The 72089-nt window shown below is 44.2% G+C and overlaps 1 protein-coding gene across 1 annotated transcript; it reads right to left on the bottom strand.

Moving 5' to 3' along the window:
* Positions 1–40853: 40853 nt before the first annotated feature.
* Positions 40854–48289, bottom strand: TMEM74 (transmembrane protein 74). Its single transcript, XM_059723809.1, has 2 exons — positions 48189–48289; positions 40854–47578 (listed from the first exon to the last, which is right to left on the bottom strand). Exons 1-2 carry the CDS (start codon positions 48203–48205, stop codon positions 46600–46602), a joined length of 996 nt encoding a protein of 331 aa, XP_059579792.1. The 5' UTR covers positions 48206–48289; the 3' UTR covers positions 40854–46599.
* Positions 48290–72089: the final 23800 nt, after the last annotated feature.

Genomic DNA, 72089 nt, shown 5'->3' with positions numbered 1-72089 from the left:
CTTGCACACGGGTTCTCTGCACAGCAGAACTCCTCCGTGCAATGAAGTTGTAAACCCACGGGGATAATTCTTAGTGCCGAAGCACTCACAAAAAAAATCAGACCTTTGGGTCATGACAGCCTCTACCTTGGGTAAATTTAAAAAGAGGTTAGGTGATCACCTGTCTGGGGTCTTGTGAACCCAGCATTCACTCCTGCCTGTGGCAGGGGGTCAGGCTAGATAATCTATTCAGGTCCTTCCTGACCCTAGCTACTGTGGAACTGAAACTATGAAGGAAAAAGGCATTAAATTCTTCAGCCTTTTCTGTATCATCCATAACAGATTGCCTTCTGTATTCCATAAGGGACCTATGATTTTTTTGGTCTTTCTCTTATTTTTGACCCACTTGTAGAATCCCTTTTTATTGTCTTTTATTTCACTTGCCAGTTGCATCTCAAATAATGCCTTAGCCTTCCTAATTTTTTCCTTGCATGCCAGTGTGATACTCCTGTGCACTTCTCTAGTACAATACCAAGTTTCCACTTTTTATAGGATTCCTTTTTGAGTTGAGTTTCAACTATTGAAGATATTGCTGTCTATCCAGTAGGGCTGTGCAAAGCTTTGGACTGCCATTCGGATTCAGAGATGATTTGGATGATTCGAAGCCTGAATCTATGAGTCCGAATTGAATCGCTGGAGGCTTTAGGCTTTCCAAATTGATTCAGAGCTTCTGAATTGATTCAGAAAATATTCAGAAAAGATTCAGTGATTTGGAGATTTGGAGGGCTGTCTGTATTCGGAAACAGAAACTTAGAAGAGGGAGGGAAAGCAGGGTGGGGAGGGAGAGCAGGGGGGAAGGACTGACATGTCTAGCTGGCCAGTGAGCATGATTTCTCTTTGACTGCCCTTCCAATTACAGTGTCTGAGGCAGGGACATAGAACCAGCATAAAAGCCTCTATCTGCAGGCTTGCTGTGCCTTTTGTGAGCTAGTTCTGAGTGAGCAACAGCATCAGACATGTACTGTGCTGCCTGGCTTGCTTCATAGTCAGTCAGTTGCAACTTGCCTGATCCTTTTTGTTCTTAGAAAGGGTTGGATAGGATTTAGCTTAGTTTATCTTAGCTTAGAATCTCTTTACTTAATACTATCCAATTCATTTCTTTCAATTTATATTTGCTCTCTTTTTTGTTGTTGTTGCAAACTTTTTAAAAAGAAAGCTCAGTGTTTTCCCTGGCAGTGTGATCCATCACTGTGCAGGGAGGCATTCACATTGCACACACTTACATACACATATACAAGAAGAAAAATCAGATATCCATAGAAGAAGAGAGTCAGATTATATATAGTAGTTATTAGTTATTAATATTATTATAGTTAGTTTACATACAGACTAAAGACAACACAGAAGAAGAAGTGAGATAGAGATTCAGTTTGATAGATTAACACACAACACTACTCAGAGTCCAAGAAGAAGGAGATATATTATTTTAGGTATACTATACAGAAGAAGAACAAGAAGTAGTCACATATTCACACTAATAGCACATGACAGAAGAAGACACCATATAGAGTTATTATTAAGAATCATAATTAGGAGTCAGCATACCAGGCTCCAGGACACACAAATACAGCAACACAGATAGTGAGCAACAAACAAGAAGTCACACCGTCACACATACCTTTTGCAGCACAGGAAAGATTAATATGAAGCATGCTGGAAAGGCAGGTGTCAGGTCTTCTGGCAGGGGAGGGAGAGGGGGTAGGGGGAAAGCAAGAGCTGCATGTCCGCCCCCCCCCCCCCAAACATAGATGCATACTTTTCCCAAGCAGCCATGACGTATCTGCTGCCAGTGGAAGCAAGGAGGTGGGAGCAGTACCTGTAGCTGATGTCCCTGCATCTGCACCACCTCCCCTAACTCCAGAAAAAGGCACCATCAGCAGAATCACTAGCTTGTTTCATTAGCTTGTCACTTAAATGTCATCTCCCAGCATGAGGCTCCCACTGCCAGAGGAGAAGCTGGAGCTGGAGCTGGAACCAGGGGAGCTGAGCGCCCTGGCTCAAGCAATTCTGGGGATCAAGGGGGAATCAGAGTTTGTGCTCCACACCCCTCAAAGTTCCCCTAGACCCAGGTCTCCTCTGGAAAGCAGCATCTGGGAGGATGTTGAGGTTGTGGAGGCTCAGGCAAGTGGCTCAGCTGAGGCAGCTCCTCCTGCTGTTGTGCCTCAGCCTGCTGAGGAGGGGGATAAGGCAGCTTCCCCACTCTCAATCCAGAAGCGGGTGAGTAGCATAGTTTGGGAGCATTTTGACCTGGCTGGTGATCCCAGGTTTGCTATCTGCCAGCACTGCTGAAGACAGATCAGCCGGGGCAAGAACGTGAAACACATTGCCACTACAGCGATGCACCATCATCTCAGGAGTCAGAACCCCATTGCCCTTCTTCCTGCTCAGCCTGGTACCAGTGTGAGTGTGCCCAGAGGGAAGTCTCCCATTTGCTCTAAACCCCCCATCCCCCCAAAGCAGAGGCAGGCACCCTGGAACAGTGGGGGAAAGGTGGACAGAAAGGGGGGTGAGTTGCAAAGGTGAGCGAGATCACCCAGAGTATTGGGGAGATGCTTGCTTTGGATAGCCAGCCCTTCTCCCTAGTTGAGCTGCCAGGGTTTAGGTGGCTCATGGCACTTGTGGCCCCATCTTACCAAGTGCCCGCATTCACCACCTTTAGCAGGATGGTGGTGCCCTCCCTGTATGAGGCATGCAGGGAGTACTTGAGGGAGGAGCTGCACAAGGCAGGGCTGCAGGTAGCCTTGCACTTCACCTCGGACATCTGGAGTAGCTGGGGTGGCGATCACGCCTACCTCTCCCTCCCAGGGCACTGGTGTGATCAGTTAGGCCATCAGTGGGCTCTCCTCCAAGCCGAGGTGCTGGATGAGTCCCACATGGCAAGGGAAATCAAGATGGCAATGAACCGCATGGTGCAGGGGTGGCTTATTGGGTAGGCTGAGCTCACCAGTGGATTCATGGTCACCAACAATGGGGCCAATATGGTCAAGGCTGTCCGTGATGCATCCACTGTGTATCACACAGGCTGCACCTCATGGTCCAGGATGCCTTGGAGGGGGACAGGGCTACCGGTGATGGCACTGCCACCACTACTGCTACAAGACAGCTGTTTTCAAAGTGCAGGAAGGTGACGGGCTACTTCCACTGCAGCATCAAGGGTGGCAAGATGCTGCAGGAGAAACAAGCAGAGCTGAACATCCTGCAACACAAAATCACGCAGGATGTGGATACTCAGTGGAACTCCACATACCTGATGCTCAAAAGGCTGCTGGAGCAACAAAAGGCCATCCATGACCACCATCCATGTCACCAGACGTGCAGGCACTGGCAAGGTGGCTGAAGGAGGGCATCAGGAGATGGTTGGATCCTTTGCAGTCCAATACGGTCCCCATGCTGGCAGGCATGTGTGACCCAAGGGTGAAGGGAAGCATGTGCACTGACAGCACCAAAATACTTGATCACTGGACACAAGTGCTGGCCAACAAAGTCAAGGAGGCTGAAGTGCACAGGCAAGGGGATGTGGAAGCATGTCAGCCAGCCAGCACCAGCCAGTCTCCTCCACACCAGCCACTGCCAATGTGGGCCATAGGCATGGCTTCAATGGTGGGGTCCAAACACACCAGACCTCAGCCTCAGGCAGGTAGCGCCAAGGCTTTGGTGCCTACCTATCTCACTGAGGATGTGGAGCCACTGGACTGCAACCCCTTGGCCTACTGGGCAAACCGCAGTCAGATATGGCAGGATCTGGTCACGGTTGCTTGGCAACACCTGTCCTGTCCACCGACCAGTGTTCCAAGCGAGAGGGTGTTTAGCATTGCTGGGGATGTTGTGACATCCCAGCACACCTCCTTGGATCCTGGTTTGGTGGAGCAGCTGGTGTTCTTGAAGGTAAACCTCCCACTGCTGGGGTTCCTCAAGCTTCACCTGCAGATGGACTGAGTGCCACCTTCCTCCGTCTGCACCAATTTCCTTTTTTGTTTTTTTTTAAAACCAGGTAAAGTCCTGCTGTCAGCTGGAGGGGGCAGTAACTGCATCACCAGCCAGCAGAGGAAGAACATGTCCCTCCTGAGCTCGTTCCTCTGACAGGATGAGATTGGAGGTATGGGATGGGGCTATGGGGAAGGAGGAGATGCCAGGTCCTGGGCATGACCACCAAACTGCACCCTGCCAGGGTAGGGAGGCCTGGTGGGACTGCTGGTGGCACAGCAGCCCTGTAAATGCCAGGACCAATGATCCCCTAGTGAAAGGAGGGTAGGAAGTGTCATAACCTCTAGCTAATGCATGCACGAATGCACACAGTCCTGACTGGGGAAAGCCCAGACCTGTCACATCTTTGACAGGCCTGACACTTGCTGGTTGCAGTGCAGTTGCGAGGCTCCCAGTTTGCTCAGCTTAGCTGCCCAGGATGCCAGCTTTTGTGTTGAAAAACCCTTTGTCAGGCTGAGGAAGTACGTGCAGTTGGTGTTTTTCATGGTCCTGAATGGAAGGAATAGTAAAGAAGCCAGAGGCTGGTCTTGCATGCAATGCAGGCAAGAAAGCCAGTCAGTGAAAATGGAAATGAAGGCGTCAGGGGGTGAAGGACTGGCTAGAGTGCACGGGGCAAAGGGTGATGTAGCAGCACAGGTAAAAGTGCAGAGGGACCTGGGGAGTCAGATGTCCGGCAGGTTGCAATGTGTCAGAATTCCACTGTCTAATCTATACTGAGTCCATGAGTTTCTGTACCTAAGAGGCTGATGAAGTGAAGTTCATAGGCCTGGTTGTGAAATGTGGTTTATAATTTGTTCCCTCTCAGGATCAGGCCCAAGAGACTAGAAGCAGAGTGGTTTTTTGGTAAAGAATGTGCACCACCGGTAGTTGGGTATTGTTGTCTTTGATAGATTCTGGTGTGCAGTTTGTGGGGGTACTGGAGATAGTTGGCAGGTTTTGTGTTTTGAGCTGTAGGAAGTTGGCTTCAGTTCTGGTGATGAGGTTAGGTGCTTCTTTGAATGTAGAAACCACTTTTCAGAGCTGGGTCTATGAACTGCACTTCATCAGCCCCCTAGGCAGTAGGTACAGAAACTTATGGACTTAATATACACAGCCAGGAAAGGTGCACCTGAACACACACACACACACACACACACACACACACAGAGTTGCACAGTGAGGATGCACCTAACACACGCACTAGGTGCTCCTAAAGGGCCTGACAGGTCCGTTTGGATACCTTTGATGTTGCTGCTGATGCTACTGGTGTTGAGCCAGCTAAGATATTTTGACCTGCCATTGTTTAGTGGTGGACTGGGCCAAGGCTGTAGGGGAGGAGGCCTCACTGGGGTACACTGCAGTGTTGTACAGAGGCCCCTGCACCAGGAAGGGCGCACCTGAACGCACACACAGTGTCACCCACCCATGTCACGAGTTTTGCCTGCCTGTGGCCAGAGGTGCAGGGCCCCAGAAGCCAGACTCCCCCTGCACCTATCTCTTTGACAGCTGGCAGGCTTTGTGGCTGCAGCAGGGCCTAGCAGCCAGGCCTGCAGTAGTTTCCACCCCGCTGTGCCCCTGTGCCCCAAGACAGACACAGTTGCACAAGCACCCATGTCACAAGTTTTGCCTGTTAGCAGCCAGAGGTGCAGGGCCCCAGAACCCAAACTTCCCCTGCACTTATCTCCTTGACAGGCTTTGTGGCCACAGCAGGGCCTAGCAGGCCTGTATTTTTCACCCTCCTGCGCCTTAACACATATACACAGTGTCACCTATATCACGAGTTTTGCTTGTCAGCAGTTTGAGGTGCAGTTTCCCAGAAAACCCTGCACCTATCACCTTGAAACTTATCAGGCTTTATGGTCACAGCAGAGGCTACCATTTCTACAAGATGTATGTGAATCAGCCAAAAAACAACAAAGTTATAGATATTTCATTGATTCCCCATTATACTCTATGGCGGAATCTCTGAATAGGCTCCCAATTGGCTCCAAATCTTCCAAAGCGATTCAGCCAAATCGAATTGGAAAAACTATTTGGATCTCTGAATCAAATCTCTGGTATCCTATTCAGCTGAATCCAAATCCAAATCAAATAGTTCCCTATTTGCAAAGGCCTACTAGCCAGGTGGGCCTCTTTTTGTACTTTCCATTCTTCCATTGCATCAGGATAGCTCGCTACTGTGCCCTTAAAAAGGGTCTCTCTTAAATACAGCCAGCTCCCCCTGACTTCTTTTTCCCTAAGACATCCCACCCAGGGGATCCTGCCCACAAGATCCCTGAGTTTTCTAAAGTCACATGTCTTTATTCTTCTGTTCTCCTTCCTTCTTCTCCTTAGGATCTTGAAGTCTATCTACATGAAGTCTATCTAGGATCTTGGCTGCATCTACATGATATGCTGACTGTGCAATCAGTACTATATGTAGACAAAGAAGTATACACAAGTACTAAAGTATACACAAGTGACCAGAGTTACTGTGCAGTAATGTTGCCGAACAGCTCTTAAGTGATGCTGACTGCATAGTGGCTCATTACTCCTGAGCAATAGCATTGCATCACACTTCATGGCATTGCGCAGTCAGTGCCTTGTGTAGATGTGGCTATTGTCAGCCAAGTCGCCTTCCACTTTTACATTCTCAGCCAGTTCCTCCCTGTTTGTGAGCAGCAAGTCAAGAAGAGGTTTCCCCCTTGTTGTCTTGTCTACCATCAGTATCAAAATGTTTTCCCCGGCACATTCCAAGAATCAGAATCCACATTCCAAGACTCCTTGTGCGCTGCTGTGTTTCCACCCCAACAGATGTCCCAGTAATTTAAGTCCTCCATGGGAACCAGGTCCTAGATCTGTTAACAGGAGCAGAAAATAAAGGAAAGCTGTTCATCATCATGAAATTGCAAACTGAAACTTCTCTTTCATTTCCAAAGTATTGGATACTAATTGCATTCCTTTTCCATTTATCCTTCATATCTTCATTCTCCCAGAGACTTAGCTCTTTCTCTATGCAATTACTATTGTTGGGAGTTTTTCCTATGATGCCCTCCTCATTACTGTCACTTGAGGATATTTGTGGTGTTTGTCTCACTTTTCCATTTCTTCCTCTCACTATTCCTGCTTCTATATTTACTCACATACTACATATATGCTTTTCCCCCAGAATCAGCCCTCCAAAATTAGGACAGACCAACTGCAGATCCTTCCTCAGCCTGAAGAAGGGTGTTTGTGCCCAAAAGCTTGCAAAGAAGAATTTTTTCCAACTATTTCAGTTGGTCTAATAAAAGATATCTGATTTACCCAAAGAATCTTCTCTGCCTATGTCTTAAGTGGGGAAGTTGATTTTCTGTGCTGGAATGGGGATGGCTGTAATAACTATCATAGGTGTTTACTGTTTCCATCCAGGGAGGGAGGGGTTGAATGCAGTCTGCAGTGTATGAGGTTCAACCCTTTTACCATCGCTGCTGAACTGGCAGTAGCTTTTGACTGAGCAGCTGAAAAGTGTTCAACCTATAGCTTTTGCCTCTGCAGCAGTGATCAGGATTCAGATACACAGTCAGGATTCAGCCACTGGAGAATCTTTTTTTCTTCATTCTGCCCTCTGAAAACAAGGTAGGTATCTTATTTGATGATGCATGGGGAAAATATGGTAATTCTCCTTTTCTTTTAAAGTTATCTCCATCAAGCTCTTTTCTCCAACTGTGGAGCATGTATATGACCTCCTCCTGCCTCTGCTTTGTCCTCTCTTCCCAGTGTCAGAGTTTGAAAAACAAAAACCAAAACAAACCAAAACAAAAATCCTCCACATGTGGCTATGAGGACTCCACAGGGACTAACTCCATGGTTTATAATGGCATCAGAAACATACAAACATTTCTGTGGTACTGATACAGCCATAACATTTATGGATTATATTCAGCAGGAATATGCATGAGATTTTAACACTGAATTTCCATTAGAGGGAGCAGTGCCTAAGGCATACACAGGGTTTCTCCTCTGAAAAGCAATCTGTGATATGGTTTTCTTTTCTCTTTTCATTTCACATTTTATATAGCCTATCAAAGTTTTATTCTGCTGCCCATCACCATGCTACCTGAGGATTTTTCTTTGTTATTTATTATTTATTTGTCGATCTATAATGAATTTTTCTTAAGTGAATTCAGATGAGAGGTGAGGAAGTTGGAACGAAATGTGGTACAACTGCCAACAAACTTTGACAGAACTGAGCACTGTGAATGGGGACAGGCTTATAAGAAAGGAAGTTGATGACAGGTTTGACTTGATATGAAGTTCTCAAGAAACAAAATGTCAAATGAGTTGGTTGTCATGGTTATGGTCCTTAGAAGGAACCATTCCCTGTTTCTGAAAGTTTAAATTAATCAGTTTTACTGAGTTAAAGTTGCTGTTTCAGGAAGAGGTGACTCAGGCAGTGAGTACAGAGTGATGCCTCTACTGCTGTGTTAATTATAGGTTGATTCATAGATGCACCTGAAGCTGACAACTGGCACTTGAAGCTAAAATTACAGTTGGGCTCATGCATCCAACTGCCACTTTAAATGCCTGAAGTCCAACATTTAGGTGTCACCAACATCCCCAAAATCTGTGCTCAAATGTTGCTCAAATTAAAATCCTCTAGTCACCTAAGTGTGTACTGAACTTGCACAAAACTGAGTTAGCGAGCACTGAGCTTCTTAAGGCCCTTGATCACACCTAACCTATTGTCAGACAGGGCAACCCCACTAGCAGGGCCCAAGGAGGTTGTTATTCTCAGGGAATGCCTGGAACAGGAGGGATGTCATCATCTGCAATGTTTGCTGTGGGGGGTGGCAGTGGCTCTGCCCCACAGCCTGCTGTAGCTCTCCTTGGTTTTCCATGGCAACCCTGGACTCATCCTCTTGCCTTTCCCACTGGAAGTGTTGGCATCACTTCTGCTTGTGGCACCAACTCCTCCTCATCTGAGCTGGATGAAGCTTCTATAGACACATGGTCTTCTTGCTCTGAACAATCTCTCGTGTCTGGAACAAAGTCAGCATCCTCACTGCCTTGGGATAAGATTTTATTATCCCCAGTGCAAGATAGGCTTCAGCGCTGAATATGCTCTGCCTTCTCATCTTGGACTGCAGAAAAAAAAGAAAAAAATTGATTACTGCTGAATGCATATAAATAACAATCAAAGATAAGCCTGTCCATCTGTGCTGTCACAGAAGCAATTCCGCCCTGCCCTTTGGCAGTGCAGGTAGCACCCTCTCCTCCTGGGCACAGAAGCCAGAGAACAACACCCACCCTTTGCAGGTAAGCCACATATGGTTGGACGCTGTTTGGAAACCACAAATGCAGGGGGTTATTGAGAGCAGGTAAAAGGGACATGGATATGTCAAGCCCTCAACGTTCAAGGGGACTCCATTGTGTACACTATGTTGCAGTATGATGTTCTATTTCTTCTCTGCTGACTCTTTGCTCCTTGTCCTCACTTTCAACAAAGGCAGGGCAAACTAGCTTGTATGTTATGAAATGGGAAGGTGAGGTGGAGTTTGGCCATGAGAAAAGAGAGCAGAGGTGGATTTAGGTGCTACAAAGGGTTGGGGGGGAGGGGTTTGGTAAAGGGCAGGGTGTTTTGATGACCTTGCAGCCTGCAAACAAGGTGGTTAGCAAAAGGGAGTACCACATCTGCAAAAGCAGAGGGATGGATGGCCATCCATTAGTTACCATGGATCCCTGAAGTGGACATGAAAGAGGTGTGAATGAATGCTGACCTTTCAGATGCATCCACCCAAAGTGACCAAACAAGTCAAGGTCTGTCATTTATACAGAAATTGCATTGGGATACCCAGTCCATTAACATGGGCTTGGGTTAAGTTGGGAGGAGGAGGGAAATTAAGTTTTGGAGTATACATTACCATAGAGTTGATGTTTCTTTACCTTTTACCTGTTCTCTCCCTTTGGCCCTTAGGCTTGTGACACTAGCCCCTAAGATTTTCTATATAAAAGTGGGAACTTCCACTTGCTTCTTGTGCCAGTGTCTGGGGCTGCAGCATGGCATAGTCTGTCTCTTGCTGATTGACTTTTTCCCCTAGCTTCAGCTCCTTGCTTGCTCTTATAGTTTCATAGTTTCATAGTAGCTAGGGTCAGGAGAGACCCGAACAGATCATCTAGCCTGACCCCCTACCACAGTCAGGAATGAATCCTGGGTTCACAAGACCCCAGACAGGTGATCATCTAACCTCTTTTTGAATTTACCCAAGGTGCAGCACTCTGCATTTATCTATGTTGAACCCCATCCTATTCTCATCTGCCCACTTTTGTAGTCTGTCTAAATCTAGTTGCAGCCTCTCTCTCCCTTCAAGTGTGTCCACCTCACCCCACATCTTAGTGTCATCAGCAAACTTGGACAATGTGCTTTCAACCCCCTCATCCAAGTTGCTGATTAAGATGTTAAACAGTGCGGGCCCGAGGACTGAGCCCTGAGGGACCCCCCTGCTCACATCTCACCAGGTTGAGTACGACCCATCCACCACTACTCCCTGGGTGCGCCCCATCAGCCAGTTTTTTACCCATCCAATTGTGTAGGCATCAATGCCGCAGTCGCTTAATTTATTAATGAGAATGGCATGAGAACAGTGTCAAAGGCCTTCTTAAAGTCTAGAAAGACTATGTTCATGGCAACACCATCATCCTAGGATTTAGTTACCTGGTCATAAAAGGCAATCAGGTTGGTCAGGCAGGACCTGCCTTTGATGAACCCATGCTGATTGTCCCTGAGCATGATCCCCCCTGCAGGCCCCCCACAGATGTGCTGCTTGATGATTTTCTCCAAGACCTTCCCGACCACCGAGGTGAGGCTTATGGGCCTATAGTTACTTGGGTCCTCCTTCCTCCCTTTCTTAAACATGGGGACCACATTAGCCAGTTTCCAATCCCCCTGGACCTGGCCAGATGACCACAAATGCTCATACAGCCTTGCCAAGGGCTTCGCAATGCCCCTGCCAGCTCCCTCAACACCCTTGGGTGGAGGGCATCTGGACCTGCAGATTTAAAAATGTCCAGCTCTTCCAGAAGATCCCTAACTACATCTGCACTGACCCAAGGCCTGACAGAGCTATCCCTGAGTTTGTCCCTACCCTATCGCTGAATTTGTCCTGGTCCCTGTTCAGGAAAACAGAGGGAAAGACACTGTTAAAAATATTGGCTTTCTCATCTAGTGTAGACACAAGGTTACCATTTGAGTCTTGCAGGGGCCCTACATTACCTAGTGCCCTCTTCTTGCTCCCAATGTACTTGAAAAAGGACTTTTTGTTGTCCTTAATCCTGGACGCTAGCCTGATTTCCATCTCTGCCTTGGCCTTCCCAATAGCCCTCCTACACTTCTGGGCTGAGGAGGAGTACTCCTCCTTGGTGATAGCCCCTCCCTTCCACTGGTTGTACACCCCCCTTTTAGTCTTCAGGTATTGCTGAATGCCCTTGCTGAGCTATGGGGGTTTTTGCACACTCTTACCCCACTTGCTTCTCTCAGGGACTGTTACCCTTTGGGCCTGGAGGATCGCCCCCTTAAGGTACAACCATCCCTCATGGACTCCCATCTCCTCTACCTTCTGGGCCCTCAATGCCTCCCCCACTAATCTCCAAAGCTCATTGAAGTTGGCCCTTCTGAAGTCAAGGGCTTTAGTCTTGGTGTGAGCCCTTGACACCCTGCGCTGGATAGTGAATTCCAGCAGGTGATGATCGCTATTGTCCAGGTGGTCGAGGACCTGCAGTCCCTTCACCAGGTCATCCCCAGTGGCCAGGACCAGGTCCAGCAAGGCATTACCCCTAGTGGGGCTGTGCACCTTCTGGATAAGGTGAAGGTCCTGTAATACAGCCAGGAACCTCCCTCTGTGTCTCTCTGAAGTTTTTAACTACCTGGGGGTACTCCTTGAGTAGCCAACTGCCTGTAGCTGAGCCTCTGTTGCAGGCTGTCTGCTCCCTCTGAAAGGACTAGACTGCCGTGTTGCAGGCAGGCATTTGGTACAGAATAAAGAACTGTGCAATATTTAAAGACTGCTGAGTCAAGCAATAACCCCAAACCTGCTACAGCCTCTTACTGCCCTTTATGCCATTGCTCCCTGGCTCCACTCTGCCCCCTCCCCCCCATGCTTATCCCATATATTCCCCATGCTCGGTATCACTGCATCATCCCCCAAACTCCTCAGACCCCACCATCCTCCTCAAACCCCAGTGAGTACCTTGCCTCCATCACTGACCCCATGAATCCACTGCATTCTGCACAGACACATTCCCATCATACTCTTGTCCCTCTGATCTCTCACCATCCGCTTCACATCCCACTGAGCCCTCCCCTGCTCCTTGAGCATTCAAATTCACTTCAGTCCTTCACACCCTCCCATTCATAACCCCTCTTTTTCCTGACCCTCCCTCATTCCTCAGTTCACTCCCTCATGGACCCTGGAAGCCCCTTCCCCTCAAAACCCCTCCCAAACAGTTCCTCCCACCTGTCACAGCCCCCAACCCTGAGACAGAGCTCCAACTGCCCTCCCACTGCTCTTCCCCTCTTGACAGCATGCCCATAGCTGACCTTCACTGCCTTCCACCCCTCCACATACAGAAACAAATAGCTGGCATTGGAGGAGGACTTGTGGAAACCAAGCCCTCTGGATCCACTCATACCAGGCTTTAGGCTGCCCTGGTTGTGCTGCTGGTTCAGTGCCCCACAGCTTCCATCATCTGCTGCAATGAACAACCCAAGGAAGGGTCACTACATAACTTTCCTCTTCATTTCAACTTTGCAACTCCCTCCTGCTCTGACTGCTGCACCACTGTACAACTCACCCTACTCTAATGCTACTTCTCCACTTTCTGTCTCTGATTTGTTGCGAGTCTGAATCCTCTATGAACAAAGCCACCAAGTACAGATTCCTAAGTAGCAGCACACCTCTACTGGAAGGGCATGCAGAAGAACATTGCCAGGATTAAATAACAGATAGGATAACTGTAGAAGAAAGGAGAGCTTGATTAGGGGAAGATATAGCATTGTTAACATATGGAGTGAAGAGATTAGCAGGAATCAAGTAGATAATTATGAGCCATGAAGTCACTTGGCTCCTTCCGCTGCACCTGAATAGAAATGCAGCTATCCCTGTCAGGCAGTTTGTTTTAAACTTTGTGCAGACTAAGAATCAAGACACAGTGCAACTGTACACCAGTCTTCCTCTTCCCTTCCCCTGATCTGTTTTAGCATAGGCTTGAGGAAAATAGGAAATCAGTTCAATAGCAGGAGAATTGGGGCAAGGATGGCATGCATAGAACATCTGGAGGCACAAGGTGGGAGATGGAGTTTGTGGGACGTGGGAAAGCCAGTCCAGGCCATGGCAGGAAGTAGGATACAGGAGCCCTGTGCAAGAGAAGAGGATCTGTATGTGGATGGTGAGAGGGCTGGCAGAGGCTCAGCTAGAGGTTGGTCCCAAAAGAACTAAGTGCTAGGTTAGAGACCATGCTGGCATGTGTCCTTTCAGGAGGAACATACTATACCTTGTACAGAGCGACTGCTGCCTAGTTGTCCAGTTTTACATTCAAATAAAGGAACCTGAAGCAGCAATCTCAAGGATTCAGTTGCAGGACTTCCTTGTGAGCCGAAATGAGATCTGGAATCCCCACGTACCTTGTGTCCTTATGTGGAGCAGGGAGCATCTGTAGAAGATGCTGGTGAAGGGTAGCTAACTGGAGCATGTAGGGCTGTAGTGGGCATTGCCAATTTATGGAGGCCCTGGGTTTGGTTGTTGACCTAAGACTGTCTCCACATGGTATGATGTATAGGAGCTGATTGAGGATGAGTTTGCAGAAGTGATGGCAGATGTTGGAAAAACTGGTTTAGAATCTGAGTCTAGTTATCTTTCTGGGGCTGTTTGTTGGCAAGCTGGTGATTGTGGGCATGGTATGTTGGAGGAGAGATCAATATATTGTTCCAATGTACAATCAAGCATGGTGCTGCATGGGAAAAATAACACAATGCGATGTGTACGTACATTTGTGTAAACCGCAGGGGTGTCATTTGCAAATCAAGTGAAGTGGTTCTTCCACTTTATTTAGTACTGGTGGGGCTTCACTTGGAGTACTGTGTCCAGTTTTACACCCCACACTTCAATAAGGATTGAAGGACAAATTTGAAAGAGTTCAGCAGACAGCAACAAAAATGATTAAAGGTCTGGGAAACATGACTTATGAGGAAAAACTGGGTGGGTTATTTAGTCTGACGAGGGGAAGACTGAGTGGGCATTTGATAACATTTCTCAAATACCTGAAGGGCAATTATAGAAAGAAAGGACATGGCCTTTTCTCTGTGGTTGTAGGGGGACAGAACTAGGAGCAATGGACTCAATCTGCAGTAGAGGAAATGTAGGTTGGAGACTAGGAGGAACTTTCTGACTATGATGGTGGTGAAATATTAACACAGGCTACCTAGAGAAATTGTGGAATATTCACCCTTGGAAATTTTAAAGAGCAGGTTGGACAGACCCTTGGCTGGAATGGTTTAGTCTGGGATGATCTTGTCTTGAACAGGGGTCTGGATTAGATTCCTTTTGAGGTTCCTTGAAGTCCTACTTTCCAATGATACTATTCCAATGACACTAAGTGATATATGGACTTCCAAAGATAGGTGAGCTTGTCCTGTTTCTGCATTTCAGAACTCACTGTGATCCCTACCACTTGTGCATTGTGCATTGTTCTTTCAATAAATCCTTTGGGGGGATCTTGACTGATTTTTTTTTGCCTTTGACTGAACATTTTTGCCTGGCTAACTTCAAGGGCTTTTCTCTGCATTTTCACTTTTAGGTTGAAATGTGTGGGGCTTCTCTCATTCCTAGCTTAGATAACGTCTCACTCTGCTTCATTCCCAACAGTGGCACCATGAGACATGCTGCACTGTGCTGCAAGGGTTGCTTCCAAAATTGGAAGTAGGGTAGTTGTACCCATGCAGGGCTTTGGGTAGGCTAAATAGTACTGTTGAGTGATGGTGCCAATCAGTCTGCCATTTACGTTAACTAGTCTATCTGTGGCACTGTGTGGATGCAAATGCATTGCTTCTAGTTTATAGGGCAGCCCATGTGGAGTGCTTGAGAATGCCGCTAATTGGCACGTCAGTCAAATTTACCATGTAGTCAATGGCCAAAGGCATTTGCCTTTCCCTGTGCACTGAATGGGGAATCTGGGCACCTAACTAGGGGCTGTGAATTGCACTGGGTGGCAAGGCACTTATTCTCTTTATGCATAATGCCCCTAAGGACTTTTATAAGTTAAAAAATATATATTGACAAACTGGAGGAGAGAAGAAAGAACAAAAATTATTTGGAATTTGAAGGAAGTGATGTAGGGCAAAACTTAAATTTGTGCATCAAACATTTGGTGATAGAATGGTGAACTAGTAGCCTACCTCTATTTCAAAGATGTAAACAGTAGTGAAGGAGTGGAATTATTCTGTGTGATTCAGAGGGTGGCACTAGGAGAGTGAGATGACATTAAGATAGAGAGAACATAGGCTGGATGATACTGAAAAACTCAGTAGTGGTGAAATCTATTAAGGTATTAGGAGTGTCATCACTTGAGCTTTTTAAGATGAGGTTGGACAAGACACCAGCAGAACTACTGAAGGGAAACATCCTACATTTTCAGGAGATGCACTAGAGAACATTTTATGTTTTCCCCATCACCAGCTTCCACAATCCTATTTTTGCTTTAGTTAAAATAGACGGCAGGCTTCAGAAATGTTGAGCACATTTATGCTTCACACACAGCTAAATTTTAACCTGCATCCTGTGAATTAATACATGCTTGAGGGGATATCACAAAGCTTTGAAAATTATACTGTTCACAGGGGGTGTTCTCTTTAACAAGTTACTTCATACATTTTTCTGCTTTCCCTGTCGTTTTTCTCTTACTTCCAAGATCACCCCTGTGTGAATAGATGATTAGGTGATTTCCTTTTATAAAACTTCAAATACACTATTTTAGTTCATTCTCAGTGTTCAAAGTGTGAGACTACAGTTCATTAGGAGTTTGACTTCTGCCTACATGATACAAAAGCTGTGACAACCAGCTGAACACTGTGAACCCTAAATCCCAATAGTCATGCCTCCTCCGGTCACAACTTCTCATACCTGCACAGCTAAGCAGGGCTGGCTTGATCTGTAAGGAAAACCCAGTGCAAAATGAACACAGAGCTAAAGATTCAATAGATATTGTTTTTTCATTTTAGGATCTTGTCTGCACAGGAAAAAAATTACCAATTATACTGGTATAATTTCTTTTGCCCTTTCTCCTATGAGGGCACTTTTATTGCAGAAAAGAATGCTTATTTAGCATTGTCTATACCTGTTTCCAAAATGACATCAGCTTTAAAAAGTGCTCACACTGGAATACATTTATAAGAAGATTATACTGAAATAACTGCATTTGAATTCTCACTTTAGGTAATATTATATATAGTCAGGGGTGGAGCAGGGATGCAGGATACATTGCATATGAGATGTAAAACTAATGTCCCCATCACTTATGGTCTTTAAAAATCACATGGGAGCTTTGTAAGAATATGAAAGCTAGTGCTGTTCTCTCAGATTCCAACTGAATAGCTATATCTTGTCCTATTGAAAAGTCATTCTGAATCTGTAATTGGAAAAGGTGTTCTTTATTTCCCCATCCCAAGAAAAAATCCTTAAAAGTTTTGTGTGGAATTGCTGATGTAAAAAAAAAACCAACATATTTCTATGTGGGTTTGAAGATGAGGAATGTTTCTTAAGAAGTAATATTGTTTTTAGGGTGCATCAACTATTGCTGGGTATGGTCAAGATGGCTGCTGCTTTTCATCTGCAGGTTTATTTGGAGTTTCTAAAAAGTGTTGAAGGTCTCAAGAGTTTTGCCAGCAATTAAATGCAATGGCTCTGAATGGTTCTACCTGACTAGCTGTTGCATTTCAGCAAATGAAGCATTGCTCCATACTTATACAGCCAATAAAGCACTTAAAAATCTTTCTGGATCTCAAGTGCCATATTAAAAAAAAAAAAAGCATTATTAGCTAGCAAGATATCTGCTGAGATGCAGCCACTGCTGGATGCCTTTCCTTGATCTATGTCTTCCTTTCAGGATTGTTTTCTTTAATTTTTTTTCTGCTGTAGCCAAGACTTGTATTTTTTTTGTAACTTCTCACACTCATAATGAGAAGAATAGTAGGAAAGCTGAAAGTACACAGTTCATAGCTACTAGCAAGCAGCTCAGATTACAGTAGAAGTGTGGGAACTGGACAAATGTAACAAAATTCAGCTAGACTTGGGCTTGGCCTCTGATACAAAAAAGGGGAAAGGGGCCAGATCCAAAAAAGACACTTGACTGCAGCTCAGGTGCCACCTACGTGAGCAACTCAAAAACACTGCTTAACTGCTTAGAACAGGAGGCAGCAACATATAGCTGCAGGCTGGATCTAACCGGCAGAGCCACAGGGCTTTGCTTATGCCATGCCTGCACTAGGTCTGAGTGGGGAAGAGCTACATGGGGCAGGTGAACTGGGAGCTGTGCCTGTGCTGCTTCCACTTCTTACTGTCTCACCATCCTTTCCTAGTCTCCAAGGCTGCAGTGCGAGTGAATCTTCCAGCCTGAGTGGAGCTGCACTGGGGACAGGCTGGGTAGTGGGTGGGAGGGTGTGTATGGGAGGGGAGAGGGGTCAAGGAGAAGCAGGAGCAGTGTAGAAGCAGCCTCCAGTTCCCCAGCCTGGCCCCAAGCCAAAGTAGCTCTGCTTGGGATGGAAGCTATGTTTGCATAGCAGCCATGGAGCAGGATAGTGTTGGGAGAAGCAATAGTAGCACAAGTGCAGCTCCTCGCATTGTTCTGGCAAGGGCACTAAGAGAGACCCTGCTACTGCTGATGCACTGCTGAAGCCTCCCAGCCTGTGTCAGGCTAGAGCTGAGTTGTTCCAGCCCATGGCTTGATATAATTTGCTGCCCCTGACTTAGGACACAGGCACCTTACTTTTTGTCGCTGAAATCAGGCACCTAAGGTTCTGCAATTTTACAAGCCTAGAACTGCCATCATCTTGGCTGAGTTAACCATCATGGCCTTACATCTAAAACTGTTTAGGGTTCACAAACCAGGTCTGAAAGGCCTGATCTACTTGCCATGCTTTGAACATGCTTAACACATGAACATAATTAAGTTCAGAACAAAACAGAAATGCAAAAATCTAAAACTTTTGGTTCCAAAATTGTATCTTTTATTAGACCAACTGAGAAATTGCAAAAAAATATTTTTTTCTGCAAGTTTTCAGGCTCATGCACCTTTCATCAGGATCAGGGGAAGTTCAAGATGGTAAGAAGTCCCCATATGTAGGAAATAAACTTCATTTTTGCACAGAGGAAGCAGAAGCTGGAAAACTGTCCCTCTGGATCCATGACAGTCTCTCTGTGAGCTTGCTCTTTATTGTGTAGATCAAGCAGGATTTCTTCCCTGGTGGTGTCAGATGCAGGCAGGAAGGTGTAGAAATTTTTCTTGCCACCCCTTTCATTCAAAAACACAGTCGGTGGTGTTACTGTTGCCCAGCATAGTGATTAAAATAACCACCCAGAAAATGAGGGACCTGATTTCCATGCCCTCACCCCCCATCAGTGGTGGCCGTAGGGTTGTTGGGGCCCTGGGCAGGAGTCATTTGGGGCCCCTTAGAGGCTTAATTTTCATGACCTATAAGCAAGTCAGACATTTTTTATTTCAATTTCACTTTGCCCTATCCATGAAACTGCAATGAAAGTATCTTAATGCAATATTGATAATACAAATACATTTTTTTAATATTGAGCTATATTCTAGGTTAATTCTAGGTTCAAAATTTTGGAGCCCCCACAATCTTAGACATTCAACATGGGGTTGTGAATTCCACTTCAAGAGTCAGCCTTGTGGCAGAACTGAGCAGTGCCCTGCCTGGCTCTCTTGGTGGGTTGTAAGAGTCCTTGAGCAAGATTCTGGAGACTGAGGTTTTATTTTCAGCTCTGCCACTGACTCATAATCTGACCATGGGCAAATCTGTCTGGGCCAGGGCATCTTGATTTTATTTTTGTAAAGTGCACAGCTTCAGAAGGAGGAGCTGTTGGGTGGAGCATGTTCTCTGCTTGCCTATGAACAGCCTATAATCATGCCGTTAGGTTACTCTCAGGGGAGGTGTGGATTTTGACCCCATTCAGGCAGAAGAAGACATAGGTCTCCAGCAAATGGTCTAAATGTACAGCTGTTGCATAGAAATGGGGGAGCAGGGGTGGGGAGACATCCCCCCCAGTTGTATTTCTGAATGAAAGCTGCTGTGGTCACAGTATTACATTTGTGTGAAACTCCCTGAGACAGCATGGCATCAGTCTTACAGAAGAGAAAAATAATGAAAATAAGAATCAGCCTAAAGCTCTGTATCTATTTAAGTAAAAGCAGTAACTTAAACACTCAAAGAAACTTGATCTGAAAGAAGACTTATTAGGGCATCTTGCTCTTCTCTGCCAGTATAGGACTGTTTTCTTGAGTGCTTTATTTGCTGTCATGCTGTACAAGTGCTGAGGCTCTCATTACTTGCCTTGGGAGACTATTCCACAGCCTAAGAGATGTCTCCATTAGGTCACTTCCTGACATTCAATTTAGATTTCCTTTATGTAATTTCCTTTCCTTATTCCTATGATGCCTCTCAGGCCACCCTAATCAATACCTTTCAGTAAATCATTTCTCATTACAGTGTAACCAGGCTCACTCGTGTAATTGTTTGAAATGTCCTGTGACCAAAATTAAATCCACAGGGGTCTCTAGGGATTTGACAGACTAAAATCAGCCACTTGGAGACCCCAGGATAGATTTACAAGAGGAAATCGACAACGTAGAGAGGCATTTAAGTGCCTATTTACACCATCTAGTTCCATTCTCCACATGCTGCCTAACCCTCTAGGTATCTAAATTGCCCTAGTGCCCGAGTTTCTGCTGATATTGTTCTGTAGGCACCTTGGTTTCTTCTTCTAAGCACACATTCCCATACATCCTGACAGACCTCTGCGGCTTGAAGCCAAGCTCATGCTTTAAACCCCACTGGGTTACACAAAATAAGCATTTGCTTGACTTAACTGTGGGGCTTGATCTTGCAGATGTGATCATACCATGTCTGACCCAACATAGAACACCCGAGCAGGGACCCCTCTCTCCAACCCAGACCAGTGGTCAGAGCATTCACAAGGGCTGTGAGAGATTCAAGTTCAAACCTTTTCTCTCCCTGAAGGAGTTTGAAGATACAGCTCCTGCTTCCCAGATGGGTGATCCAACCAGCAAGCTCTCAGGCATTCTGGATTGGATTTTTCTCAGTCTGTGCTCTGTGGACTAGACTGAAGTCATCCCACTCCCAGGTGAGTGTCCTAACTTTTAGTCACTCTTACATTCATATTTTCTGACTTAATTACTATTTAATTATCCCATGCAGAATGGAACAGCTTTAGCAGAAAAAACAGAGCATCCCACATCAAAATGCCTTATCTCCCAAATAAGATAAGGCAGAACAATGGTAGAAGTCCAGCTGGAAGAGTGAGAAAATGCTAACAGGAAAGAAGCTGAGAAGGGATCTAGACTGTTTCTGGTGTCATTTACAATTACACTGCATTATGTGGTGCAAGAGCTGATAATCACAGCAGTAGGCTAATGAGCCGTAATCAAAAAAAAAAGTTCCATAATAAAATATGTGTTTGGGAAATGCATCTTTCAATTCAGTCCTTCCTACCCAGGAGTCAGAATAACGATGTATCATATATGGCAGCAGAGGAAACATTTTATCTATACCACAGAATGACAGGTAACAAGTGCATTTTTCATGAGTTTGCATTATAGTAAGTTGTTTTTATTCACATCTTTAAGTTGAATTCCTGGAGTCAAATACCTCTTGACTATCTAAACATTTATTCATCTGGATGGAAGAAGTGAGCAATAAGTCCCAAGGATATGTGTGTATGTGCGCATGTGTTTGTGTGTGTACAAGTTAAAAAGATTCACTTACCTGTCCTACTAACCTTATGTATTGTTCAATTCCAGAGATACAGGAACAGCCTTTTCCATGACAGTCAGTTATCCCTAGACAGCATAAAGATAGTTGGAGCACTCAATAGCAGCCTCTTTTGCTGCCTGTTCTCATGAATTTGAACAGTAGCAATTTGTTTTATGGGGCCTGGCACCCGCCCTCACCAGTAGCACAAAGAAGTGGCCTTTTGTAACCACACTCTATGCTCTTACAGTACCAATAGATGGCCTGTCTTGGCACGCTTGGATGCAAACAAGGAATGCGTATCACTTACCAACTACTATTTTATTTATTTAGGACTAGCTTCTAGCTTGTGACTCTGGCTGTGGCCTCAGCAAGCATGATACATTACAGCCCTGACCCTGGATTAGTGCTGGGAGACACTGTCACTCAGAGAAGTCTTTCTGAATAACAAGTCCCTCCATGCTCATCTCTCACTTTAAGGACAAGACTATAATCACTGCTTCCCTCATTCAGTGGAAGTGCTTACTCTCTTCTGTGCACCCAGCCAGGTACTCTGACTTCTGAGTAGGTAGGGTAGAGCAAGGGCCCTCCCTTTGCTGTTGTGTGGTGATGATCAGGTCTACAGTTCTCCCCATCCTGATCCAAATCAGCCTTGGAGAGCGGCTCAGCAAAGCAGAGCTTCAACACTCTTACTCCAAAGTGAAACCAAGTGATGATTATAACAATCCAGCCCTTAGATTTTGAGCCAGATCCCACTCCACCTATCAGGCATTTAAGTGGTATGTAGCATTAAGGGCCAAAATCGAACTCCCTTTTTGGTATCCAAAAGGGATACCACCTAGGTATTTAACTATGCAAATAGCATTTGGGGGCAGTTGCAAAGATATTTTAGATCCTATTCTAGGGGCAGGCAAAATATGGCCTGCTGTCTGCATCCGGCCCGCCAAGCACTTTCATCCATCCCACGGTGTCCTGCAACCAATTTCACCCTGCCTAGCCCTTCCACCATAATGGTGGGTGAGGTGCCATGTGTACACCCCCAACCCCCCAAACATACCCTATGGCACTTTGCTCCCACCCTCACGAGCAGAAGGGCCCAGCCTGGCCAACACTTAGCTTCCAGGTGGGGCTGCTGCTGCCGCTGAATCAGCTATTAGATAAAACCACCAAAAAGCCCCAGTGAAGCATGCAAGCTATGCAGAAGTTGGGAAGCCAGGTCAAACTGACGTGGTTCTCAGGGGCAATGTGTAGGGGGTACACGCGAGTGCACGTGCACCCCCTGAGCATGGTGGTGCACCCCTTGCAAAAAGGCGCTGCTGACATTGCCAGTGGTGCCTGCAGGCAGTTGCTACCCACCACCCCGCTGCCAACACTGCCGGCAGCGTCTGCAGGTGGTCCATGTCTCCTGCTGGCCACTGCTGCCAGTGTCAGCGGCAGCTGCGGGTAGTCGTCGACGCTTGGTCAGTGCTCACCACCCCACCCTGCCGCTGACAGCCAGTCTGCAGGAGCCAGTCTGCAGGAGCTCCCCTGCTTACTGCCGCTGCACTCCCGCCACCTCCACAGCATTCCCACTGTCGCTGTGCCCCCGCAGCCTCCAGGAGCACTCACCATTCATGGTGATTCCTCTTCTGGTAAAGCAGTGTTTCCCCCCCCGCCTCCCCTATGTCTGTCAGCAGCCAATGTCTATAAAAGTGCAACCCCTGCCCCCCACATAAGAAAACATCAAACCAAGGTATCATCCCATCCAAGGCAGTGTCTATCTCACTAAGCCACATTCCTTATTCCCACTGTTTTTCTGTTCCCAGAACTTCTTGGCTGCCAAGTGGATTAGCTTCAGTTGGAGGAGTGGGGTTTTCAAACTTTTTGGATCAGTGTACCCCCAGTGGCCAGATGCAGAGCAGTGTACCCCCGGCTGAACACGACACCTGCCGGGTGTGGTGCATGGTGGTGCTCCATCCCCGCCCACCCATCTGTATCCCTAGGGCCTTCTCAAGTACCCGCAAGGTACACATACCCCCAGTTGACAACCCCTGCTCTATACAATGCCTAATCCATGGCCTGCTAGTGAGGGAATGTTGCTACGAACTGAGAGGTACAAACTGAAATCTTCTCTGCGTGAGGGAAAACAAGAACATGGGTCTCCTACTCCCTGGGTAAACATCCTCTTCACTAGGCTATTGAGCTCCTCCTTTGGTACTTTTGCATGTTTTATACACTTATGTGACTTTCTAGATGTAGAGAAGGAGGTAAGACCTAAAATCTGTGTAAGTGGCCAGAAACACTAATTGTGCAGCGAAGTTAGCTGGGTAGGTTTTACTTAACTATATAAATGTGGAGCTGGATTTGAGCTTTAGACTGCTACTTAGATGCTTAATAGGTGGATAAGTCTGACTCTTTTATTCCATTAAAATTAGAGAGAACACAGAACAAGCTCTTGATTCCCATGCCAATCACTCAAAATGTGCTACTTATCTTAAATAGGTTGTCACTCACTGCTGGATGACAATATACCAGAAGGAAACTGCCCTGGTAAGAATTTGATCACACCCTCACACAGTTTGCTTGAATAACACAGGCAGATGCTACAGTCTGGACCCAAAATATCTAAACCTTGTGTAAAAATTGATACATCTTGCAAGCCTTATACAAATGAATAAATTTCCTCAGACTTTAAAATGAGGAAGCAGTAGTGTGCTTGAGTTCTGAACACTGAGCAAAGGAAAATGTTCCCTTAGTATTCTGGACCTTGCAAGAGGCAGAAATATTTACTTGGAAATTTTCAAGAAGACCTACAGTCATCCACTGTCAAAACTAAATAAGTTTAGATAAATTTAATAAATAGCCAGTACATTCAAGTGCTTGGGTGCTTGAAAGAACTAGATCTGTTAAAGCCATCTGTCCTGAATAAAAATAAATTTATAACATTCTTTTCCTTCCTAATTGCAGTAGAATCATTTGTTTCTTGCAGCTTAATGCATTCTATGAATTTTGCCAGTCTAATGGTTTTGGAGACTTATTCCCAGAAAATGTTCAGCACAAAAAGGCCCAGGGCACTCCAAGCTACTTACCAGCATGCCACAAGATGATGCTGGAGCCTTTACCCCTGGGGAAGAAGAAAGGAATGTAGTTTTCTTACCTATTCAGTCCTTGGCCTGTCTGTTGAGACTGCTAACAAGGGAACCAATTACTGCTACTAGATGTTTATGAGAGTCTTTTTTCAGACTGGGAACCACAACTCACTTTTGTGTATTTCTTAAAACAACTGAGAGTGTTAAAATAGAATTTGTTTCTAATGCTCAGTGTTCTGACCCCTGTACTATTTTGAAATGGTTTTGCAGCTTTCAGTGACAGTGCAGTATTGGGGATGGTGCTGTGCCATGTTACTCAGTGAGAGCAACATGTAGCTTTGGGCTATAAGGCTAGGGACAGACATTACACATAAAATATTTTAAGTGATCAGAAACTGGTTTAAACCTGTAACAGAACAGATGTTCAATGCACATAAACCAGTTTGAAAATGGCTGAAACTGGTTTGAGATAAACCTGGGTGAATGTAGTATCAGACTTAACTGATCTGGGTCAAACTGGTTTATGCAATATCTGTCCCAGACCCCTTGCTGGTTTAAGAAAAACTAGACTTCCCCAGCATCCCAGCACACTCTCTGGGCTGGGAGGGGCTCTCTGCTTCACAGCGGGGCTGACCTTGTGCCTCTGCTCCCTGGCCAGAGCTCTGTCAGAGACTTGCAGGCACAGAGCATCTGCCTGCCTTCTCCTTGCTAAACAAGGATTATTCCCACTCTCCACTCTGCCTTACCCAGACACCTCAGCATTAGCTAGCAGACCACATGCTGGCTATAGGAGCTGCTGTAGGAGATGACAAAGGCAGACCGGCTTTTTGGAACTAATCAGCAGGTAGCTTAATGTCATAGATTCATAGATTCATAGATGTTAGGGTCGGAAGGGACCTCAATAGATCATCGAGTCCAACCCCCTGCATAAGCAGGAAAGAGTGCTGGGTCTAGATGACCCCAGCTAGATGCTCATCTAACCTCCTCTTGAAGACCCCCAGAGTAGGGGAGAGCACCACCTCCTTTGGGAGCCCGTTCCAGACCTTGGCCACTCTAACTGTGAAGTTCTTCCTAATGTCCAATCTAAATCTGCTCTCTGCTAGCTTGTGGCCATTATTTCTTGTAACCCCCGGGGGCGCCTTGGTGAATAAATACTCACCAATTCCCTTCTGTGCCCCCATGATGAACTTATAGGCAGCCACAAGGTTGCCTCTCAACCTTCGCTTGTGGAGGCTGAAAAGATCCAGTTTCTCTAGCCTCTCCTCGTAGGGCTTGGTCTGCAGGCCCTTAATCATATGAGTGGCCCTTCTCTGGACCCTCTCTAGGTTATCCGCATCCCTCTTGAATTGCAGCGCCCAGAATTCCACGCAGTACTCCAACTGCGGTCTGACCAGAAAAGCTGTTTAAGAAGAGCTCCATTAGTTAATGGAGAGAGGGTTTGTTTTCTTAATGGGTTGATAAACACTGAGTTAGGGGTGAAAAATATTCCCTGCTGGGCTGCTGGTGGGGGTGGGGGGAGATAATAAGAGCATCCTGCCAGGGCCTGGCCATGCCTCCTCAGCTCAGCACTGTGAAATGAAGGGAGGGCTGCTCTAGCACCCTCCAGCTTCTAGTATGAGCCACTGCATGTGCCTGCATTTCTGGAATGAAAAGGAAGTATCTATCCACCTGCAAACTGGTTCAAGCTTTGCAGGTTAGACTAACACAAGGGTGCGTCACAATATTAACTCATATTTAAAATACAGAGAGGCTAAATTACATCAATCACACAAGCTGACCCTGGTTCAAGTTACTAAAACTGCTGACTTCATGGACATATTTACAGTGTCAAAGCACTGTGCAAGGGGGTGCTGAAGTGAAGCACAGAAACACATAATCAAAGGTTGGAAGGAAACCCAGGGAACATCTGCTCCAACCCCCTTGCTTTCTGTTTCAGGTTGGTAAAGCTATAGACAGAAGTAACAATTGTACTGATATCAAAGGATAGTGGCACACCTTGTTACTAGGCACCCCTAATGTCTCCATGATGCTGTAAGGATACAAATGTAGTATAACCACTCCAACTTTAACCCAGCTTCATTCAGGGTCAAAATTAGGGCAATTCTGCTACTTGGTATTGTTACAGGATCCTGCAGGCATAACAGTGAGATCATAACAGCTGCTGTGTGTTACCAAACAGCAGCTCTCCCTCCCCTTTAAAGGAACTAACATGCATGGTTGTCCACAACCTAACTGGCAAGTGCCCAGTGTGTCACCAAGGTCACTATATTACATTCATTTTGATAGCTAGTGCATATAGAAGGGACATGTTGTGTTTCCTAGTGTGGTCCTTTGATGGTGTAGGAATGCCTTATAAGGCTACAGACATTTAATAGATTGTAGGACCTAAAGCTGGAAGGGGCTGTGATAATTTATTCAGACTTTCTGTATAGCAAATTACTTACAACTTTCATCTCTGCTTGAACTGGAGCAAGAGTGTCAAACATACAACCTGGGGGCTGGATCCAGCCTGTGGTGTCATGCTATCTAGCCCAGCAGACTACCAGAAGTTGGGGGCAGGCCTGGGTCCTGTTGGACATGGCCATCAGTAGAATGGGAGTGCAGGGGGTGGGAATAAGGGTGGTGCTGACATAGCTCTGCTTGCCCTGTGGCTGTTTGACTCCACAGCTGCTTGATGCTGCCACTGGATTGCCTGGGATGAGTCTGACATCCCTGAACTAGAGCATATGCTGTAGAAAAACACCCAATCTTACTTTCAAAGTTGCCAGCAATGGAGAAGCCATAACTGACCTCATTAGTTGTTCTAGTGATCTATTACCCTCACTGTTAACAATGTGTACCTGAGTTCAACTGGCAGTCATTGGATCTTGTTACAACTTTATCTACCAGGTTGCAGATCCCTCTATCATCATCTTTCTGTTCCCCAATAGGTATTTACAGATTGGGATCAAGGACCCCTTAACTTTCTCCTTGTTAAACTAACCAGACTGTGCTCCTCCAGTCTCTCATTATAAGGTATGTCTTCCAATCCTTTAATCATTGTTGTGGCTCCTCTCTGAACTTAGAAGCAAAAAGACAGTAACTAATACTCCTCTATCATTCCTGAGAGAGTCTGATGACAGGAATTCAAAGCACCTCTGGTTTTGAACCAACATAATTTGTACTTTCCTCCTGTCAGCACTGATAGAGTTTTTAACAAGTAATTACTGTAGGCGACACTTGCCCTTCTCTCTGCACGTTAATAATTAGCAAGTCAAGTAACCTACCAGAAGTGGAAAATGCTGACAACTTGCACATAAAAATAAGTTTGTGTATATTATTTTCACATTAGGCAATCAAAAAATTATACTAAATAGGTTCCTGACATTAGGAAGATTATTAAAAAAAAATCCAGAAATCTGAAGAAACAGAAAACAGCCAAAAATAAGTTAAAAAGAAAACAAAAACAAGCAAAAACTAAGGTTTGATTTTACCCAGTAAGTATTGACTGGTTCCAATTGCACCTTCCTCACTGATGCCATACCTCACCCTGGCAGTGAATCATTATTTTCGGTATAAGTAGGGATTTGTTTTCGGTATCAGGAGAACAGGACTGTTGTTTCGCTTCCATAGACGGCTCTCAGATGGCCAGGTTCTACCACCTCTACTCCTGCCGAGGAGAACCTTCCTTTGGGAGCCTTTCTGAAATCCATGAGTAGTAACAGGTACCATGGAGGGTAGGGCTAGAATTAAGAGTGGCCTAGACAAATTGAAGGATTGGGCCAAAAGAAATCTCATGAGGTTCAACAAGAACAAGTGCAAAGTCCTGCACTTAGGATGGAACAATCCAATGCACTGGTACAGGCTGGGCACTGACTGGCTGGACAGCAGCTCTGCAGAAAAGGACCTGGGGATTACAGTGGACAATAAGATGAATATAAGCAGTGCGCCTTTGTTGCAAAGAAGGCTAATGGCATAATAGGCTGCATTAATAGGAGTGTTGCCAGCAGGTCAAGGGAAGCGATAATTCCCCTCTATTCAGCACTGGTGAGGCCACATCTGGAGTACTGTGTTCAGTTTAGGGCCCCCTACTACAGAAAGGCTGTGGACAATTGGAGAGAGCCCAGCATAGAACAACAAAAATGATGAAGGGGCTGGGGTACATGACTTATGAGAAGAAGCTGAGGGAACTGGGCCAATTTAGTTTGGAGAGGAGGACACTGAGAAGGGATTTAATAAAAGCCTTCAGCTATCTGAAGGGGGGTTCGGAAGAGGATGGAGCTAGACTGCTCTCAGTGGTGACAGATGACAGAACAAGGAGCAACAGTCTTAAGTTTCAGGAAGGGAAGTTTAGGTTAGATATTTGTAAAGATGTTCTCACTAGGAGGACAGTAAAACACTGGAACAGGTTAACCAGAGAGGTGGTGGAAGCTCCATCCTTGGAGGTTTTTAAAACCCAGCTAGACAAAGCTTTGGCTGGGATGATCTAGTTGGGGATGGTTCTGCTTTGAGCAGGGGGTTGGACTAGATGACCTCCTGAAGTCCCTCACAACCCTAATTTTCTATGCTCCTATGATTCTATAGACCACATGAACAGTAAGACTACTGTGAAGGTAAAAGAATTTGCCCCAGTCATTGGGATGGATGACACCAGCTCCAGGAGAAAATTTCCTGGGAAGTGTATCCTAGTTATGAACTAGGATCCCCTTGTGCTAGGAGCTGTTCAACCTGAAATTCCAGTCCCTGTACCACAGTGCCTACAATTTTACTGTAAAATTTGAGACAGATGGGGAAGCATAAGGAGAAAATGAAATAATACCAGTCACCATGACAGGTAATGATCCTAGCACAGCAAATTACTTACTGTTTTGCAACTTTTACTTTTTAATCGGATTCTAGTGTCTTTGCGAGGAATCCATGTGACTCAGATGCAGGTCATCAGATTCTGTTCTTAAGGTTTTGCTTAGTGCCACTTTATCACACCACTTCAGCTGAGTCTTTTTTTTTTCTGTTTTTGCTTTCTAGTTGCATGCCCATGACCTTTAGTCTCGCACTAGTTCTCAGTAACCAGTTCAGAAAGCAAGAAGTGACTCAGCAGGGCATTTTAAATCATTTAAATGATTGTCATTTTAAAAGAATTATACATTGGAAGTCTGAGTTTCAGTAGCTCAATAACGTTTGAACCTAAAATTTTGATTGAGTTATGACTAATTTCTCAATAATAAAAGAAATAAGTGCATGACAGTTTAAAACTTCCTACTTCCAGTGGGCTTTCATCATGTACTCACTTTATACACTTTGGTGAAGAAATAAGAAAGCACATGACATCTCTTAAGAGTGAGTGGCAAAGTAGTGAAATACCCCGTTGCTGATGTGAAGTATGAAGCAATCTACGTTTGATGTAGCAGGAGAAAAAAAAAGGAAATCATCAGGTAGGAAACTGGCCATTGTCTGCTTTTATATGACATTCATGAATCAAACCTGAACAGAAAATTGAGAGACAGACATGTGTCAGTGGAACCCTTCACCAAAAGAAACATCCAGTTCACATCTCTAAATGATTTGGCTTGGTTTGTATTTAGAATTGAGCTATGATTTTTAAGGAAATGTAAATTTGTTAAAAAAGCAGTTTACTAATTTTTCAACCAATTTCAATGGCATTTTTTTTTATTTTGGAACTGGATATATTTAAAGAACTCCCAAATGAAAAATGTAATTAAAATTTTTGGTTAACAAAAAGTTTTGTTTTGACCTACTTATTAGGTTTCATTTGTTTTCCCCAAAAAGGGAAAAAATCCATTGTTTTATGTCGACTTAAACCAATATCTTCCCCTGATTTTTCAGGTCAGGTACTTAACCAACATACCAGGTATTCACACAGTTCTACTTGTATTCACTGCATAAGCTTTAAAATGTTGGCTGCTGATAAGCTGAACCAGGTTTTAGAAAAAAATAAACAAACCTTGAAATATCCCTGCCCTAAAATCTGCTGGAAAAGGTGGTTTAATGGACCATATTCCATGTTCAAAATACCTTGTGATGTACATCTCTCCTGAAGGTAATCTGAGTTCTACAAGTCTTTTGTATCATAAGCAAAAATGTAATGTTCTTACTGCCATGCATGGACATTTAAAATCACAGGATGCTTTTTGTAAAAGGGGGATTTGTCCTGGAATAATTCTCTTTTTTCTTACTGTTGCACACTGTGTTCTTCATTGCTTGACTGATTTTCTGTACTTCACTGGGGCTGTTTATATAGAGGTATAAAGTGTTCTGGGATTGAGGATAGTATTGTTCTATGAAAATATTATTCTACAGGCTAGGGGTTTTTTGGACATGCTATAATTTGTTTGAACAATGGAAAATTCAGACTTTTTATGGAAGTAGCTGCTTATGATATTATTTTATATTCATAGGCATAGATCATAATGTCCAGCCAAAGGCTGTTCCAAGTTACATCAGCCAGAGGGTTGCCTGGGGACTGTAGAAATGAATCTGGACTCTGACTTTACTTTCTATAGTTGCAATAAGAGTTGGTGGGTGCATATTAATATCAAACAATAAATGTTGATGCACATTGTGCCAGAGTTTATTGCTCCCAAGCTCCGTGTTTACATATGCGTCCAGAGTCACAGCACATTAAGCCAGGTCAGAGTAGCCCTGGCTGGCAGGGGGTCTGCGGGGTCAGCCTGCCAGCCTGAGGCTGCTCCAACCCGGCTCAGTGTGGTGTGGAGGGGATGGCTGGGGCACAAAGGTGTTCCAGTGCAGAGCTAGCTGACAGGCAGCCCCTGCCCTGAAATACCCTCATCCCCCAGCCAGCTGTGTCAGTACTTACACATGCAAAAAAACTCCACAGCAGGATAATACTTGTATTTACAAGTACTAACCTGCTGCAGAGTTTATTTGTTTCCTGTAGCCTAATAGGGCCACACATGTAGACCCTGAGATGTTTACTGTGGAGCTAATTAGGCAACTCCCCAGTAAACATCTTGCACACTAGGAGGTAAAGCAATCCGGCATAGAAGTGCACATCAAATAACTAAATGCAATGCAAATGGTGGGCTTACTGAACGGATCTCTAGAGGCATGGACAGATGTAATGCAAGTGTCTTACAAGTGTTAAAAATGAAGAGAGACAATACATGGCTCTACAGCATTATAAATTGGCCTGAACCACATAGAAAAAAATGACCCTGACTGAGACAGAAACATCTCTGAAGCACTTCCTTATGAAGCATGTAGATTACTCTTTTTTCCCTATAAGTGTGAAATATTTCTTAATTTCAGAGTCATGCCTGTCCCTTGCTGTACTATTCCCATTTTCATTTTAAAGGGTGATGTCCCATGTCATCACTTTCAGTGCAGTTATCTAAGGTAAATTGCCTAACTGAACATTAAAATATTTGATGCTGGCATTGTCATTACTACTGCAAGATTGTTTGGTACCTACTGAATCAACTAAAAATCAACTTTTCTCCAGTGGATATGGGATCTATTTCTACTGATGCCTCTAGAAAATATAAATTAGCAACTGCACACAGGAATGGGAGCTAATAGTTATTTTTAAGGTCTAATAATGATTAGTTTAATTAGCTAAGACACTGAAAGGAATAAGCTTATTTCATCAAGATAGAAGCCATGTATAATCTAGGGCAGTAAGTACAGCATTTGCATGCAACCCACGATAGCAAAGAGATCGTGATGGGTGAGCAATAATAGATATATAGAATTAACAAGAGAAGAGAAGCTGAAGGAGAACAGAAGGTTAGGGTTCAAGACAAGAGGAGAGGAGAAAAATGGAATACAAGACTAATCAGGTGGGGCAAAGAACAAGGAAATGGTGAAGAAAAGCTAACATCTGTGGATAATGAAGGAGAAAAGGAAAAGGACTGTTAACAAGATTTAGCAATTTAAGTGTACCTACCCTTCACCTCTTTGGCAACAATAAATTATACCATGCAGTTAACTCTATGTAAACCTTGAAAGCTAAAGTACTTTCTGCTCATTGTGGATATTAAACAACCACCAGTACTTTGCTGTAAGAGTAGCACTTTACTGCACAGTCCTTAGCCAAACTTTTCCCCCTCCCTCCCCCCATGCTACATGTTGGGGGACAGATACCTTCCATCCCTAAAGGAGTTACATTTCAGTGGTGTGGTTGTAAGTTTTTTAAAAACTGTGCCTACCCTCAGAAAAAAAGTTTAGACATGCGTGTTGCCTCTCAGAAGACACACCATGTAGACACAGTACTTCTACATAAAACCGAATCTCCTACAGCAAATAACCAGGATTTTTGTTGACTCCTTACAATGTCCATATTGTAAAAATTATTTAGTGGCCTCCATGGGGGTGAGAGGAGGAAGAGGAGGTCATAGATGGAGAGAAAAGGACTGCTGCAGAGCTCTACTAATCCAGAGAGTACTCTCTTTTCAGAGTCACCCAACAAACCAGCTAAGTTGATGCACCTTGATCTCTAGTCTGTGCTCAGTCAGGTGTAGAAAGAGAAACTACTGGGAGTGGTTTGCAGCCCTAGGCTTCCTTGACATATGTCCAGGGAGTATCTGCAAATAAATTGCATCTTTCAGTCTAAAATGTGACACTAATTATGTAAGAGAGAATTTAGGGCTAATCCTATCAACCAAAGAAGTCTTTGCTATTAGCGTCAAAAAAACCAAGATTGGGCCTACAGTTTCTACCCCTAGAAAATAATGGAGTGAATCATTGTCCCATCAATTGAAAACAAACAGGAGCAGGATCCTATTCTACAGTCAGACCATGTTTCAGAGGAGACAGTCTTCTGAATAGATACTATTGTTTTCTGAATGAGGAATCCCTTTGCTATCAACTATACTTTGGCTTCCTAGCATAAAGAGCAACTAAGTCATGACAGTAGTAAATGGCTTACTTATGATAGTTCTAAAGAAGTTCAACAGCAGCAAAATACCCATAAGCCATTGCTTTTGTAATAACATCTTAAGATCTGTTCATTTTCTCTTGTTTTTGACATATGTTCTAACTCAGTCTCCAGTATTACAACCGCATCAGTCAAAGGCACTGACTACATTCAGTTCAGCATGAAAAATGTAGTGTGGCTGCCCAGTAAATTATTCATGGTAGTGATTTATATTATATAATTTCTATACTTACCTGCCTAAATGTATACTGACTAGTTTGTTAGTCCTCCAGTTTATTCTCACAAATTATTTGCATAACGAAGAATGAGAAAATTGCTTTCTTTCTGTTTCTTCTTTTTCCTGGTTACCATGGTAAAGCTGAAAGATGTATATAAAAGGGCAGGTGGTCAAAACAGGAGCCTATCCAAACCCCACCTTTATGTTGTAGCCACTGTCCTGAGAGAGACTAGAGCTCAGACTTAGGGTCTCCATTGCTTAAAAGTCTTATTCTAGTCTAGAACTTGAGCTGAAAAGCTGTACTCTAAACAAGCCTAGTGACAGACTGCATACTCTGTGGCCTGAGCACAGACAAGGGCTTGAAATACATACTGGACAGCAGATTATATGCACATCTAGATTACGATACCCACAAGTGTGTTACTCTAGCCATAACAGGTTAATGTTGTAGGAATTTTAAACGGGACGTAGCTGCTAGTTGGGCATTTTCCATTAAGGCTCAGTAACTAATTCCAGTACATTTTCAACATTGGTCCTCATCAGCCTGTAGTGGGTCACATAGGCAGGCCTACTACAGAAGGGGCTATGGAGAAGTTACAGCTACTTCTCATGGTTTCACCTTACTCAGGGGCAGAGGGTGGTAATTCTCTGGAGTCATTATTGATTCTAAAATGAACATTGGCAAAGTCTTTGAAAAAATTATCAAGGCTCACATTTGCGAGAGCCTGGCAGGACAAATTATGCTGAGGGGAAACCAGCATGGGTTCGTAGCAGGCAGATCATGCCTGACTAATCTAGTCTCTTTTTATGACCAGGTTACAAAACGCCTGGACACAGGAGGAGGGGTGGATGTCGTATACTTAGACTTCAGGAAGGCCTTCGATACGGTATCCCACCCCATACTGGTGAACAAGTTAAGAGGCTGTGACTTGGATGACTACACAGTCCGGAGGGTGGCGAATTGGCTGGAGGGTCGCACCCAGAGAGTCGTGGTGGATGGGTCAGTTTCGACCTGGAAGGGTGTGGGCAGTGGGGTCCCACAGGGCTCGGTCCGAGGACCGATACTCTTTAATGTTTTCATCAGCGACTTGGACACGGGAGTGAAATGTACTCTGTCCAAGTTTGCAGATGACACAAAGCTATGGGGAGAAGTGGACATGCCGGAGGGCAGGGAACAGCTGCAAGCAGACCTGGACAGGTTGGACAAGTGGGCAGAAAACAACAGAATGCAGTTCAACACGGAGAAATGCAAAGTGCTGCACCTAGGGAGGAAAAATGTCCAGCACACCTACAGCCTAGGGAATGACCTGCTGGGTGGCACGGAAGTGGAAAGGGATCTTGGAGTCCTAGTGGATTCCAAGATGAACATGAGTCGGCAGTGTGACGAAGCCATCAGAAAAGCCAATGGCACTTTATCATGCAGCAGCAGATGCATGACGAACAGATCCAAGGAGGTGATACTTCCCCTCTATCGGGCGCTGGCCAGACCGCAGTTGGAGTACTGCGTGCAATTCTGGGTGCCACACTTCAAGAAGGATGCGGATAACCTGGAGAGGGTCCAGAGAAGGGCCACTCGTATGGTTAAGGGCTTGCAGACCAAGCCCTACGAGGAGAGACTAGAGAACCTGGACCTTTTCAGCCTCCGCAAGAGAAGGTTGAGAGGCGACCTTGTGGCTGCCTATAAGTTCATCACGGGGGCACAGAAGGGAACTGGTGAGGTTTTACTCACCAAGGCGCCCCCGGGGGTTACAAGAAATAATGGCCACAAGCTAGCAGAGAGCAGATTTAGACTGGACATTAGGAAGAACTTCTTCACAGTTCGAGTGGCCAAGGTCTGGAACGGGCTCCCAAGGGAGGTGGTGCTCTCTCCTACCCTGGGGGTCTTCAAGAGGAGGTTAGATATGCATCTAGCTGCAGTCATCTAGACCCAGCACTCTTTCCTGCCTATGCAGGAGGTCGGACTCGATGATCTATTGAGGTCCCTTCCAACCCTAACATCTATGATTCTATGAATGGGTCGCCAACGTGAGGACACAGTCAGCAAGTCTAACTGCATCCACAGATGTATCACGAGCAGGTCCAAGGAGGTGATCCTCCCCCTCTATGCGACACTGGTCAGACCGCAGTTGGAGTACTGCATCCAGTTCTGGGCGCCGCACTTCAGGAGGGATGAGGCCAGCATGGAGAGGGTCCAGAGGAGGGCCACTCGCATGATCAGGGGGCAGCAGGGCAGGCCCTACGAGGAGAGGCTACGAGACCTGAACCTGTTCAGCCTCCACAAGAGAAGGCTGAGAGGGGATCTAGTGGCCATCTATAAACTTACCAGGGGGGACCAGAGGGGAATGGGTGAGACCCTGTTCCCCCGAGCGCCTCCCAGAGTAACTAGGAATAACGGTCACAAGTTGATTGAGAGTGGGTTTAGGCTAGATATCAGGAGACACTACTTCACTGTCAGGGCGGCCAGGATCTGGAACCAGCTTCCAAGGGAAGTGGTGCTAGCTCCTACCCTGGGGGTCTTTAAAAGGAGGCTTGATAACTACCTAGCCTGGGGTCATCTGAACTTAACTTAGTAGGGGTCATATGAGCCAGGTATTCATTCCTGCCCGGGGGGGGGGGGGGCGGGTCGGACTTGATGATCTGCTCAGGTCCCCTCTGACCCCACATCTATGAATCTTCATACTCACAACAGCCAGCACGTTATGTCATTCTTTGTGCCAGTTCAGTTATGTGGGCAAGCTGGTAACTGGAGCTAAAGCCCTGCCCATTCCCCATCCATTCCTGTCTACTTGTCCCAGGCTGGAGGCATGAGGCAGTTGGTAGCCCTCAAAGGGCATAAGTAGAGTCCTTACTTTCTTGTGTAATCACATAGCCCAAGTCACAAAATAGCCCCATGCGTGGATCTGAGAAAAATTATAAATTGAGTTCTGTGCAGACATTAAAAACCCTTTAACTTTCTTCACTAAAATATAGCATCTCCCCTTGCAGTTGAGTCCTCTTCCCATTTAAGTGGTTCTGTGTGTGCGTGCATGTGTGTTCTATATATAGTCTATGAAGCACTTGGTTCTGAGATTAAAATGTAAAGCGGCAGTAGTACAAGCAGAAATAATTTATGAACTTCAGCCACCTTGCCTGAGAAGCCAAAAGCGAGCTGTCTGCATATATAAAGCTTTACACTTCTTTAAATCAGGGCCCTAAATAAAGACGTGCATTTGTGACAGTCCTTGGAGGACTCTGGTTCCAGAAATCAATGCAAAGATACGCACTGCCTAAGAAGTAACATATCTGGGATAGAGTAATTTTCCCTGTAAATTTGATTTCTGTGTTACATCTTCCTCTTCCTTTTTCCCCCACAGAAGATATGATAGTAACCAAAGCCTACTTAATGTGAGCATCCAAAGAAGATTGGTTGTTAGTTTAACCTAGACAGGTAGTGATTATAGTTAATGAAAGTTCAAGCTGTGTTTCTGTGTTGCAGATGATGAACAACAGGACAGCTCCCTCAGGAGCTCGGCTCTGAGATGCACTGGCCCTCAAGAGTGCTCCTTACCTGGCAGGAAAGAACTGCTACTAATACTGTAACCTGCAACAGTATGCAGTATATAACCTACATATAATCTAGATACCCAAAAATCACTCTTCTCTACCCTTTCCTGTCTCTTTTGGATAGCTAGCAGGGACAGTTCAACACAGTTCTTCCTGTTCCTTCAGCATCTGAAATGGATATGTGTGTGGTCTATGCAAGGGTATAAAGCAAATGGTTCCTCTTCTCCCTCCCTCTTGGCTCAAGGACTAACACAATCAATGGATGCTCTCTCTCCCACCCTCCCCTTCTCATTGGCCCAATTCAGCAACCTTTTCTCCAACTGTATACAACAGGACTCCTACGCTTGATCAAAGGCTTCTTAACATAAGATTGCAGGCCGTAAGGCAAGAGTGTATGAGAACTGAAGTTCATTTGGCAGGCTGCTCAACTCTTGAGGTCAGACTCTCTATTAATAATCTTCCTTCTTTTCAAAGCTATAGTTCCTCAGTCTGCTGGCAATAGGGCTTGAAAGGTCTATATGAACCACTTAAACAGCAGCCAGAAGCAGAAGCATTTCAGTACAATCCAGTATTGATTTTTTGTCTCTAACCCCTTTGTTACTAAAACTACTTTCAATGCTGTGTGCTGTGGGAATCTTGAAGTTTAAGTGAACATATTTCAAATCTCAATAACTGTGTTCTCATTTGATACTAGAGGCAAGTTAGAGTGAATGCATCCTCTAGGCTTCTCTGGCATCATGCTTTGGAAATTCAAAGAACAAAACAACATATGATGATGTACAGTGATTTGGCTTTGTTTATTTGCAGGACCCTTGATGTTGTCTGAGATTCGAAACATGGCATCTTTAAGTCAGTATGTGAAATATATTTGGCGTGGGTTCCACACAGGGGGTTAAGCAGAAAAACAGATAAAAAGCATAAGGCAGGCTTATCTGCATAATGAAATTACAGTGCGTTGTAATACGCTTTAACTAACACTAGGCTAAAGACTCAGGGTCTTCATATAGCTAATGGCTGCAGATGATCCAGATGTCTCATTACATCTATGTGGGAGTTCTTCATCTGTGTAACTGATGCCAACCACCTTGGTGTACAGAGAAGACACAGGCGTTGGACGCATTCTTTGAAAGAGTGGAAGAGGAGACTGACTTGCCTTTGAGACAGTGTACAGTGGAGTAGAGGAAAGGGTGACCTCGCTCTCTTCATGTATTCCTGTATCAGCATACCCACACATGAGGGAGAGAGAACATGAGCAGGCTTTGCAAAGTAGGAATTAAATGGAGAGTGGCAGGGCATGAGGGCAGTCTTGACTCTACTCTCACCAGGTCACTAGAGCTGAATCAGTGCAGGAGAAAAAACACAAAAAAGTTAAAGTAACTGGGTGCTTGGTAGAGAGCTGGTGTAAGGAAGGAGGGAGGGAGCCAAGGGAAAAATGTGACTTACTCTAATTGACTGTTTCTTCTTTGGGTAGCTCCTTTGATATGGAAAATACTTGATGTCCCTTACTGAAGAAAGGCATAAAATCTTGGTCTCCTCCTCCTTACTAATTTCTGATCAATACATTCAGAGGTTGCCCTTTTTCTTGTCATGCAAAGGATGAAAAGACAACAAACAGATATTGAACATAGTCACTTTCTTCCTACCAGTTTGCATTTCCCTTTTTCCTTTATATTATATTTTACCTTATATAAGGTAAACACACACACTCACATTTTCAGGCTTCAGCATGTCCTTACCAATTTCAGAAAGTCTCACTGAATGCACGGCAAGTCCCTGAAGAAAGCAATGCCAAAATGTTAGGAAAGCTACTTGGCATTATTTATATTTTAATGCAGTTATATTGATTAGCATGTCAGATGCTGCTTTATGCTTGATTTGAATTGAATTTCGTTTTCTTTTTCTTTTTCTTTTCTTTTTTTGAACTATAAAACCACCAACTCAAGCTCCCATTTCAATAGGCAGACTACAGTGGGAGAATCATGATTAAAAGACTTTATTTACATTTCTAACTGATCAATATCTTTTAGATACTTCTAATGGGAAGAATTGATTTTTCTCTCTACAAAAAAGGATTTAATCAATTTTGCTTCTGGAAATGTTTTATTCAACAATAGCTGAATTTCCTTGTGTACAAATCAGTCAAAGTAGAGCTATTATTGGAATAAAGAATCTTTCTGTGCTGATAAAGATATGCCTTTTATTATTGGAATAGAAGTCTATTGATTTTTTTTTTTGAAACATTAAAAGAGCTTACCATCATACAAACTCCTTGATGATATAAAGGAAAAATGTCATTAAAAATTCACTGCAAATTTTAGCAAGACATGATCTGGGTTGCTTTTGCTAGGAAGTGCATGTGGCTGGTGGTTGTTCTGAACTAAACTCAAATGACTGTTATATCAAAATTGCAAATATTTGAAAATTTTTTGTATTCAGCTATTTTGGAGGCAGCCTATGATCCACTTATTTCTTTAGCACTACACCTGCACTCAGGAGACCTGCATTCTCTTCTTAGCTCTGCACCTGGAAAGTGTCTCCATTATATATGTATGTAAGGGAAACGTTAGTTACTTCTTTTGCCAAGTCTTTGACATCTACTGATAGAAATCAGTCTAAGAGATAGGCATTACTATTATTATTCATGCTAAATAGCACGTTACTCCTTGATCAGTACTTGAGTAAGAATGGCAGAAACCAGCTACAGATTGTTGTCTCACATGTTGTCCAGCTGATTTCTGGAAGATCAGCTGAAGATTCTCTACTGCACATGAACAGGTAGAAGAATCTGCACATAAATTAGTAAAAACTTGTATGCATCTTATTGATACAGTGAGTCTGCAAAACTATTTCACTCTCTAAAGCCATGTTAAAGCTCAAATCTTCACAGTGAAAATCTAATAAATATGTGCACTCTTTGATCAAGTTTTCAGTACTTGGACCAAGTAAATAGAAATATTTCTGCTTCTAAAATAAATATGAACCAGATTACTTAAAAAAAAAATTTGTCTTGTCAGTTTTTATGAAAGGGATGCAAATTAAAAACACTAGCTGTTTCAATTAAACTTACAGAGGAAGAAGAAATGTCTCACTTCACAGCTGATTCCTGACCTTGATAGAAAGACACAAGTTCCATGTGATCTCACATATTACCTCAAAATGTTAAAAAGTAGGGTTCGAGAAAGAAGCAGTAGAAGTAAAATCTCAGCACTTATTTTAGGGAGCTTTCTAGATTTTTAAGCTGATAGATTTTCTTATCTATAATATTCTACTGTCTTAACTTCTTAACTGTCAAAAATGTACCTAGTGGGCTATATTTAATCCTAGTTCAATTTTCCTGCCATCTGCAAGGATGTAACAAAATGGGTTTTATACTGTCTAGAATAGTAGTACTGAAAACCCCCATAAGGGGTAGGCACTGTGCAAATGAGTAACAAAGGTCATCTTTTCCCCATCTTGGAAATGAAGTAGTGGCACTCCTATACTTTTACTAGAGTAAATGCTATACAACAGGGCTTCTAAGGACCCAAACTAGGTGTTCCTACCTTCCCTGATCCACAGAGCATTCTTAAAGCCTGCCTCCTAGATCAGACCCCACACAAAATCAGGAGGAAGGAGGTAGCAGCATTGGTCCTATGGTTAGAGCACTTGCCTGGGTTATGGGGAAAACTGGCACTTAACTCTGATGGGTGGAGTTTCAGTTTCACCCCCTCCTTCCCATTTCTTATTGACCAGCGTGGCAGCCCCTAGCTTAGCTATCTGATTTCCGTAAATCCCACTGGAGGTGCCTAACACTACCTGTGTTCTCTGTGCGTCGTCTACTAAAACTGGGCCCCGAATTCCAGGTGAGGATTCCACTAAGAAGCACGATCTCTAGGAGTTAAGATTGTATCGCTGAGCCAGAGTCCCCTTTCCAGAGTTGACTCTCTTTCCAGAGAAGTCATTAACATAACCCCTACTGACTTGAGTGGGTGGAGTCATTCTCTAAATAGATGTGAGGTGGTAGCAGGTTACTGAAAATAATCCTTATTACTGGATATGTTGTTTAGCAGTAAGAAGATACAACTACTCATATTGCCAAGTACATCTTAGCAAAGGAATAAGACAACAGTGATAACGACAGAATTAACTTTACATTGTTTTTTATTTTACACCTGTACAGAACACCATTACTATTATAATAAGGCATCAAATGCACTATTGAAAAGCTCACATTAACTGTAACATTTTGCCCTGTAGCAGTTCAAAATGCAGATTTACAAAATTAAATCAGTCATTTTCCCAGTTGGTAAACATTATTTACTACAGACAGAGTTTTAAAATAATTAAAAAGATTAAAAACTGTAAACATATTAAAACAGCAACAACCCAGAATGGCTTTCCAGGAGAGAGCTTAAAATGATTTTCTAGGCTTCAGGTCTAGCATTAGAGGATGGCAGTGAGAAAATAAGGCTGGCTGTCCCTGGGTAAACAGGGTGGTTACCAAAACTAAGTAACAGAACCGGAGATCATTTTATGATGGTCCTTGTTTTGCAATACTCCCAAGTAGGCTTTGGTCACAAGTTTCTAATTAAAGAAAGGAAAAAAACAACCCCAAATTACCCCTGTGGACAAATGGGTAAAACTAAGCTGCAGGTTAAATTCTAATTTTGATTATTCCTAAAGTCAGCTTCTGACCTGGACAACATCTGCAGGCCTGGCAGTAGTTGGAGAGTAAGAATCCCTTTAATAGCTTATGCAGACTACCTGGATCTTAGGTCTGGCCATGCAAGAGAGAACTGGTAAATGGGAAAGATCTGGGATTAGGTCAAGTCTTGTCCACAATTTAGCTTTTGACTGATCTGTCATTTAGTAGAGGGTGGTTGGCACATCCTGATTTATTATCCCAGTGCCTTCCAGTTTTACTCAGCCTCCTAGATCCAGCTGGGAAAATTTTGGTATACATGTAAAATGCCAGATTTATAAACACAAATAATGGAGGCTCCCACTGATCTTGGCAGAGTACGTGGGCAGCGATGGTAAACTTCCCCAGGCTGCCCCTTCTCTTCCATTAGCTCTGAGCAGGAGCACTTGAGTCACCTCTGCATAGGAAGGGGCAATTCATTCTTCATGCCATTTAATCCTTAAACTTTGCTGAGACTTTCTGCTTGGGGTTAGAGGTTATTTTTGTGATGTGAACATTTATCCACTGTGATGTGGATGTGAACATTTGGACTGAAACTACAAACTACTGGCCACCACCAGCCATCAGCGACAGGCTTTGGTCTCTAGCATGCTGTGCTTCATTAGAACCAGAGACCTAAAAGTGAAATGTTGTATTAGCCCATCATTCACTCCCTGCAGCCTGGGATTGAGAAGATGTCATAATACTTTATTTCCTACCCCAGGTGCTCTCCGCTCTTGAAAGCCTCACTTTCCCTTTTCTGTAGTAAACAATATTGTAAGAGAAAGAAACCATGTAAACTACATTAATTACGTTTTTGGATTTCCCACATTTTGCTGTGTAGACTGAGGCCATTTTATTAGCTTTTCTTCCTTAAAACATTTATGGAAACCCTGAGGATTCTTTAAAAACAGTTCACTCATGATTGGTGACAGGATTTTGCAAAGAGTCAGAAAACTTCTCACAAAATACAGTATGGAAAATATTCTCTTTCCCAGTGCTAACAACAAGCATTAAGGCATGCCATGGTTCTTATAACGGATTTGGAAACTTTATAGCCTCAGCTACTGTATTTTTGTGGCTATAAAAACATATTCCAATTTTACATGTAGGTATAATTAAAAAAAATAAAAACAGCAAATCTGAAAAATTACTAGCCTCTGCTTCAGACCTTTTCCAGTGTGATTAAAAATTTAGAGCAATTAATTTCCAACTACAGGCCTCACATCAGACTAAGTGTGATGCACTGCATGTGCCCATGGAGGCTAGCAAGTTTCTCCACCCATTCAACAAATGGTCGTAGGTTGAAAAAAGCCTGTTTAAGCTTTGCTGGATGGAGCTTCTCTGTAAATGTTAGCCTCTGTCCTAGGAAACTCAGACAGACAGAGGCTATGGAGATACAGTAGTCTTCTGCCTTACCTGCCTCCTATAGTGTGGTTTCATTGGGCTTCACACCTGGACATATAGAACTAAGTAAACCCACTAAAACACCACCATCCCTATGTAGTGGGCATCACACCCCAACTGTTAGAGGTGTAACCAGCAAAGGAATTTGGCACCCTGGGCGGAGAGGAATTTGCACCCAAGAGTGGAGAGAAGGGAAATGCCAAGTGCCAGAGAGTTTTACAGCATATGAACTGCTATTACAGCTGCTGCCAGGTGTGGGCTGATACAGCTGCAAAGCAGCCTCCCCACATGGGGCCACCATTCGGCCATCCCCTGTAAATCGGCATGCAGGGCTGGTGCTCTGCTCACCCATCCCTAGTTATGCTACTGCCAACCATGACTGAGAGGAAGCATTGTCTGAGTAGCATGCTGCTGCCAGTAAGGGCCAGTAGCAGACTGTCATCTACCTGGGGGAAAGGGTGGGCAGGGGAAAAATCTTCCCTACCCATATTACAGTTCTTTTTATCATCTCTGTTCATCATTCTTCTGGATTCAGATGGGCCAAAGCACCACCCCTTACATGGATGTAGAAGCTCTTTTTGATTTTTGAAATTTACTCCTGGTAAGAACTGGATTAATGATGGCACATCCACATGGCCACAGGAATGGCCCCTAAAACCAGTGTTTAGATGCTTACCCCAGTGAATCCCAGCCCTCACACACAAACACACACTTCTGGAACGTGGGCATGGTCCACTGTGCTCCTGTTACAATGGCCTTATATCTGTCCCCAAAACTACAAAACAACAATGAAGGAAATGACAGTCTGCATGCCATAACATTTTGAGTGGCATCTCTATTTCTGAGCCAACATTAAAGCACCAGAACAATACAACATTACTTACAAATAATGTAATATGAACAGTAGGAAAACAGGAATGAGTTCAGATCCTTCTGGCTGGCTGTAAGATGGCTACTGTGTCAGTCAGTGGGCCTTTAGGAAAGAGTGATATAGATGCCTTTGGTTGTCTAAATCTATTAACTGGGTAAACAGTGCTTCATAATCCTGTGTGAATGCAAGCACACAGGATTAACTGAACAAAAAAGGCTGACCCCAGCTCAACATCAAATACAAGTCCTTCATTTAACTCGTGATATGGAGCAGCCAGAGAGAAGGGTATAATGGACTTGTAGTGGATAATAGACTCCTCAGTGTTCTTCCTCAGGACTCCCTCCTTCCCACCATAACACAGGGTGTCGTTACTAAATCGACAGAATGTTAGCCGGTGCTGAAGTCCGAATATGCTGTGAGCAGTCTCTTGTTAAGGGTTAGGACTGTTTCTAGAGTGCTTCTTGCCTGCACAGCTCTGATTTGCCACTAAAGGGCTGGTGTGCATGGATGTAGCTAGGAGCCAGGACTCTATCCCTGCTCTGGGTGGAGAGGAGGCTGGGAGCAGTGCATCCAGGGGTGTTGAACTACAAATAGTTCATTTTATCTCTGTGGAGCAGACTGAAATTAGTCTAAAATGAGTTAGGTAGCACAGCCCAGAGTTAGCCCTGGTCTGAAGTGGCATAACATTGAAATGCTCAGAGGGCCCTTAGCACAAATTAATGAGCTTTAATGTGTGGATGCTTGCATTTTAAGTTGCCTTAGTTTGGTCTAGGTGTAACATGCAACTTCACCCATAAAGAGGTGAGAAGGAAGGGATCTGCAGTCTATTTATATTAACTGAAAAACACACTGCAATATTACAGAATTAAAAGAAAGAGCTAAGGTGGCAAGCTGCTTCCCAAACATACCTAATCAGAGCACAGTTCAAGTATAAAGAGTATCTTCTTATTCAGTTGTTTTGAGTCCCAAACTATTGAGTGTTCTTCTCAGAGTACCTCCTGCGCTTTAAAGTAGATGCTTATTTTCAACACCCTCTGCTAAAACAGCTTAGCTGTAGCTGTGGGCTACTCCGTCTTACAGAGTAGCAGTACTCATGATCTGGACTATTCATGCAAGGCTGAAGTGGAAATACTGACAGCCTGTACACCCTAGGTCTGAGGTAGGAAAGTCAAAACAACATTAGGTTTCAGCCTCAGATGAGAGGCTGATTCCTCTGATATGCATTCGAAATGCAAATAGATTTAAGAAGTGAGAATGACACTTATTTGAGGGGGTTTGTTATTTTAACAATAATTCACCATTTTTAAGCCAGTGGACCAGTGGATCTTGTCAGTGGATCAGAATGTGCCCAACTGGAGTAAATAAAAAAATTATATTGTTATATAACAGGGGTGACCAAACCTCCTAACGCTCTGCAGTAAACCAAAATCTCGACGTGGCCAAGGACTCTTGGACACACTCCCAGATATCACACCATACAGCACCCATACAGCATCCCAGCACAAATAATAGATTGCTGTTAGGTTAAGTTTCTTCAGAAGCCATAATGAAACTTTCCAGGAGCTTCATGTGGCTGGCAAGCTTCAGTCTAGCCGCCTCTACCATGTATGCTGTTTGTTTCTTTGTTATTTCCCCCAAACAAAAGATATAAAACACAACTATTATAGCCTTCCCCAGAAGATGGCTGACAATAGTTTCCTTTAGAGTTTAATTTTTTGGCCACTGCGCTACCCATGCCACTAATAATATCACCTATCTTTGACTTGCTATAGTATATGAACTCATTATCTGTCACTCAGTGGCTGGATACCTAACATTTCTCCCTGTGACATTGACTTTTTAAAGCAGCTGATAAAGAAATAGGCTGCTAACTGGAGTAGCACAGAAAGCTATTTTCTGACCCATGCAAAATGCAACACCTTGCTTTTTTCACTTCTTGGGAAATTGGAAGGGTTTGTAGCCATAATGGATACATCTGAAGAGGACAGATGATACGGACAACCTTAGAACACGCAGAGTCCTGCTCCCTCTTCTAAGGAGGTACTTTGTGAGAAAATTGTTCCATCTCCATCCTAGTTAAGTCTTCAGCATTTTTGAGACTCCAAAAAAGAGCTCAATAGATGTCAAGTTATGGCAGTGCAGTTCCCCTATCAGGACAGGTGTCCAGCATCTATCCACTAAACTAACTTCATAGGAGTTAGCAGCCATGGAAGTTAACATTCTTCCTAACACTACGGATTGTAATTGCAGTTGAACCAATGACCTAAAGAAGAAAGGCCCTTTATTTTACTATCAAAGCCTTGAGCCATTTAATCCACTGCCCATTACCCTTTATTCTATATTTTAATAATCATCATTAATTATGCTACTAGTTGGGCAGAAAAGATATTTGTGGTAAATGAATGCATGATGCACTCATGCCAGTCACAGCAAGAAAAGAGGGCAGCTTAAAAATGAAAGCATATAAAAAAAAGACTGTCATCCTTAATTAAATGTCAGTCTTGCAACTTGATTATTGGTCATATCCCTTAGCACATCTACCAAGTAGACTGTTAATAATCCTTGTGTAGGCTGATACAATAACAGCTTCTAGGGAGGCAGGATGTTAGTGTTCTGTGTTGGGGTGATCCCAGGAAAGACACTGAGGCGTATATTTTATAACAGGATAAAGGAGCATTTAAGGAACCTGGCAATCACAAATCTGTATTCGCTGCTTTCACCAGAAAGTGTATTTTATATTGATTATATTATCTCTTGCATGTTTTCCCTAAGAACAAGTATCCATATAATGGAAAAAATCAATTATAAACTTTAAAGGAAAACCTTTCCTGTCAGGCAAAAACTGCATCACTAGCTATCTTTAGCTGTCCTTGCTTTCCAAATAAAACTTCCTTTTCTGTACAAGTGCTGCCTGAGAAATCACGACTACACTAATTATCTATAGCCAGTGCATCCTCTTCCACTAATGATAACTCCAGTGTGTTATCATTGGGGCCCGATTTCATTCTGAAATTGAAAGACCCATACAGCTTTGCAGACTCCTTGGAGGATGCAAATCTATTCCTCCTGTACAGCTCCCCTTTCCACATAGACATCATTAATAAACTGGACAGCACCACGCCCCCCAGAGTTAAGAGACACAGACCTGCGATCACACACCTATCCAAGTGAGCTCCGATTCTAGCGCTCTCGTTCTCCAGTCTCTCCATCTCCCTGGCAGCTACAGTGTTAGGATCCACAGTCACATCTCTGGGTACCAAATAGGAAATAATCACTAGCAAAATTCCACTAACCAGGAACAAGATGGCACTAATGAACCCATAATCTATAGATTTCCCTGAGGCAGCTTCCGAGGCAGCGTCATCCTCGTCCTCAGAGATCAGAGAGGGAGAATCATGAACCCACTCAAGCGGGATCTCTCTGCAAGAACTGTCCTGAGGAGGGGGGTCCTGGCCCTGGCAGCAGCTGCTCACAACAGAAGGGGCGCTTTTTGGATGCTCCAGGTTGACATTTTCATCCACGGAAGTAAATGAGGTCTCTAGTTCCTGAGCACAGCAGCAGGCTCTCTTCTTGTCTGCCTCCTCTTCTCCATCCAGGGGAGCCGGGTGGCAGCAGGGCTGGGTGCTGCCCGATGCTTCCGGACACGGCCCAGAGGTGGAGGAGGTAGGAGCGGTGGGACCTGCTAGGGCTGCCCTCTGTGTGGACTTGCAGTGCCTCTCGCAGCAGAGAGCTGCCACTGCCGTGGCTGTTCTCGCGCTCCCATCGCCCCTACTGTGCGGCTCGTAGGGAGAGGCACGCAAGCTCCAGTCCACATTGTTGCACAGATCGGATCGCCTGCCCTCCTTGGCGAGGTACAGCAGCTCCATGCAAGCCATCGGAGGCTTCTCCCGCCAGCTGCGCTTCAGGACGCTGTCAATAACAACCAAGCGAGATCATGGCACGAGAGATGCTGATCACTGCACTCCTGGCTCGAACCCCTCTCTGGCCAGGCGGGGGGAGCCCACCGTGAAACCCTTAAACGCCTTCCCTGTGCCACGCATTGCTTTTCAGGCTGCAACAACAGGGGCGAGGGGGGACCCCCAACCTCAGGATGATGCATCAAAAAGGCAGCGGGAAGGTCACAGAACTATTCCAGGGGAAGCAGACTGATGCACATGAACTACACTGTGTTTGTTTGGCGATGGTTTGCATCCAGCCTTGGGAGCTCCGGTCCTCTGGCAGGTGCAGTCAGTCCCCACGAGGGGCTCCCCCGGCCACGCCAGCATCCCGCCAAAGCCCGGCGGAGAAGCCCCAGCACGGAGCCGGCCTCCCACCCCGCGTGGGTCGGGCAGCCCGGCCCGCGCCCCGCACCACGGATGCCCGCGGACCTCGAGGCCAAGCGCCCGGCCGCAGAGGCGACGTGCGCGGCCTCCCGGCGGCTCCTCGTGGCCGGAGCCCGCTGCAGCCCCTCGCAGCCCGCGCCCGGGGCAGAGCTGGCACCTCGCCCCGCGCCCGCGCCCGCGCCCGCACCCGCACCCACCTCTCGGGCTGTCGCATCCACCGGCCGCCCCGCGCCGCCCGGAGCCCCGCACGCTCCGCCGGGGCTGGGCGCTGGAGGCGGCGGCGGCGTGGGCAGGGCTGGGCTGGGCTGGGCTGGGCTGGGAGGGGCGCCCGGCCCGGGCAGGCATCCTGGGAGATGTAGTCTGCGGCACGTCCTCGCCATCCAGCCCCCAGCCCTCCTGCTCGGGCTGCCCGCGGCCCCCTCTCCTCGCGCTGAGCCGCGGGTCCCTTCCCACGGGTTTGGGGACAGCGAGGTTCGCAAAAGGACGGCGCCTTCACCAGTCCGACGTGGTGTCTTTGGGTGCAAGGGTCCGATCTGGGCGAGGGGTTTCTCCAGACCCACAAGAACCGGGGACTGCAGGAGCCCCATGGTCAGGCCAAACGCCAGCCGCTGCCAAGGTCCGGGCTGGCACCCTGGTGTCTTACATCTTACGAGCAAAAACAGCCTGCCTTTAAAATTGTATCTGAACTTAAAAGACCAGGAAGCCGAAGCATTTTTAAAAACCTTTCTCCACAGTGAAGCTTCGGCCTCCGGGTCTTTAAGTCTGTCCTGTTCAGATTCAGTTTTAAGGGCAGGTGCAGATATTATCCCTGGGCAAGGGGAGGAATTGGTTTGTTGTTGGAGGCCCAGGGAGAACGTAGTCCAAGGGGAGAAGGCAACAGCAATAGAAAGGACTGGAACGTGGGGCATCGGTGCACATAAACCACTTTGAAATTGGCTGAAACTGCTTTGAGATAAACCTGGTTTATCTCAAGGGTGCCATCCCTTGAGATAATGGAAAGCTCATGGAAAGCTATCCTTGCTGTTCCCAAACCCATGGGAAGGGACTTGAGGGCAGGGGGTGACTCGCGGCTTTGCCGGCTCGGCCCTGCTGCTTCCCTGAGCTCAGCGCGAGGAGAGCAGGGCCTTAGCAGACCCCGCTCCCGCTGCTGGGGAGTGGATGGTGAGGACCCACTGCAGACTACATCTCCCAGTATGTCTGCCCAGGCTGGGCACCCCTCCCAGCCCAGCCCAGCCTACACTAGTATCAGACTTAACCGATGTGGCTCAAACCAGTTTATGCAATGTATGTAAACCAGTTTGAGTTAGGAGCAGGGAAACAAAGTGAGCTGTACCTGCAGAAGTGGTCATGGGTGGGGGTATAACAGGGCAATTCCTAATCGTTATACATAACCAGTCTTTTCATTAGCCAACCAACCAGAGTTCCAGGAAGTCAGGAGGTTCAGGCATAGAGTGGTGATGACTAGGATTGCCAACCCTTCTGGATTGGCCAGGAGTCTACCGGAATCAGCATCGATCTCCCAGTGACTATTGAAAGTAATCTGAGAGATTGATATTGCGAACAGGTTGAACAGAATTAATGGCTTTACGTCACGTTAGAAAAAAAATCTCCCAGAATAGCTTCAATCAGAGTTGGCAACCCTAGTGATGACTCTAACCTCCTGCAAGATCCCTTGGAATCCATAGGGTCTTCAGGAGGACTCAAAGGGTGCTTCAACATGTGCATTTTAATATGCATTAGCCTATTTTAATGTGCATTAAAGCATCACTAAAAAACCTGTGCTTTTTGTTTAATGCTCATTAAAATAGGGTAATGCTCATTAAGCATCACTTAAAAACTGGACATTTATACATGTGCTCCAGGAGTTGCGGGGAGGGCACTTTAATGAGAGTGACTTCGAGAGCTGTCAAGTGTATCAGCATCCCCATGCTGAGAAATGTTGGCAGGGGCGCTTTAACTAAAGCTCTTCTAACACCCTTTAGTTAAAGTGCCCCCACTGCCATATTTCAGTGTGGGGTTGCTGATACACAGGACACTGGATTCTGCTGGAGTGCAGTAGTTACTACACTCCAGCAGACTCAATGAATTAATCTGCTCCAATGTGCTGTAATTACAGGCTGTCAGAGCAGCCTCCCTGCATGTGTATAGGAGCCATTTGCTCTCTAGTTAATGTGCATTAAGACAAGCTAGAGCACATTTTCCTAGTACCTCACAATGGAGGTACTAGGTTTAATTTGCATTAACTAAAGTGCATTAATGCATGTGTAAATGTGCTCAAAGACGTGCATGTTTAGATGTGGTATGGGACTCTTCAGCCTGGAGAACTGCAGGTTCAGGGGGGACCTGGTGGCAGACTATAAGTACTATAAGTACATAAGGGGTGTGCATCAGAATCTGGGGGAATACCTGTTCACCAGAGCTCCCCAGGGGATAACAAGGTCCAACAGTCACAAACTCCTGCAAGACCATTTTAGGCTGGACATAAGGACAAACTTCTTTGCTGTCCAAGCCCCCAAGGCCTGAGACAGACTCCCCCCAGAGGTGGTGCAAGCTCCTACTCTGGACACTTTCAAGAAACATTTAAATGTTTATTTTGCTGGGACCCTTTGATCCTAGCTGACTTCCTGCCCCTGGGGCAGGGGGCTGGACCAAATGATCTTACGAGGTCCTTTCCAGCCCTAATGTCTATGAAATCTATTAAATCTATGAAATCAAAGGCCTATGATGAAGAGTAGCAAACCCCCTCCTCCCCTATGAATGATTAGGCTAAAACAGTTGAAGGGGAATCTCTATGAACTTATCCTTCCCTGACTTGCCCTCTGTTCATGGATAAGGATGGTTTAGGCCACAGGCATCAAACAGTTCTACACTATGTTCCCCTGGAGACATGTTATAAATGTCTTTAGTGTTTTATTCTTTATCTTTTGAGGAAATGGTGTAAGGAAGGAACTATGGATTAAATGAAATGGCAAACTCTGCCCATGGAGCTGGTTGTAGCAACCTCGGGCATTTGTATAAACAGTGAAATGCACATCAGTAGTGCTGAGAAAATGGTGGTGGTGTGCTTTTGAACTAAAACACATAGAAGGTGTTTTAGGTCAGAAACACACTGCTGCCATTTTCTCAGTGCTGACGCACATTTCGCCATTTATACAGATGCATGTGACACAGCGCTAGGCTCATCAGCTTGCGTAAGGAGCAGACTCTATTAATTGAATCTGCTCAGATGCACTGGAGCAGACAAATGTACATGTATAAATGCTCTACGTGTCTGAAATGGGCGTGAAAATGCAAATAAAACATTTAAAGGAATGAAAGGGCCTATTAGGAAATTGTTCAAAGGCCTAAATTAACACACATATGAAGAGTGCCACACTTATTTTAGATTCATAGATTCATAGATTCATAGATGTTAGGGTCGGAAGGGACCTCAATAGATCATCAAGTCCGACCCCCTGCACAAGCAGGAAAGAGTGCTGGGTCTAGATGACCCCAGCTAGATACTCGTCTAACCTCCTCTTGAAGACCCCCAGGGTAGGGGAGAGCACCACCTCCCTTGGGAGCCCGTTCCAGACCTTGGCCACTCGAACTGTGAAGAAGTTCTTCCTAATGTCCAGTCTAAATCTGCTCTCTGCTAGCTTGTGGCCATTTAGGAGAGACTTTAAATTTTCATTTAGGGAGTAACAGGGTAGGTTTGTGCAGATATTGGGTATTGGCAAATTTCTGTATTGAAAGACTAGAATCTATTGCTTTTCCCTGATGGTTACAACTAGCTGGTGACATGGCCTGTGCACCTCAGAGGAGGAACTCGTGTTGGCCTCTCATGCAAACTGATCGGGGAGTGGCTATGTGGTAAGTAGGCTCAGGCTCTGTGTGCTTATTGTTAAGAGCTATTATAAAGAACTGTCAAAGCAAGCCATTTTTAGTGAACAATAAAAAGAGTTTTATTGGAACACGAACATGGGAACTAGGCAGCACATTCCTGAATGACAGCTACTACAGCAAAAGCAATTACCATCTTTTCTAGCATATCACACATACCCATATGTGCCTAGTTTTCAAAGACAGAATGAAGAAAAAATGATTTTTCTAGAGGCATGGCTAAATTCTGACTGCAAGGGATTTTACCACATGGCTGAATCCTGACTGGTGCCGTTCAAGTAAAAGCTAACTTTTTAACCCTCTTGCAGCCTCTGTTGAATTGGCAGCAGTTGTTGGCTGCTTAGCCAGAAGCTCTTGCCCATGAATGCCATGTGCCCCCAGAGGCTGGGGGGGCATGGCGAGCTCCCGCAGGCAGCAGCAGCGCTGTTGGTGGTGGGAGCATGGTGGCAGCAAGTGGGGAGCTCCCCCTACGCATCGCCAGTGCTCTTGCCAGTTCCACAGTGGCGGTGAATGGGTTAACTCTTTAGCTCTGACCCTGAAGAGTGAACTCTGACCCTCCTCCATGGGAAGCACCACAGCCATTTTACAGTGTCTCCATGCTTCCATTCCTCCACTCAAGCTTAGATAAATTAGCTCCCACACTTAAGACCATTTTGGAAGGCTGATTTTTGGGGAAAAGGTGCAAGCAATATGTGGATAAATGTGGCATTTTTTTTTTTTTGTATATAGATATAGATATTTCTGCTCTACCCTGTGGCCCCAAAAGGAGGTGGGAGTAAATGGAGCCCTTTTCTCTCTCATCTTGTCACGGCTCCCAGCTCCTGTTGAAGTGCACGTTACTTTGTCACTAGTCACTACTATCTCACAAAGCAAAGAGAATGTATGTTTCTCTGAAGCATAATTCCTTCTTAGTTCCTTTCCCGAGGTGAAGCATCTTTGCCACCCCATATACAAGATTTACCGGAAAGCCACATTTCAGTCAATGATGATGTGGTTTGATTTTCTCATCATGGGAGCTAGTAAAGAGTTAACAGTATTTCTTTTCTTTTTTTAAGAATATGTTATTGTTGCCAAAGCTCTGAGGTGTGGAGGTGGTAAAATGAATGCATAGCAACCCATATTCTGCAAACACAAATACAGCTGCTTAACAGATTAATCAAGCAGTGATGTGAAGTAAGCAACATTTGTCACAGAAAAAAGAAACAGAGTCTCAGAAGCTGGAGCAATGGACACATGATCAGAACATAGGACTGAAAGGGAACTCCTTGGTCATGGAGACAGTTCCCTGCTGTTGCAGTCACCGTCATCATATCATCCCTTTCGTGAACTCCTAATGATTATGATGGTAGCCTGATAATAGCACGGACCAAAACTCTGCGCTAGAGAGAACTCATGCTGGCAGAAGCAAGCTACTACTGCATCCAAATCCAAGAGACTGGCAATACATACAGGGACTCCCATTCTCCATTTTGGCTGATTTATGCTTAGTGCAAGAGTGTGGGAATGAGATAACTGTTTGAAATCCATCTGTGTGTCTTCTATATTCTCAGTCTTATAGTGGGCCTGACTACCCTTAATGATAAACACTACCCTTAGTGATAGTGACTCCGTATGAGGTGGAGTGCAGCATGCTGCAATTACGCTCCATCCCAGCATGCTGCTTGTGCAGGGACTCTGATGCATTGCTATAAGCATAGCCCATACAATGTCCTCATGGCAGAGGTATTTCCTCACATGGTGGTCCTACAAGGTCAGCGAAACATAAAGAGCCTGGTGCATGTAAAACCCAGCCTATAGCTTTCTGGTGGTTCTTTTTGCATTAGAATATGTACCTCATGCCATCAGGATTGTTAAATTGCCCAGGGAGAAAACAACAGGAAAATTTTAAAAACGATAAAAGAAATATTAAGACTTGCATGTAGGATTATCAAAAATATTTTAAAGAGCGTGAATGATCCTGAAGATGGAAAACATCTTTATATAAACTGCAAAAGAAGAAAATTATACCATTTTTGTGCTTTGAAGGAATCAGCACTCCAAAGATACCTAGCAAATATTTGGACATCTCTCGACTAAAAGAAACATCTAGCATTGCTTGCTGTTTAAAATACATTACTGTGACACATGTATTGATTCATAAAGGAAAAGTAGATAAAAAAGCAATTTAGTTCAACTTTGGTTGCCTTGCTAATGCATATCCAGATAAGCAAATAAAATCCACAAGCAAATTCCTATCTGAGGGGAAGGTGTGTGTGTGTGTGTGTGTGTGTGTGTGTGTGTGTGTGTGTGTGTGTGTGTGTGTGTGTGTGTAGAGAGTGGGGGAGAGAAGTATGTGACATGGTGCACCAGATCTGTCAAGGGGGAGTTAAATCCTTGCTAAGTGCTTCTGCTTCCCATGCCTGAGCAAATGACAACCCAGTTGGGATAATTAGGGCCTCAGATTGATGGCAAATGGGTTTATAGCTGGGCTCAGAATAGAGTAAATGGATTAAATCAGAAAGTACAAGAGACACGAAGGGATTAGGTACATAGAGACTCTGAAAATCTGAGCTGGTGTCTCTCTTCATCTTTAGGCACTGAATACCTTTAAAAAACCCAGGTCTTAAGAGAAGTAAGAAGAGGAAAGACATAAGAAGAGGAAAATAAATTGCTGAAGAGACTCCAAATTTGTGAAACAAAGGTCTGTTTTTGTTTGCTATAAGCAAGATGAGCTAGCTATTGACAGAAGCAGGACCGACCCTGAGACTGATAAGATAAGGCCTTCGGACCACCAGGCAGTTTAGGCATAAAAGGAGAGAAAGCCCCATGGAGTGGGAAATTAGCAGCAGGGAGCAGTGGCAGTGCTGCCATCCCTCCCCGCTGCCACAGCGACAAGCCCCACGGTGCAGGTCAGAGCTGGGCCATGATACACCCCTACCATAGCCAGAGCGGAGCCAGGCCACATGCCCTTCCCTCTGGGCAACCAGGTTGGGGTCACGCTGTGTCCCCTTCTCTCCCCCTCTGTGGGGCTGAGCCATGCCCCCCTCTCTCTGAGGTGTGGAGGTGGTAAAATGAATGCATAGCAACCCATATTCTGCAAACACAAATACAGCTGCTTAACAGATTAATCAAGCAGTGATGTGAAGTAAGCAACATTTGTCACAGAAAAATGTTGGGCCAGGTTGGGGCTGGGCCATGATCCCTCCCACCACAGGGTGGATCAGGGCTGGTCACAGACCTTCCTCCCCACAGGACCAAGCTGGACCAGCCCAAGCCGCCTTCCACCACACAGCTGGACCAGGGCCAAGCTGTGCCCTTCTGCCTCTGCACAGCCAGAAGTGAGACTCACTGGTTCATAGTTCCCAGGGTCAGTTCTGGAGCACTTTTTGTAGTGGAGTGTTATGCGGGCAACTCACCAGCCCTGTGGCACAGAGGCCATTTGTAGTGATATTTGTAGTGACGTATGATTGCCAGCAGTTCTGCAGTTTCACCTTTGAGATCCTTCAGAACTCCCAGGTGAATGCAATAAAACCTGACGCCAAGATTCATTTAGCTTCTCTGCTATGGCCCTATCATCCCTGCGTGCACCTTGTACACAGCTCATCCTATTTAAATGGGACTCTAAGAGTTCTGATTTATCCTCACCGTTACCTACTATCCCTTTCAAGAAGGTGTGGAATCTGAATGATGTCCCTCTGGGGTTGTGTCAATCCAACCTGGAAGCTCTTCTGCACCTGTCAGTTCTCCCCCAAACCTTTTACACTTTCCATTCCTTTCTGCTCTGTGCTTTTACAATGATTTTTGGCTATACTCTTCCCTTCCTTCAGGCTCTTCTTTCTGCTCTCAACAGCAACCCCAAATGCTCTTGCTCTGGTTGAATGTTTTTTTCTCATTGCTTCCTGTGGACATGAAAGTTGGTTCTGTCTACAGCTTCAAATAGCACTACATCATAAAATACTGCCACAAGAGCCATGCATTTCAGACCTATACACTAGAATATGACCTTACTAAGGTATACCAAGTAGTTCCTTGCACCCTAGCTGGAGTAGTGGCAGGGGCAGAAGTGGCAGCTGGGCCAGCTTTGGGAACAGCTGCCATTGTTGCACTCCCTCTAAGTTGGTGCCTGGGCCTGATGCCCTGGTCAAGCACCTGTAGTTACATTACTGTAAAATGACACTGCATTCATATGTATTTGACTCACCAAATACCACATGTAAACCTTTTATTTGATTCACCACACCTAAATATGTAAACAATTTCCCAGAAATTGCAAGTTTCCACATATGACCACCAATGGAAAACTGGCAGGCAGCTGAGAGGTGCAAAGGCCTCTGCAACACCTTTCAAGGTAAAGCTGCTGACCTAATATTAATAAGAGGTAGTCCATTTGCATATGGTCTGGGAGTGCTCCATACATCTCACTGGGGTGTTAGCTGTGTAGCAGAAAGCCCCCTTTTCCTCTCGCCTGCATTTGCTCTCCCCTCTTTAGATACGTTTCTCTTTTTCTACCTTTTCTTCCTTCCTCTCTCTTTCACTTTAAGATAAGGAATTGTGTTTTAAAATTTGTATGTGTGCATTTTGTATCTCCCCTTGTAGTTTGGTATTTTTATCTATTTGTGTGCCATGGCATTTGTAGCTTATATTTTATACTCCTCACCTTTCAACTTTCAACTAGATGTGTTTTAGTAAGTTATACATTGTAACAATGTTAACAAGGGCAGGAATCAAACTGTCCTTCTCTGTATCAGGCTGGCCCCTGAAAGAGCAAGTGAATCAGTGATTGAATGTGTAACAAGGTAGCAAGCAGCAATTAACACCTGGAAGCTGCAGATCAACCAAGGGAAGAACTCAACAGAAGACAATGTAACAACCGGGAAATCTCTAAAGTCACTGATCAAGGGCTAGAAGCCCTGGCCTGAGTTAATCAATGCCAGAGACCAACTTTTGGGCTGAATATCTCCAGATCAACTGCTCCCAGAGCACTATTCTAAATTCATCAATGGACTCCCAAACCTGCACGTACATGCGGACGACCCCTGGGACTGACAGATGTTGTCCAGTAGCCACCGAGGGGGGGAAAGTCCCACGAGGGTCAATGACCCCTGGATTGGGCAAATCTGAAAACTGGGGAGTCATAGATTCATAGATTCATAGATGTTAGGGTCGGAAGGGACCTCAATAGATCATCGAGTCCGACCCCCTGCATAAGCAGGAAAGAGCGCTGGGTCTAGATGACCCCAGCTAAATGCTCATCTAACCTCCTCTTGAAGACCCCCAGGGTAGGGGAGAGCACCACCTCCCTTGGGAGCCCGTTCCAGACCCTGGCCACTCGAACTGTGAAGAAGTTCTTCCTAATGTCCAATCTAAATCTGCTCTCTGCTAGCTTGTGGCCATTATTTCTTGTAACCCCCGGGGGCGCCTTGGTGAATAAATACTCACCAATACCCTTCTGTGCCCCTGTGATGAACTTATAGGCGGCCACAAGGTCGCCTCTCAACCTTCTCTTGCGGAGGCTGAAAAGATCCAGTTTCTCTAGTCTCTCCTCGTAGGGCTTGGTCTGCAGGCCCTTGACCGTACGAGTGACCCCTTCTCTGGACCCTCTCCAGGTTATCCGCATCCCTCTTGAAGTGTGGCGCCCAGAATTGCATGCAGTACTCCAACTGCGGTCTGACCAGCGCCTGATAGAGGGGAAGTATCACCTCCTTGGACCTATTCGTCATGCATCTGCTGATGCACGATAAAGTGCCATTGGCTTTTTTGATGGCTTTGTCACACTGCCGACTCCTGTTCATCTTGGAGTCCACTAGGACTCCAAGATCCCTTTCCACTTCCGTGCCACCCAGCAGGTCATTCCCTAGGCTGTAGGTGTGCTGGACATTTTTCCTCCCTAGGTGCAGCACTTCGCATTTCTCCTTGTTGAACTGCATTCTGTTGTTTTCTGCCCACTTGTCCAACCTGTCCAGGTCTGCTTGCAGAGTCACCAAAGTCTGCCAGGGACAGATAAAAGGCAGTGAAAAGTGACCCTCAGTGGCGCCCTCTTGATCTCCAACTCGACCAGACCTGTCCAGCCAGAAGGACCAGCCGGCGACCCCCTTCTGGAAGATAACACCACGCTGAAAGAAGCCTCAACGACAGACTCCAGTGCTTGTAGGATAGGTATACCTGACTCTGTAGCCTGCTACTGTGTGTGTGTGTGTGTGCATGTGTGCATGTGTGTGTGTGGGGGGACCAGCCCCAAGGTTTATGATTACAGTGTTTCAATCAGCCTAATAAACTAGAATTTTAAGGATCCTGAGTTGGACATTTGTAGCCAACAGCTGCAAGATTCACTTGGTAAGGGGCCTGAAAAACACCATTCCAGCAGATCATTGTGTGCATGACAGGAACAGAGTGCAGCATATCTCGAGTCACTTCACCCGAACAGGTATAAGTCTGTTGCTTGAGTCCCCCTTGGACCTCCCATGCCCTGAGGGAACAGATACTCCTATTATTTCTAACCACTGCAGCGGTGTTCACAGTTTTTGTCCTGCAAGCCAGATGAGGTCCCAGGACCTCATGCCACCTTTGTCTGGCCATTGCTTATCTGGGATCAGGCTCTGAGGCCTTGCATGACTTCTGTCCAGCTAGGAACGGCCCATGGGCTTCCCACAGATCTGTTGGGAATGCCTGCAGGCTGGGGATTGAGCACCCTGGTATGGAGTACAGACAAGGGGTGTGCCTGGGGCCTTAGATCTAGCTTTGGATGCTAGATGCCATGCACAGTCATGAGTGGCATGATTCACAGGAGAGATATTTTCATTACCATCACACTTCATCTCTGTGATTATTCAATAAATTCGTTATTAAATCAGCAGACTGAGTTTTAGGCAGGTGAATGTTTTACAGAGGTTGCAGAATGCAAATGATAGAATAGAGCAGGGTAAATGCGGTACCTAAAGACAAAATGTTAGGCAACATTATGAAGAAACACACCTAGAAATCATAGGCATTGCAAAGATAGCAATAAAAAAACCAGTAAGGAATTTACATTAAAGCAGCCTGAAGGGAATTTAAAGGACAATGATTGTGCAAAAAACAAGAGCTGGACATAATATCATGAAGTAATAGCTTGTCCCATAAATTACTTGTTTTTCTATACAATGATCCTGGAAAAATAAATGACTTACAGCAGCTATAATACTTCTTAAGCTTAGTACACATAAAACTATGGGTGAAAGGAGAAAATGAAGGCTGCAGTTTCTGACAAGCCAAGGACACACAGCTTTCAGTAAAATATATATTGCTGGTGACAGAATGAGGTTTTATAGGAATTATCAAGAATACTAGGCAAGAGGATTGTAGATGATCAGCAAAGTAGTGAATATTCTTAACAACAGCTGGAGCTGTGTTCATATTATAAAAGGTAATGCTGAAAATGTATTCAACTAAATCTATACTCAGGGAGCAAATGCTTAATAATACATAAAAACTACAGAAGGGTGATACCTTGTAGATTAGCTCATTAGGAGAGGCATGAGCTTTCATAGGCTGTAGTTTACGTCAATCCATAATATTTTCTCTTGCACAGGATATTTATACCTTGAGATTGCAAAACACCTTTAAACATTGGGAAATTTCCATTTTACAGCTGATGAAAAGGAGACAGTTCATGAGATTCATCAAAGGTCAAACACCAAGTCACCACCAGAGCTGGGACTAAAGACCAGGAGTAAGATCTTTTCCCCCACTCCTTTAGCTTGTCTCACATAAGATAAAGAAGCTAAAGTGATATAAAAGAGGGGTGGAGGTGGGAAGGGTGCCCAGCTTGAGGAGGATTCTCCACGCAGTAGTGGTGTTGTAGAAGGCAGCTGTAAGGGAACCCGTCTTCAGAGGCTTCTCTCACAGAACCTAGCACAGAGGCAGGGTTGAGGTTGGTAGGACCAGACTGAGATGGGTTGCAGCAGACAATTCTGGGGAGATTTTGGGCAGTGCTACAGCCCATAGGACAGCCCAAGGTTGCTGCTCTGTCTTAAACAAACCCTCAGGGATAAGATATACAAGTACACTCACCAGCTCTCAGCCAGTCCAGGATCAGAAGGGCACAAAGTGTAGATCCCAACGGAGATCCTTGGTCTTTTTGTGTTCCCTGCTGCATCTCTGTGCAGTGCAGAATTTCATCCCACATGTTTAATGCTGGCCCTATTGATGTTAGGAATTTTGCCACTGATTTCACTGAACCAGGATTTCACCCAAACCCATCTCACTGCCACTCCATTCCCCTGTCCACTGAATCTTGATAATATTCTAAAGTGGAAACATGCTGCTATGTTGAAGGCTGAAAACAAAAGAAAGAAAAGGGATGTAGTAAAGTAAAACTAGAGAAGCCAAGAAAAGGACATTTTAACCTAACATAGATCTTTATGATAGTTTTCCAAGGGAAATGGAAAAAGTCCTTCTTAAAATATTGAAAACTAGGTTAAGCAAAGTACTAGAAAATATACTGTAAAGGACTATCCTGTCCTGGTCAAGAAGTACAAGCTGCTAGAATATCCATTAGTTTTCCAACTTCGATGAGACCTATTTGTCTCTACTTGTCTGATTTTAAATGGGTGCAATCAGAATGTGTGTAAAAGCCAGTTTCTCTAATATTGCTGAGATAGCAAACGTATAAAAGTCCAGCCCACCCCCCGCATTTAGAAAACAGAATATGGGAGTGTTTATGCATGTCTCCCACTAAAATCAGTGTTAAACATGCAGATCAGAGCCTCATACAGAAATGAACATTCAAGTCATCCAATATTGCTAAGGTTAATTGAGTCTCTCTAATGTTAGTGTTTCTTGTCTTAATCTGAACTCTATCTTTTAAAGAAATATCTACAATTGTAGAGAACATGTTCTTTGAGTGTATCTACATGGCACAATGCAGTGCTTGGGTACTTCCCAAATAAGGTTATTCAGGCCACAGTATGCCTATGCTACTTCTGTAGTGCTCCAGATGATGGCTAGATAATGATATTTAGAGATTTTCTTTTAGGAATTGGCTTGTAGGTAAAGTAGATATAGCATTAGAACAATGGATCAAGGGAATGGCAAGAGTTAATTGGTTTATAAAAGCCTGTTGTCACAAAGTTTCCTTCAAGGTCCAGTGTGTCTGAAGCTAGCAGACAAACAGACTGGGAAATTTGCACATTGCTCCCTGAAAACCCATAACAAAGAAAGGCTTGCTGTGTTGGTGCCAGGTCACAGTGCAGGGCTGCAAAGGCCCTGGGATTTCTGGTTTTGGTAGATGGACCAAATTAGGAGGCCAGGCATGCCCAAATTATGACACTAGTAAGTGACCAAAATAAGCTGCTTGTATGTGATGGGTTTGTTGGAGCAAAGGAATATGCTGATAGAATAAAACATGGACAGCATGATGACCACAGGGAGACCAACCAACAACGCCTGGAAATGAAGTATCATCAGGAGGAAAGAATGCTAAAGGAAGGATTTAAGAGCAGCAAAAGGTCCCTGGGGGGGGAACCTGAGGCCACCATGGACAGAGGACACACCACCAAACTGTCTCACCTGCCCCACGGGGGGAGGTGGGCCTCAGCCCTCAACCTCCAAGACTGCTGACATTCAAGAAAGAACCACAGGGTGAAGTATGCATATTGGCCAGGCACACCTTTCCTCTGTGAACCCTGGAACTGGTAGATAAATAGAAGGGGGGCGGTATTTTGTTTGCCTTGCCTGCTATCACTGTGTATCGATAACATTTGCCTATTACCAAATGGAAGAAATCATTGTCAGTCTGAGGGTTTGAGTCCACCTGGAATAAGATATCTGGGTCATAAATTCGGTGCGAACACCAGAGAGTGAGGCCAAAAGCATGCCCTGCCTACCTACCCCACTCTGCATGTACCAAAAACCCAGAAATGGAGTATTGCACACACTGCTTCTCTTGAGCAAGTTGGAGATGGAGGCAGGTCTTGAGAGCAGAGGCAGGTGTGCTTCTCTGCTTCATGTATGGGTTTAGCATGTGCATAGTAGTGGGGATGGGCTTGGCATGCTGCAGGACATCATTCTTGACAGTCCTAGGAATACTTGGGGAGTTGTATACAAGTGGATTTGGGGGAATGATGGACTCTCAGCAAAGGGAAAATGCTCTTATCTTGGGAACATTTCCAAGTAGCTAGGAAGCCACTCAAAGGTGCTGAAATTTTTTAGTTTCTTTCCCAAAGGTGCTTTCCTGCAGGAGAGAACACAAAGGACTCTAGCAAGAGACAGTGCAGACTCACCCAAATTGTGAAAATGTTGCAGCAATCTTCACAGTAAGAGGACAACCAGAACTGAGTGGATTCTAGTTGGATCCTGTTTTCCCAGTATCTTCTAAATAATCATTAATCTGTAAACCGGGTTAGATGGTGGCACTTCCTGGAAGAGCCAGGCAAACAGTTCCCTTAAAAATGGAGACAGACCAGCAGAGAGAGATTTGGACTGCTGCTAGTCACAGATCCAAACTGTGGATGCAGTTTGGGCCTGGGTGAGGAAGCCAGCCAAGTGACTGTTGTCTGCAGGATATTAAAGTGATGGATTAGATGGGAGTTAGACAGCTCACTGCCACAATTCCCAGAAATTTGGCTGTCATTTTATTGTTGCTAACTTTTCCCAAGTATGTGTCTGTGCTCCCTTTCCGTTCATGAACAAGTATCTGTTTGCTCAGTGTCTCACATTGCTTTTGAGTGTAGAAAGTCTGTGGTAAGGGCATCTAGGGGTGTTTGGTTTCCCTATACCTCTGTGTGGGCTGAAGCAGGGGTTCATTGTTTGTCTAGAGGACCCTTAGATATATTGATGTTGGTTCTTTCTGCTGTTAGCAATCAGGCAGGGAGGTCATCTATAATTAGGTAATTGAATGTGTACTATTCTGTTCATCTTACTTCTGAGGCATTTATATACATTTGTTTATATATGATAGATAGATAGATAGATAGATAGATAGATAGATAGATAGATAGATAGATAGATAGATAGATAGATGAGATTTTTGAAGATACAAAGAAAACCTTGGGCAAACGGTCCTGGTACATGCTTGTGAACTCTCACAATACCATACATAATATGAACCAAGTAAATATATTTCCCAGATGGATTCACATGCTGGGTTTTAAGGTGGCTAGAAGCATTACAAAGCCAGAAATCCTCATGAAAGACATTTGTATAGTGCCATCTGGACAAGTTTTTAATTAACATGGAAAATAAAAATGCAAGAATGGAGCAACATCTCAATTTGTCCATATACATAAACATAATTTGGAAGCAAACATTTGCATGCACGTATATGCATATAATTTCAAAGCTTTTGACATGCATTGGGTGCCATGGATTTATAAACAATGAATGAGAAAGGAATATTTTACAATATCTTGAAAAGAGCATATTTTTAAATTTAGAGAAGATTGTTTTGCTTTAGTAAGAACGACATTACCAGGCTGTCAGTATCAGCAGATCAAGAAAAATCTGTATATGTTAAGATGTTAAGATCTGTATATGTTAGGGTGATGGGCTTCTTAAAATCTAATCAAATATTTAAGATAATGTTTGAAGGTAGAATAAGGATATCAGTTCCATTTACATTTCCTATGTTTATACGTGGGCTTTATCTATTCATCTTCTTGTACTTGAATGCTACCAATATAATAAAAGGATTATGATAACTCTGAAGAATGAGTTCTTCTCCACATCTTACAGTGCACTGAAAAGGGTGTTCAGCTTAGTTACCTGGACCATTTTAGAATCTTGGAGAATCATTCTAAGTGATTTGTTAGACCCATTTCCTACCTTGGTCTTCTTGTGATGATTTAAATCATCAGAAATTAAACAGCCATTTTTGATCAAAAGGGAACCTAAGGACCATTTGTGATCATGAAAGATTTTACAGCTCATTGTTAACCTTGGTATTATGGCCAAATTCCAGTATATTTTTCCTGCCTGCTGTAAAATATATATCATCACCTTCAATTTGATATAGTATTCTTCATTCCTTTCCATGTTCTGTTGTGGTGCACTGTTAAAAATCTATCTAGTCCCTGTTTCAGTGGGATGATGTAACCCTTTAATTAATGTTTATAAAGGTTTTTTTAGATCTTTGAATGAAAGTGAAAGTCATGGTTAAACAGAGGCAATGTGTTCATTCCACTGGAGGAAATAACAGACAAACCTTAGATGCATGAAGATAAAACCGAAGAGGGGTAGCTGGAACATATGCTGCCAGTATGAACAGGTGCTAAATAATACAGTATGAGTAAATTGTGCTAACGTAGCTACATGAGTCAACATCTGCGCTTATAGTGAATCACTCCAGAAAATGGCTAGAAGTGATGCAAACAAATAGCCTTTGGCTCTGATATTCAGGTTATTATGAAATTGCTTCCGTAGTTCACCCTGGCTGGAAGCATCATTAGCTAAGTAATTTAATAAGTACAATAACTATAGCAAGGTCTAAATTTAGCAATGCACTTTGGGCATCTAAAAAATGACTGCTCAAGAGAGAATTTAATTTTCCTTAACTTTACTGTGTGCTTTAAAGTTAGTTCCTTTTCTGTTTTAAGTAACCTGCTTTCTGCCCGCCATCAGTCCCTCCTACCAACTCTTTGTTCTGTCCAGCTTGCTGGTGCCAATCTCTCCACTGCCTGGTCTAATTTTCTGATCATGTCATTTACATCTCTAAATCTATCAATTATTTGTTCTCAACTTTGACATCAAATTAAAACTCCACAGCTTGAATTATTAAGGTGACCTAATGAAATGAGATGCTTCTCTCACATTGAATTTCAGTAAGATTTGAACCACTAACTCCTTCTTATTATTGTGCTTCAGTTAGCAACTCAGGAGTTGGTTGGCCTATTGTTGTAGGCACGATATAAACCTTTGTTTAAAAGACTGAATGAAAGCTGCTAATACACTAATTTTAATGATTCTATCTTAGTCACGAAGGACTCTGCATCTTAGCTGTTGTCATTTATCTGGTAAGATTGTGAATTCCTCAGTGCAAAGACCTCCACGTTCCTTACATTGAAAAGCATTGCCAGCAAATAACAACTTTATGACAATTTGAGTCAGACACATACAAAAATAAAAATGTATAATTTTCAAATACAGTTATTAAAAAAGAAAAGAGTGAATTTCATGTCCAAATGTGATCTTGCAGACGTGAACCTTAGACAACCAAGTTTGCATTGCAACAAAGTCCTTAAGAATGTGTACCACTGAGGCCACACCTATAACTCCCTTGAATCCAGTGGGGCAGCAGCTAATATGCTTGTTAGGACATGGTGGCAGAGTGGTGTCTTACTATGGCTCTAGAGGAATGAGCTAGAACCCTGTTCTGGACTGGTGTCGAAGGCTGACTCTCCAGCATTAAGTAGAGGATTCCAACACTAATGAGGCACCTGGTTATTCAAATCAGATATGATACTAGTCACATGACTCACTTGAAAACTGTTGGCTACAGAAACTGGAGTGGTTTGACAGCTCTTACCCGATGGAGCATTTGACGTGGGTAGACTTTTTAACTCCTGGTGAAAATGTTTGCATGATAAGGGCCTAGAAATGCAGAACTAAATGCACTGTCCTTACTCCAAGTTAAGTTATTGTATAATGATAATTACACTACTTATGTCTTAGACTTTTTCCCCACTATATATCTATACATTATTGGGAATATAAAATTGGCTTAGTTATTACCATTTCAAATGCTATGCTAAAATATATTTTGTAATCCTACAATATAGACAAGAGACTATATAACCAAGAAATGCATCTTGCAGTTTGTTTTTGACAAGGAAATGTAATAAGATGTTGAAAATTGTTCTTAGGAATTATGAATGCATTTTGTAGTAGCTAATTTTATTACATAAATATTGCTGTCCATGTAACAATTAAGTATGAGCAACAAGGGCAATTTATGCAGGTCCAGATATGTAAGCACAACATCTCTAAATGCTGCCTTTGAGGTACAGGCAGCTAGCTACTGAGCATATTCTTTTTATAACCTCAGCTGCTGCAGATCAGCTGGTTGCCCTTATCTTGTATATCTATAGGCCCCTTTTATAACTCTCATGGAAGAAAATCAATTTTACTTTTAGCAATTTTGTTTAACTTTACTGAAAACTATTAGTGACTTAAAAATGTAGCTAAGCAGACTCATATCCTACTTCTAAATGAGTATCAATAAAAGACTGCAGGGTTGCCCACATGATGGCTTCTTTATATGATGCATTTGCTTTCTAAATAGGCATAATGAAAGCATAATGTGAATTGTCGTTATGCAGACCTTACTCCCATCTTTTAAAATACATTATATAATAAAATGGTACATATCTTCAAGGTCACAAATTATGACAATTTTGTGATAATACAGGATTTTAAAGGATCTTTAAGGATATAGACAACAGGCGCTCAACCTGCAGCCCACAGGCCAAATGCAGCCCATGGAGCTTTGGAATCTGGCCCATGGGGCTTCATGCAAGTTGGGAAATTTGGCAGCAGGGAACAGTGACAGTTAATACTGCCACCCCTCCCTGCTGCCAAAATCCCAAGCTCAGTGCAGGCCACAATCTTCCCCGTGAATAGCCAAATCATGGCCAGGAAAGCCCCCTTTCCCTGCTTGGCTGGATGAGGACCAGACTACCCCATCTTTTTCCCATGGGACAAGGTTATGCCCCCTTCCCCTGCATGGCTGGTTTGGGTCCTGGCCATGCCCTCCCCTCTCTCCCCTTCTGCTGGGCTGGTTTGGGGCCAGGACAAGTCTCCTTTCTCCATGCGGTTGGATCGAGGCCAGGCTGCCCCACCTTATATCCTCTTTCCACATGGCCAAATAAGGACCTGCCACTCATGCCCCAGGTGACAGATTGGTTCCACTGGCAGCATCCAGCCTGTGGAGGGACCAGGCACTACCAATCTGGCCCTGCTTACAAAAAAGTTGAGCACCACTGACACAAACATCTAATGTAATTTTAAATTGGAATCCATGGGAGTTAGGTATTCAGGCACTTTTGAAAATTCTAATACTTGACTATCTCCGTCATTAGATCTTTTGAAAATCTGTCTTCAGTCACCTTAACACCCATTGCTGGGAATCATGGCTGGGGTCTTCATAACAGTGGTATCTGAAGCTGTTAGGTGAATAGGTTTGTGAAACTGACAAAATGAGTTCTGCCATCCATTGGAGAATGGTCATCTACCTAAGTTGGGTGGCACCTGTATATTCTCCTTCAGAAAAGGAATTCATTTGTCACTGTGAAAAAGGTTCTGCTAAATAAATAGACTTTGAATGTGTGGGGTTGTGTGAATATTAGGAGTAATATAGCTACTGCAATCAATTGTTTATACATAGGAGGATTTGGATTTCTAGAAATAGACACATGACAAAACCTCTAGGGGCCCCAACTGGAAGAATTGTAATTCTTGATTTATGGGCCTTTTAGCCTAGATATTTTTTGTGACTTGGAGAAAAAAAAATCTATCTTTAGAACTAGTTTAACATTCACAACAAGTTTGGGAATTGCTATTAATATAGGTTTATGTAGATCATGTACATCCAAATCTGAGAGGAGTATGAATCTTCCAAACATCTTGGAAGTTTAAAATTACATGGATGGCAAATCTCATAAATACATTTTAAACATCCAAGATGTTTGGAATATTCATACTCCTGTCAGATTTGGATGTACATGATCTACATAAACCTATATTAATAGCACTTCCCAAACAAAATTGTAATTTTAATTTTAAATAGGCTTTTAGAATCCTTTTAGAATCCTTGAGATAGATATTCTCTTCTGAGAGAACCACATTGTAGGACTCTGTATTCTGACATTGATAAAGGAAGGCAGAATTAGAAATAGCACTACCTACTAATTTATAATTAAACTATTTTTTTCACCCCTTAAATGGAGGTTGTTTGTCTTCTTTTGCCTAAGGAACTGGGATGTTTTTATGGAAAAAAACAGGAGCAATAGAAGATAAAGGCAAAGTAGGAGGATGACGATTAATTATTTGCAACTTCTGTAGAGATGTCCTTGTAAAACCTACATTGAGAGAAAGGTAGGATCTCAGTCTACAATGATAGCCTACCTTGATTTGCTAGAGATATTCCCCAGTTTAGCTGGGGAAGAGAATAAAACTCAGTAGGCCAAAGGTTTTATGTATACTAGAGATTTCCTTTTGCCTAACATGGTAGCCTCAAATGAGTTCTTATAATCTGAATGGGTGTTTAGAGAAATGTATACCCTCATCACAGAGCCAGGTCTCTCTTGTTCCTAGAAAGGAGAGAAGGTGTAGTTCACAGAATATACCTGAAATGGTCATTTTACATAGCAAGTTGGGGTGTGTACAGAAGTGCTCTGTGCACATTTTACTGTAATTTAGATCATTTTTTATAGCACTATAAAGTTACAGCTCTCTTAAACATGACAGAAGTGCAGTGTTTGTTTGGGGGGGGACCTCTGAGCCTCCCTGCACTTTCTGGTCTAGAAGGCACTGGGGCTGCAGGAGACTGTGGACAGCAGCAGACCAGTGGAGAAGGTGGAGCCTCTCATCCTACCACCCATGCTGGGAGTGGACACCGTGTCTACCACAGGCTGGGCAGCAGCTCTCACCCAGGCTCATGGCTTGGCTCCAAGTGCTCCTAGCCATGCAGGATTGCAGGTGTATGTGTCCCACCCATGGCATGTCCCCCTGTTGCTGGGAGTGGACACCATGTCTGCCACAAGGCTGGGCAGCAGCTCTTGCCTGGCCCTCCTTCAAGCCTCTGGTCCCCAGCCACTGGTCGAGCGGGGGGTGGGGTGGGGGGAGCATGGCGTGCATGTGTGCCTGTGCACAGAGCACCGAGCCAGCCCTTCTGGCTGCAGAGCAAGCCATGTTCCCGGGAGTGGGGATGCACCCTCCCCCTCTGCCTCCCCGCCCCCTCCCCCAGTCTCATCTGGCTCAATCAGTGCTGTATCAGTTGGCTGGCAGGACTAGGGTGGGTTGGTTTTTGCAGGCTTGGCTAGTGCTCCAGGGCTACTTCTGGTGATGCCAGGGAGCACTAACCAAGCTCACAAAGCCCATGGGATACTGGTGGTATTGCCAGAAATTTGACCAGCATAAAGAAGTTATTTGAAGTGCTGTAAGTTGCTGAAGTGCTATAAAACACTGTTTCAAATTTAATACTCATTTGACAAGGGTTAATTTAAAGTGCTCTACCAATTTTTAAAGTGCTGTAAAGCCATGCATTTCCATTAAGTCATGCTAATCAAGTGTTTTAAATGGCAAAGAAGCAACTTCTGTACACACCCTTGATTTGGGGCAGTAACAGACCCTAGCTGTTCTGTCTTCTATAGAGGAATTACTCTAATTGCTGGATTAAATTAACTCTGCAGAGGCAATGATACTGCTGCTTTGATTGAAGGTGGTACTTTATTATGCTCTTAAATTTATGTCAAAGGTGCTCAGAGCTCTAGATGAGCATTCTCTGGTACGGAACGTTTAAATCTAAATAAACGAACAGCCTTGCTCAATGAAGCAAACTGATTTTTCTGCAAAAAAAGAGCTGACAGCATAAGTCACCTAGTAAACATTCTTGCTCGCTTTTGATGTTAAAGATATAAAATGTTTTTTCCAACATTTTTAACAAATAACAATGTCTTGCCTTAAAAAATTAAAACAAACAAAACAACAAATGCAGTTTATGCATGCAACAAAACAGTCATGTAGCACAACAGGTGGTTTGAAGGCAGGTAGAAACATTAGCTTAGAAGTCAAACATACATGTGTGTATGTTGAGCATGAAATTCACCTATATTCAAATCACCGGTAAAATGTAAGTGCACAGAGAATGGCCATGCAGGCCCACTGCACACCCTCCACACACCATGGAAAGGCCCTGCATAGGAAAATGTGGAAAACTTAGATGGGCGCGGAGTAGGGGAGGTCATAGAATTTATGCTAATGAATACATTAGCCTCCAAGCTCTATACAAATGGGACAAAGCTGATATCTGCTCCCCCCCAGCCCCCTACACCCATCCCTACGACTACTTAACTGGGCTTTATATAGGTGGAGTACAAATATACCTCCAGGGAGTTAAGAGTTCTGCAACCAAAAGGAATATAAGTAGGGCAAATCTGGGGTGAAAGTTACAGAAAAGAGCTGGAAGCACTAAAAATTAATACTGACACAAACACCATGCTTCAGACAGCCTCACTGTTCCCATCTAACATGACCCCCAGAGCTCTGAGCATCTGAACAATGATGACAGAGGGCTCTGTCCATTCTACAGAGGATCACCCTGCATCTTCTCCCTCTCCAAAAAAGAGGATTATAAAGCAAATTAAACTTATGGATATATCTGGCTGCCCACTTGTTTTTTTTTTCCCATGCAGGGGACAATGCACCCTAGGATCTTTTGGAAAACTATACTGTTGTGGCTTGTGCATGTTACTGAGCAAAGCTTAGACTTATAGTTATGATTGAGTAGGTCATAGAATGCTCCCCATTTCCTGACAAACACACCACACTAATAAGTACAATATAAACCATAGAAATTTAATCTCCAGAACTGCGTGGGCCTGATTCTTCTCATAAACGAAGATAAAATCAGTAGCAATTCCACAGAAGTTAGAGAGTTACATCAGCATAAAACTGTTCATATAAGTTGGCATATTACCTAACTTCAAGTAACATAACATTCCAAAAATTTGCACTTTCTGCTGTTATGCTGTTGAAATCTGTATGGACTATCCACAAAACTTGGCTTTGTAACATATTTGTCTTCATCATTTACAGTAAGATTCACATTAACATTTAAGTCTCCATAAACATAGGTTTTTTTATATTTAATATGAAATATTAACAGTGCTGTCAAGCGTGGGAATGGATGATTTTTTTTTAAGACTAGGAAATGTGGGGCTTTGACATTTTTGCAGGTGGCAAAATAATTTTACAAAAGACAGAAAAGCCTTTTTGAGAAACCTTTGACAATAGTGTTACTGCCCTGACAACAACAGATGCATATTTCTTGGAACAGAAGTTTTTTCACAGTAACTAAGTGCATTGAAACTGAATAGTCTTAATATTTTCTTTGAGCAAAAGAACACGTTTTGATAGTGCCTATACTCATACAACCATTCTCAAATCCCAAAGCCACTTGTTACCTTGAGGCATGATATACCTCCATAGCGTTTTGCTTTCTCTCCCCTGCTCAATAGACACTTAAGGATCAAGCTGAAAGTGACCCTATGAGGATATTGCTGGTATATGTAAAAGGACGTATAGCAGTTACAGTTAAAGGAAAATCGCATATAGTTAAAATTTAACATGCTGAAGAGAAATAGGAATCTTCAGTATAATGTTGTGCAGAGCACATAATCATCAGCTGCATAATTCATTTACATTCAAGATGACAGTGCCATTTTGAGCATACGCTACAATTATGTCTGCATCTTCACATAGGAAAATATACACATGCACAAACACACACACACACATACACACATACATACATATATGCATATACATATATACACAGTAAAATCCCTGTTATCCAGCATTCTAATAGCTGGAATACTCTATTAACTGGTACTATGCTGCTGCTGCTTTGCTGCCATGCTGCGCCACACTGCTATCCACCACCCTGTGCCACTGCATGCAAGCCTCCTCCCCGCTTTGATATTTTTAGATATCCGGAACTTTTACATAACCGGCACCCAGCATTCCCCACGCAGGCCGGATAACAGAGATTTTACTCTGTGTGTGTGTGTGTGTGTGTGTGTGTGTGTGTGTATCAGAAACAAAATATTTTGAACTGCTCGTATATTGCAGTTAAATGACATTATGATTATGTCACATTCTAGTTACTCCACAGTGACCTGGTAGTTTCAGCACAAAGGTTTTGAAATGACATGACATTACAGCTGGAGACCATCATGGCCAGTTCAGTCAGACACTGCAGTGGCAGCACATTCTATGTCTGTACACTGAATTCATAGCTATAGAGCAAGTTGCTTTATGTGCAGTGTCAATGTGCCAGTTATGGGAAAGTTCCTTGTCTCTGGAGGGTCCAGAGGTTGCATGGCATTGGGGCAACACAGTAAAATTTGGATCTAAAGTCAGTTGGTATTCAGCACATCTAAAAGTCTGGCCACTTATGTCTAAATATATTTCCAGGGACATGTTTGGATTGGTAAACTAGGTACCCAAATCATAAAAGGCAACACAGATCCACCTCATTCCCACAG

The sequence above is a fragment of the Alligator mississippiensis genome, chromosome 3 (genome assembly GCF_030867095.1).
Source record: "Alligator mississippiensis isolate rAllMis1 chromosome 3, rAllMis1, whole genome shotgun sequence".
Classification (NCBI taxonomy): Eukaryota; Metazoa; Chordata; order Crocodylia; family Alligatoridae; genus Alligator; species Alligator mississippiensis.
This window is presented reverse-complemented; position numbering and strand designations above follow the sequence as displayed.